This window comes from Trichosurus vulpecula, chromosome 6, assembly GCF_011100635.1.
Source record: "Trichosurus vulpecula isolate mTriVul1 chromosome 6, mTriVul1.pri, whole genome shotgun sequence".
In the NCBI taxonomy this organism is placed as follows: Eukaryota; Metazoa; Chordata; class Mammalia; order Diprotodontia; family Phalangeridae; genus Trichosurus; species Trichosurus vulpecula.
In genome coordinates, this window is record NC_050578.1 from 267,323,847 (window position 1) to 267,395,935 (window position 72,089).

The following is a 72,089-nucleotide window of genomic DNA, read 5'->3' on the forward strand; positions in this document are numbered from 1 at the left end:
GAATGGCAACAGGCATGAGAAGATTACATCTCAGAGATTGAAAAGAAAAATGGCGAACTAGTCTCAAGGGCCTCTCTCCCAAGAGGAATCTGGGATCACTGAGATAATAGGTCCCAGATTAGTTTTCATGAAAATCATTTAAGCCCTCCTCCCCCTCCCTCATGCCTGTATTTGCACCATTCTCAATAGATATGTATATCTGTGGTCATAATTTATGCCTCTGAATAATTTATACATCTGACTTCATTCTTCTTATGCTTTCATTCTTGTTACAGGTAAATTACCTAATTTCCTAGTAGTTCCTATGCAGAATGGCTGAGAGGTTAATGAGTGCATTTTTCTGGGACTAACACATGCCCCAGAGCTTCAGATCCTCCTCTTTATAATGTTCACCTTCATCTACATCATCACACTGGTGGGGAACCTGGGGATGGTAGCCCTCATCTTTTGGGACTCCCATCTCCACACCCCCATGTACTTTTTCCTCAGTAAATTCTCTCTGGTGGATTTTGGCTACTCCTCAGCTGTGACTCCCAAGGTGATGGCTGGGCTCCTCACAGAGGACAAGGTCATCTCCTACAGTGGATGTGCTACACAGTTGTTCTTCTTTGCAACATTTACCACTGTTGAAAGGTTATTCCTGGCTTCCATGGCCTATTATCATCATGTGGCTATTTGCAAGCCTCTATATTATACCACGACAATGACATCAGGTGCGTGCACACGTCTAGCTGTTGGTTCCTACATCTGTGATTTTCTGACCTCCTCTGTGAGTCTAGGAGATACCTTTAGCCTCTCCTTCTTTGGTTCCAATATAGTTCATCACTTTTTTTATATTCACCCTTTCCTGGCTCTCCCCTGTTCTGATATCCTTACTAATGAGTGGTTGCTCTTTATATTAAGGAGATTCAATATGTCATTTGCCCTCATGGGCATCTTCACCTCTGACTTGTTTGTCCTCATTGCCATTCTGAGAATCCATTCTGCTGAGGGCTGGAAGAAAACCTTCTCCACCTGTGCTTCCCACCTCACAGTAGTGTCCATATTCTATGGGACAATCATCTTCATGTAACTGCAACCCAGCTCGAGTCACTCCATGGACATAGACAAAATGGTATCTATGTTGTATACTATGATTATTCCAATGCTGAACACTCTGGTCTACAGCTTGAGAAGTCAAGAAGGATTTCAGGAAGAGCTTCAGCTCCTGCTTCCTGGGCATCTCATCACTACTTCTCCCTACTGGGTGACATGTATGTCACTCCAACTGGTCTTAACCTAAATTGTTGTCTTTAAGATCAATGAATACCTACTACAATATCAACCCCTTCCCTCCCTAAGAGGATTACAGCCAGCCTTTCAGACTTTAACTGGATCCCAATTTAGAAGCTCTCTTTTCAAGGCTACCAAATATTGTCCTCCATTCACTGTGGTTGCTGTGGTTAATAAGCCTCTCTGCAACACTTCAATAAAATGAGATGGAACATTTTCATTTCTTAGTTTGTCTCAGAACATAGCAATTAGTCTAATAAGATCATGACTCCTTTGAACTTCCCTCTCTTTTGCTTACTCCTGTGAGTTCCTTGGTTCAGCATTCACTTCACTTGTGATCAGAAACTCATTCTATAAGCCATATAATATCTGATTAACTTATGAATATATCCCTGGATATCTACTTCCTCAAATGGAAGAAGAAACAAGTGAAATTGTGTTTTAGTAGCTGCTATTAATCTCCCATATCATGGCCCCCATTCCAGATAAAATGGTCTGATGGCTGGACTTGTCCTGACCCCACCAATGATTCTGAGTATTCACACAGAATGTTCTTCATCCCTGATTTAAACTTCATCTTCATTACCTGAAATTGAAGTCTTCTCTTTCTTCAGGATACAGAACCATATCTCATACAAAGTCTCATGCCTAATTCACTGAGTTGACCTTCCTCCTCATGTCACCCTTAAATTGTTTGCTTTGATATTTTCCTGATTTTTGTCATGTTGTATTTTGCATTATGATTATGTGGGTATATTTTTTCTTGTCATCTTAAGAAACTAATATCTGGAAAAGATCTCTTCCACTTTTATTCTTTATATTTACAGAGGGCTAGCACATTAATGTGGGAAAAACAGATGATTAATCAATGCTAAATTTGAGTTTATTGAGTACATGAGAAAACTGAAATTAAGACACACTGGTCCCACAGCTAGTAGGTTTTAGAGCTCGGGTTTGAGTGTGGATCTCAGGTATACAAGTCCATAGATTTTTCCATTTGGTCCTCAAGAAGAAGCAATACAATACATCAGACCTTCAGTTACAAAAATGCTTTGTTTTCCTTTGCCCTCCCCTCTATTGCATGCAGGGTAAATGACTGAACAAGTACAGAGTCAGGTATTAAAACAAACAAACAATGATAAATCCTTCTCTGACATTCACTGGACAGGAATAGGCCTTTCCAGAAGCTGGGAGGAAGCTAGTAATATTTCTGAGATTTTCCTAGAGCAGTAAAAATTTATTGTACTTGAAAATCAGCTGGCACTATATCAGAGTATAAGTGTCTCATGCTTTCTTTGAAAAGATTTAGGAGTTTGACTAGATTGCAACTGGGGAATGACTTTTGGTCTTGTACATTCCTTTGCTGTATTTTGGATATCAGACTCTTTCCGTAGATATTTGATACAACTATTTTCAGCAGTCAACTGCTTTCCTTCTTACTTTAGCTATATTAATTTTGTTCATGCAAAAGTTTTTTTTTAACTTTGTGTACTCCATATTATATATTTTTTCTTTTTAAATAGCATTTATCCTATCTTTGATCAATAATTCCTTCCCTATTCATACCCATGAAAGATATATGATATATGCCTTTAGATCCCTTCTTCTAGGGTTTCTACTTTGCGTGAATTAAGAATAACTAAATTTCAATGAACTAAGTAAGACAAAGTTACCTATAAGAACATGGTCTCTGAACAATCAAGACTTGGTCCCCATGGTCACAAGAGCATTAATGATTTGTTTTGTTTGTGAGCTGGATGAAGAACTGCCAGGTTTCCCCAAGATGGCATGGTTCTCCTAATAGCTGCTTTATGCCTACGTCTATATAAAGCCTTCCTTGTTTCTCACCTTTAGCCACTCTCATCTAAAGGATGCACCATTAGAGTTACTGACCATAGGATCAACTTGGAAACAGAAGTCCTTTCAATCATTCTACCATTAATAGTCTTGAGAATCTGAGAAGAGAAATTCACTAATTCTACTGCCACACAAAGCAGCAGTAAATGTGGATGCTTTCTCTTGAAATAGGAACCAATGAACACACTATTAGGGACAAGGCAGAAGTTTCCTCAATAGAGTGACTTCATTCCTAGTATTAGGACTTCAAACCCAAGACCCACATGTGAAGGTGCTTGTCTGTCTCTACCATCACCAGATAGGTAGGTTTTAAGAAGCCCAACCCATAATTCCAGGTTTTATCTGAAGGATGATATGGCAGAGTTAATTGGAGCTAGGAACAACTGAGTTCAAGTGCTTTCTCTCTGACACTGTGTGTGGGGCCTTGGTCAAGTTATTTTAGCCTCATTTTCCTCACCTGTAATATTATTATCACAATACCTATAATGACTGCTTTACAGAAATGTGTTATTTTCAAACTTTAAAATGTTTTTAAAATTCCAGTTATTATTTGCCACTAACTGAAAGGTCATTTTGAGAGGGTGCAGAGTATATCGAGCAACTAGATGGCACAGTGGACAGTATGCCAGGCCTCAATTCAGGAGGATTCATCTTCTTGAGTTCAAATCTAGCCTCAGACATTTATTAGCTATGTGACCATGGGCAAGTCATTTAATACCATTTGCCTTAGTTTCCTCATCTGCAAAATGAGCTGGAGAAGGAAATAGCAAACCATTCCAGTATCTTGGCAAAGAAAAACTCAAATGGGGTCATGACCAGTTAGACATGATTGAAAATGACTGAATGAGAAACAGCATAGCATGTCAGAGTCACTTAATGTTAATGAAACCTTAAGAACTTATTGACAAATATTATTTAAGGGTATACCTTTTGCAAAGCACTGTGTTAAACTCTGAGTGTAAAACAAAGTTTATATAAGACATGGCTCCTACTCTCAATCATCTCAGCTCACCTTTAATAGTGGTTTGCATCCAGTGACTCATTTTAATCTCACAACTCTATGAAAAAGGTGCAATAATTACTTATATCCCCATTTTACAGGTGAGCAAAGAGAGAATAGGAGAAGTTAAGGGACTTTTGGAGGCTTTACAGCTTGTAAAATATCTGAGATAGAATTTAGACCCAAATCTTCTGGCTTTTTTGACATATAATTATTCAGAGTCTTATTAGTGAAGTCACCCAGGAAATAGAGCTTTGGATTTAGGGTCAAGAAGATTTGAGTTTAAATTGACCTTAAAAGACTTGACAGCTGTGTACCATGGAGCAAGATCTCCTTCTGACTTGGTTTGTCATCTGTAAAGTAGGGATAATAAGAGCACCTACCTGCCAGAATTGTTGTGAGTAAAAATGAGATAAAATGTGTAAAGTATTTTGCAAACCTTTAAGTGCTATATAAATCTGAGCTACTAATATTATCAAAAAGAAAAAAAGTCATTTTTTTGTCTTCCATTTACCCATAAGGACACTACGGAAACTCAAAACCACCTACTCTTAAGTACATCAGAGAGACTATTTTTAAGGATATGTCTACATTTAATTGGCTAAGTTATCATAACTGTCAGGTGAGTGTGAAAGTAGCATATTCAGGATTGATATAACCATGTCTGAGCACCAAGCTAGAAAGAGTCTCGTTGAAGAATTTGCTATGATGTAAAGTGAAATTTCCAGATCACACCCAGAGTGAATTGTTAAAATGGACTTTCCTCCTCTCTTCTTCAAAAGGGGATGAAATAACATGATGATTCACTTTGCACAGGCTTGTGATGCTTCTGAAACTCCTCACTCATTTTCTCTTCTTGTTCAGATTATCCTTAGTCAGCTCTGGTGACATCACTACTCCTGTTCCAGCCTCCACTGCTTTATCCAAATACCTTACATCACACATTTCATTTCATGTTCCAGAATTTTTTCTCTTATAGATCTTTTTACTATATAATGCTTCTCCAACTTGTTTCTGCTAATATTGTTCATTTTGAATAATGTATGTTCTTCAAAGTCTATATTGCAGTCATGTATTTATCACCTCACTAAGTCTCAGTGATATCACTGAGGACAAGTATATCCCCTTATCTTAGGATATCTAAGTCATCTTGCTTGTTAGTAATTTTACTAGAAGGCACCAAAATCTCTACAGAGCTGTTCATCTATTGGTCTTTATTATTTTAACTTAATCAACCTTACTTCTTTTTTTCGATTGTTCACATACTCATTGGTGGATGTTGTAGAAGCAATTATCAGTCAGATATGATTCACACTCATGGTCCCTCCTTACTTGAGTTTGTGTCTTCAATAATGGCTTGATTATTTCACAGTGCAAGCTGTCTTGGATAACATGAAGCAGCTTACTTAAGTCCTTCACTAATGCCCTCCAGTAAAGTCTCAGTGTGAAAGAGTGATGAATCTAGGTTTCAAAAGACTATTCAAGTAGTATATCCTAGCTTCATCTGGTCCTTCTAATCATGGAAGACTTTAAGTAAAGCCTGGTGTTTGACTAGATCTTGTCCAAAGGCAAAAAAAAGATAGTACAAAGTTGTCCTTCAATGGAAAATTTCTTTGACAAACCAAGAAATAGGCAAGAGGACACAATGTCCTTCAAAGCATCTTAGAGCACTGAAAAGAGAAGATAGTAAGAAAAAAAATTTAGCTCAGAAACAGAATATTTATCCTTAAGTGATAGCTGAGTATTCTTTTTGAAAAGCTTGACTTCCACAAATATTTAAAGGGTAAGTGGAAGGATAATAATTTAACTCCTATGACAAAGATATCCTATCAACACTTGGATCTGTCCTAAAAATACCCACTTGATCTCTGGCCATCATTACTGCTCTTGCTTTTTGTCTTCAAGTTCTTCCTTTCTCCGTATTTCTCTCTGCTGTCTCCATTTTCCTTCTCTTCTTTCTTCTTCATCAGAATAGACCAAATTCATAAGAAAAGTGTCCCTTCTCTATTCACCTACTCATTATTTCCCATGCTGATTTTCACCACAACAAAGGCACGTTGCTTGACAAGGAGGTTTACTATTACAACTTTGAAATTATTAAGCTTGTGGTAGATTGAAAAAAAATTTAGAAACATTAGTCAAGAGTTTATGTGTAGTTGCATTAGTAACTACTATGATGACCACCTAGATTTCCCTGCTCCCTCACACTCCTATCCCCACTTATCACATAAATATGTTTCTGATCATCATTTATGGTTCAGAAATAACTATGCTAAGTTACTTCTGTTGTTATCTCTCTTGTCACAGGTAATTCACTGTACCCTGAAATGTCACTTATGGAAAATCACTCAGAGGTCAATGAATTCATTCTTGTGGGGTTAACAGATGTCCCAGAACTTCAGATGCCCCTCTTCATAATTTTCACCTTTATTTATTTGATCACTCTGTTGGGAAACCTTGGCATGGTAGTGCTGATCTCCTTGGACTCCCATCTCCACAACCCAATGTACTTTTTTCTCAGTAACCTGTCTTTGGTGGATTTTGGTTATTCTTCAGCTATTACTCCCAAGGTAATAGCAGGATTCCTTACAGGGCACAAAGTCATCTCTTACAATGGATGTGCCGCACAAATGTTCTTCTTCATGGCGTTTGCCAGTGTGGACTGTTTCCTTCTAGCTGTGATGGCATATGATCGCCATGCAGCAGTGTGTAAGCCCCTACATTATGGCACCACCATGACATTGAGTGTGTGTATTTGCCTGGCTATCGGGGTTTATATTTGTGGCTTCCTTCAGTCATCTATTAACATTGGATGTATCTTTCACCTCTCCTTTTGCAATTCCAATGTGGTCCATCACTTTTTCTGTGATATTCCCCCACTCTTGGCTCTCTCATGCTCTGATATCTATATCAATGAGGTGGTGATCTTTATTTTAGCAGGATTTAATGTTTCTTTTACTCTCTTGGTAATTGTGACCTCCTATGTATTCATCTTCATTGCCATCTTAAGGATTCACTCTTCTGAGGGTCGGCATAAAGCCTTCTCTACCTGTGCTTCCCACCTCACAGCTGTGTCTATTTTCTATGGGACAATCATCTTCATGTACTTCCAGCCCAACTCAAGTCACTCTATGGACACAGACAAATTGGTATCAGTATTCTACACAATGGTTATTCCAATGCTAAATCCTTTAGTCTACAGCTTGAGGAACAAGGAAGTCAAGAATGCTTTCAGGAAAGCTGCTGGGAGAAAATTTCTACTGGGTGTATGAAAAATTTTGAAGTTAATTTTAGAATTTGAAATGAAAATTCATTATTGCTAATTGGCAAAAAACCTCAGTATTAATCTCCTATATTTGGGCTTCAGCTCTGAATTCAGATTAATTTCTGAACTAAAGAGATCATGAATTTATCTTTTCCAGATGCAGGATTGTGCAGAAGTGGAGCATTCTAATTCTACTCTTGGAATCAGAAGAGATCAGATGGTCATGTTTATTATGATATTTTTCCTGTTTTGTGTTCCTGCACAAGTCATTTAACCTCTTTCATCCTCCATTTCTTCTTTGAACTCATGATAGGAATGCTTTAAGAAATTGAAGTTATACTTAATAAATGGGTCTTTTCTTCCCATTAATATGCTTTGACACTTGATTCCACTGATGATGTTAGTGCTTAAGAAATTAATGACTCCTTCCTATATAAGCCATTCAAAAATGTTGTAGCTTTTGTGGTGCTAACTTCTGGAATTTCTAGAAACTAGATGAAGACTCAGGTCAGAAGTAGGTGATGTCAAAGGTATTAGAACCATTCTTACACAGCTATTGAATATTTATGCAGCCTTATATCTACTATTGTCAAATTTTATACTTCTTATCTGTCTTTCTTTTTTCTCTGGTTTTGGGGATTTGAAAGCTGACATATATAGGTGGATATATAGTATTTTTGTGAATATACAAATGTCCAATTAAGGATTCAATATTTTATGTTTTATTCATTAGTACCTTGAGATCAAATTATACCATTTTACAATTGTGCACAGGATAATTTCAATAATATCTAATTTCTCACAATGGCCATTTAAGTGCACTATTGCTTTCTTTTCATGCTCCCAGGAAATATACCACATGAAATACAAGGCTGTAGATTTTTATGTAATCACATCACTAACTAAACTTCTGAGTGCTGTTACATCTTAAATATTAATTTTTGACTATTTAAAGCAATACACCACATGAAACTTAAAAAAAACACCACGTATTAAGCACAGAGAACAGCTAGGTAGTACAGTGGATAGAGCACCAGGCCTGAAGTCAGAAAGACTCATCGTCCTGAGTTCAAATCTGGCCTCAGACATTTACTAGCTATGTCACCCTGGGCAAGTCACTTCACTCTGTACCTCAGTTCTTCATTTGCAAAATAAGCTGGGGAAGGAAATAGCAAAAAACTCCAGTAACTTTGCAAAAAAAAAAAGAAATGGTGTCACAAAGAGTTAGAAATGATTGAAATAACTAAACAACAATCTGAGATGTATTAAAAATTTCAGACGTATGCACCTAGGTGTGTATATACACATACATATATAGATGTATATATGTATACACACATATATGTTCATATACATACATACATATGTGTATATATATATATGTATGTATGTATTAGTACATTCACTGTATGCTTCCTGAGGTTAGGGTTTATGTGTTTGGTTATCTTTGATTCTCTATGGCTTAGTAATTGTTGGGGGTAGCAGTATTGAAAATGGCTTAGTGACTGCCTTCATCATAGATTCATAGTTTTAAAACAGAAAGAAGCACAGAGGCTATCCAGGTTACCTCCCTTGTTTTATAGCTGAGGAAACCGAGGTGTAGAGATGTTACCCCAAGATCACATAAGTAGTATGTTTCAGAGATGGATTTCAACATAGGTTCTCTGAATTCTAAAGCAAGTCAACAGATCAAGTCAACAAGCACTTCTTGAGCACCTACAAGAAGCACACCATGGTGCAAATGTCTAGGGACTTCTCTGCTACATGACCTAACAGATATCTTCTAAATCCACTTAAACAGATGAGTGATTTGCTCAAGCTCACATATTTTGTTAACAACAAAATTAAAACTAAAAATCTAGATGTTCAGATTTCCAGTCCAGGCATCTTATTGCTACAGTACAAGCATTCTATGAATCTTGTTTTAGTAAATGAGTGTAATTTCAGGATTTTTCACTGTCAGGGTTTTTGGATCACAGCCTGAGTAAGTCTCTAAGCAGAGGAGGATTTGAGAGTGAAAGACAACGGCAAAAAGAAACATCAATTTAAAGATAAACTCACCCATGAAGCTTTCTGAAGAAGAATGATGGGTGGTTGTGAATAAAGCAGAGAGAAAAAAGGGAGAGTAAAATAACTTAGGATAAGCTTGACAAGAAAGCCAACTAAGCAAAGTAGACTGAAATGGCTTTTAAGGATAAAAATAGGAAAGCAACAAAAAGCAAGATCTGCAAACTTTTCACCATCAAAGGGAGTAAATCCATCAAACTTGGATTCTAATATCATACACAAAACACAAACAGAAAATTAATGCAAATATATGCAAAGTAGATTTCAGTAGCTCTCCTCTAGAAATGGAACTCTCTTCCTTTTCACATCCAAATTCAAGCTTCCCTGGTTTCCTTCAAACATCACCTACTGTCTCATCTTCCCTAAGAAGCTTTTTTTTTTCCTAATTCTCCTTACTCTGAGTGCTTTCCCTCTGATGATTATCTCTGATTAATTCAGCACTTATCTTGTTTATAAACTGTTGTTTGCATGCCATTTCCCTGTTTAGATTGTAAGCTCCTTGAAGAAAGACTTTTTTTGTTTTTTTTTGTAACCACAGCACATAGCACAGTGTCTGGCATAGTGTGGAGGCTTAATCCTAGTTAAATCCTAGTTGACTTATTAGTTTGAGAAGGAAGGCACTGGCAATCAGGGGAGATTGGAAAGCACTTCATGATCTGCGATGGCCTTAGCTTGTATTTGTATTGAGTTTCAATAAGATTTAAAAGTCTCCTTACATCTCTTTTTTTCCTCATCTGCTCCTCACAGAAGCAGATAGTACATATGTTTTCATCCTCTTTTATGAGGACTAAGACTCATAGAGATAAAACAACTGGCCTAACATCACGAGGCTTGCAGGTAGCTAAAAGCAGCAGTAAATTGCTATACCTACATTGTTCAAATTCTGCCTTTGAGTAATGCCATACGAAATGAGTACACCGCGGAGAACATTGATGCAAATTATCAAAATATCTCAAAAGTGTCTTGTGGCTAGAATGTTGACTCCATGAAGGGTGAAAGGGAAGAGTGGTCTAGACCTTTACTGAGAGTTAGAGTTTTTGTCCATCTTCTTAGCAAAGGAAAGGTCGTAAATTTTTGGACTGTTTGGGGTTAAAAGAAGAGATACAAAAATAACGCTACAGGTATGAGAAGTGGAAATTAAGGAAAAAGGGATATAGTCATCACTACTTATATGCAAAAGAATAGAATAGATGGATTGGGCATTCAGGATGAGTGGGCAGTGATAGAGGAAAGGAGAGAAGGAAGCACCGCATATCATTTAAAAAAGAATTAGTGTATTCAATAGTTTAATGACACTCCCTTAGTTTTCCAGATCTTTACTACAAAAAGAAAAAAGTAGTTTTAAAAATTTTTAATTTGCCAAAGTCCAGGTGCTTGTGGTCAACAGCTTTGTCAAGTCATCAACAAGTATGTCTGAAATATTAATACAAATATAAACTATTTGTTGGTTGATTTTTGTCCTTCATTCTCAGAGAGGACCAAAATGACATCATTATTCTTGAGTTTGTTTGTTTGTTTTAAATTATATTACTCATAAGAGTATTTATATAGCACTTTAAAATTTGCAAAACTATTTACAAATATCATTTCATTTGATCCTTGTAAGAACCCTGTAGGGTACTGTGTCCATTTTACAGATGAGCAAACAGAAACTATAACATCATTTGCCTAAGGTCATTTGTCCAACTAATTAGTGTCTGAAGCTAGATCTGAACTTTAGTCTTCTTCCAGACCTACCCTATTTGGAACTCAGAAATTATGAGGTGACTTTGTTCCTTGCATGGATGACGTGATTGGATTATTTGGCACCCTATTTACTCTGGGGTGGTAAATCTTCCTTAAAACAGGCTTTTTACCATCTGTTGGACATGTTTAGGTTCTCTAAACCCAAGAGCTTAAAGACCCACAGAGAGGTATTGAAAGTGTTATCAGCTACTCAGGTTATTGCACAATGGATCATAAACCTGCATGGGAAAGCCTTAGGCATTCCAGTCAGTCAACAAGTATTTCTTAAGTGCCTATTATGTGCTGCATACTGTGCTAAATGCTGAGGATGCAAAAAAAGGCTAAAGATGATCCCTGTTTTTGTTTTCAAGGATATTCTAGTCTAATAGGATAATAGAACACAAACACCTACATATAATGTATAGACAGGAGAAAATAGAAATAACCAGTAGAGACAGCAGGAGCATTAAGATGTATTGGCAAAGGCTTCTCCTAGAAGGTAAGACATTAGGTAGAACCTGAAGGAAACCAGGGTAGTAAGAAGGAGGGGATGAGGAGGGATAGAATTCCAGGTAGAGTTGGAGAAGAGAACCTGCTTTGGACCCTTTTAGTGTGATTCCTGAGAAGTCTTTTGCTTGTGAACTTTCATAAGACACAGTCGCCATATGGTTGGGATGGCAAAATTCCCATTATTCCCTGAGCAATACATTTTGGCTGTGTATATTTAAGTCTTCGACATGTTTGCTTAGTGCCTTAGACAAATCCAAGAGCACATCATCAACCATTCCAGGTCAGAGGACTGGCTGGCCATTATATTATACTTTAGTTTGGAGTAAATCTAGTTTCCACATTGTTGTAGATGATACTCATGAGAGCTATGGGGAAAGGATCTGGCTTTTTACAGTTTAATTTCAGTATCAATTTTGGAAATTTATTTTAAAAATTCACTTTTGTAATTCTAGTGCATCTGAAGACTCAGGATAATATGGGCTATAAAAATGTTGTCTTTTACATTTTGCTGTATAAAGTGAATATCTCTGACAGCGTTGATGGATAGTGTGATACTGAATCTAGGAAGGAATGTGCTTTGCTACAAAAAGTAACAGAATCTGCTTTGATGAAAGGATGGGCTTTAACTCCTCCTGCATCCAAACAAACAACAAGCAACTCCTTTTCAAAAGAACAACATTTAGGCATTTGAATGAAATCAATCTGTATATTTTCGAAGATTTTTCCAGGTTTCTTACAGGCTTTCTCCCACATTTTGAGTTTTGTAAATCAGGTAGCTCATATAGTGCTGCTAGGCCACAAAGGAAAAATTTGGAGCAAGCTAATCTTTTCTATTTTAACCATTTCTCCTTGATCTTCATGCGTTATGCCTTAGTGTGAATAAAGAAAGTATGGAAGTAGATGTATGGGGTAGGGAAAAAATCCTACCCTGCCCTTCTCCAAATATTTTTCTCAATATTTTGAGTCTGATTTTGGAAAATAACAACATCCTTAAGAATCCAATAGAGGAGACTGAGCCTTAAGGATGAGAATGAAGATATCTTCTTGTAGCATTGGAAGGACACATCTCATCACCTAACTGATAACATCATGTGAGGTAAGTTTCAAAGGGGTTGGTCAATACCATCACTAGAGTAAGCACAACAAAGTTATTCCATCATGGAAAATTTAGGGATTCATGGTATTATCGACCCCTAAGGCATTTGGTTGTTTTATTCAATGGTCAAATGACTATATTCTAAATGATGAAGAGAGATATTGTTGCAACTGCCTTAAACTCCTGAAGTGTAGAAAGAACTTTCTTGGGAACGTAAAGTCAAAATTCTCCCCAAACTATGTGATTCTGGACAAAGTTGAGAGAATCTTCTTGAAGCATTTATTAATCCAACCTGGCTTTAATTATTCAAAGGGCAGAATAGTTAGGCTTATGGTCTTTCAGGTGGAAAAGCTAAGCAAGGGGAGGATTTGAACTTTGTAGCAAATATCTCTAATGAAGGTCTGTTATCCAACATATTTGGAAGGCAACATAAATGTGTAAGACCAAAATTCATCCCCCAATAAATAAGTAGTCAAAGGATATGAGAAAAAATCAAAAATAGAGTTTAAGCTATTTAAAAACCATATTGAAAGGTTCTTAACAGTTAACAATAAGAAAATACAAGTCGAAAGAACCCTGAGTTTTACTTTAACACAGAGCAAATCAACAAGCATGACAAAAGATGAGAATAGTCAATATTGAAAGTTTTATGGAAAGACAGATATACTAATGCACTCTTGGTGAAGCTATGAATTAATGAAAACATCTAGGAAGACAAATTACAATCTTGAAAAGAAAGTGACTAAATTTCCATATTCTTTGTTCAAAAATTCCACTGTTAACACAAATACCAAAGAAGTCAGTGATAAGAAGAAGTTTCCTATATATACCAAAATATTTAAGGTAGAACTTTTTGTACTAGCAAAGGGTTGGAAATAATAGATGCCCATGGGGCAGTAGGAAAAGAATTGATTAAGAAGTAGCTAAAAATGTTTTGGTACCTGAATGTAATTGGATGATACTATATTGTTAGAAAGATGCATGTAGTGAATTCAGAAAAGGATGATAATACTTATATGAATTAATGCATAATGAAATGAGCAGAACCAGTAAAACAATATATACAATGATTATAATTATATAAGTAGAAAACACAACAGCAACAAAATTGAAATTGAATAAGAGATCCCAAAGAAAATATAGAAGAATACACTTTCCTTCTTCTCTTTTCAGAGTTGGGGAACCAGGAATGTGGAAGATGGCATAGTTTTGTTTGTTTGTTTGTTTAACCTAAGTTTCAATAGTCTCTCCCACTGTGACTATGAATACTATCACTGTATCTTTAAGGAGAAAGAGGATATTGGAGGACTGACAGTTATCTGTAATGATAGAAGGAGTCTGCCCAAGGTGATTTAATAGGATTAAGTTTAAACTACCATTTTCCTAAGGAAAATATTGAGAGCTCTATCTGTGAGAGGACTCAAAGAGCTGAAATCTTCTGAGAGGCTGAGACCAAGAGAGAGGGAAGGAAGGGGAGGGAAGGACTTTATCTGTAATTATTGAGAGATTTGGGGATTCAGAGAGTAAACCATCAGCTATGAAGAGTCTGACAGTACTACTAGAGGTATCTGTCATCCTGTTATCACAACATAACCCCAAAGTTTGAAGAAACATTATGCAAGAACTAAGTTTGACCCTAATTTTGTGGAGAGACATTTTGAAATAAATCCTAAGTGACATCATCCTGAGAGAACCGAATTTTCAATATTGAGAATTTTTCAGGGAGAGTGTCAGTGAGAATATTACATTCCACATCTTTTTTTCCTTGCTTTTGGAAAGTACAGCATAGACGCTGGCTCCAAAATTTATTCATTGACAATAAATATTTAGTTATATCATTGTGTTGTTACTGCCATTATGATAAAATATATAAGCAATAACATGGATGTTATTTGTGTCGATGAGCCCAGATGTCAAGAAATAGAGGAGCAAACACATAAGGGAAAAGAAGTTTCTCCAGTTTATTTACAGAAAAAATGAGGTCACATAATTAATTTATTCATTAATACTAGATTATTGCTATTAACATATTCGAAACAAAATTACAAATTTCTCAATTTGATTTGGACTCTGGTACAGAAATAATAGGATGTTTATCTAATGTAACAGCAAGGAGATTTTGAAATCCTGCCGACTATGCCAAATGTAGCAGCAAGCACCGTAGCATACCCAGGATGGCCTGCTAGCACAGGTTCTTTGATCTGCTTTTAAAGAAAAGATAGCTTTTTAAAGGGATCAATAATCTTACTTTAATTACATTCACTAGTTCAGGGGAAAGGTCAGCATCCTGAACATGGAGAAAATAGAAGCACACAAATTACAAGCAGAGAAATTAGCACAAAGACCAACACACAGGGCTCCAACTATGTGAACAAAGCAATATTGCTATACACTTTACATACATCATTGGATTGAGAAAGTGTTTCTATCTGAGTAATTGGGGGACTCTGAACATACAGCTACTCAGAGTCTCAACCAATAAATCTAAAGGTTCTTGTCATAAATGAATCCCCAAAGTAAAATACCAACCTCAGAATATATATAATATATATACACATATATATTCCATATACTTATATGTGTGTGTGTGTATATATAGATATAGATATATATAGATATATAGAGAGATATAGATAGATTGACTGATAGATAGATAGATGGATAGATGGATATACATACATACATTTTTGGCTGATAGGCTCAGAGCCAGAAGGTATCACAACCCTCCTGACTCAGTACCTAAGCTACTGTTTAGTACCAAAGGTGTGAAAGCCTTTCTACAAGAAAGCTTCACCCTAAGCAAGTCCTCCTCAGGCAAGTCCCTCCCCCAATGGTCTCTAGTGGGCAATGAACTTAATTAGTACAATATATTAGCACATCATCAATTTCCATTAGGCTACAAGGGGACTAGATTTGTCAAGGTCATCACTAATCCTGCCACATATAGGGTATCCATCCCAAACCTGCAACCTGCAGCATGATTTGGTTTTGCTTCTTTCTCTCTCTCTCTCTATCCCCTCTCTTTTCCCTACCCCTCTTTTACCTTCTCTTTTAATTCTTTATTATAAATATATCTCTCAGGGAGCAAGAGAGGAATGGGACTTGTGATGTAAGTGATGAGAAAGCATAATATGGTGTGTCCCAAAAGTCTTAGTGCAGTTTCAAACTATTAACCACGAAACTGCAAAGACTTTTGGAACATTTTGTACATTAACAAATTTAAGTTTGACAGCAAGATAGAAAATAAACCACATGTCTAGAGCAATTACAAAATCCATGTGGAAATAATAGAAAGAAAATAATAGAAAGGAACTACGAAGAGCATCAAACATCTAAAAGTTACTTTACCAACACACATTCATCACTTCTATAATGTAATTACATAAAATTGCTATGGAAATTAAAAAAAAACACTAAATACCCAGAGAGGTACTCAATGGTAAAGGCTAGGTTGGGTTAAGGTAATAAACATGGCAATGGTTTAAATTAATTTGCAGATTTAACACTATACCAATCAGACTACTAAGGGGAGAATGACTAAATAAAAATGTAATTGAATGAAAGGAATAAAAATACATTTAAACAAAGAAATATGGCATTGATGAAATCATATAGAGGACAGAGAGGCAATAACAATGACCAGCTTGATCCTCTTGTTCCCTGAGTCTCATATTTCTACCACCCACACGAGATCGGTCTCTGGCCATAGTTTATATCCATTAGTTGTTCAACATGAAGTGGCAACTCTACTGGTTTCTCTCTTGTAGCAGGTAAATGATTGCATTCCTGCATGACCTCCATGGAGATCAAAACAGAGGTGAACAAATTCATTTTTGGAGGATTAATAAATGCCCTAAAGCCTCAGATCTTTCTCTTTCTATTGTTTACCCTTGTCTACCTCATCATCATGGTAGGGAACCTGGGAATAGTAGTCTTGATCTTCGGAGACTCTCATTTCCACCCCTCAATGTACTTTTTCCCTCAGTAGCCTCTCTCTGGCAGATTTTGGTTACTCATCATATATTAGCACTAAAGGGATGACTGAGTCTCCTACAGGGGACAAAGCCATCTCCAACAAAGCATGTGCTAAACAAATGTCTTTCTTCATAACCTTTGACGCTGTCATAAATTTCCTTTTGGCTTCCATGGCCTATGATCATCACATGGCTACGTGTAAGCCCTTACCTTGACACCAAGTGTGTACACCATGCCTATTGGATCATTTTTTATGGTCCTCTGAATTTTTTTTTATTTTTTTAATTTAATTTATGTAATATTTTGTTTTCAGCATTGATTTTCACAAGAGTTTGAATTATGAATTTTCTCCACCTTTCTACCCTCCTGCCCTCTCCAAGATGGCATATGTTCTGATTGCCCCATTCCCGAGTCAGCCCTCCCTTCTGTCACCCCACTCACCTCCCATCCCCCTTTCCCTTCTTCACTCATAGGACAAGATAAATTTCTATGCCCCATTGCCTGTGTATCTTATTTCCTAGTTCCATGCAAAAACTTTTTTTTTGTTTTTGAACGTCTGATTTAAAACTTTGAGTTCCAAATTCTCTCCCCTCTTCCCTCCCTGCCCACCCTCCATACGAAGGCAAGCAATTCAACATTGGCCACATGCATATCATTATGCAAAACCCTTCCACAATACTCATGTTGTGAAAGACTATGTTTTGCTCCTTCCTAACCTATCCCCCTTTGTTGAAATTTCTCCCTTGACCTCGTCCCTTTTCAAAAGTGTTTGTTTCTGATTACCTCCTCCCCTTATCTACTTTCCCTTCTATCATCCCCCCTTTTTTATCTTCTACATCCTTCTTTCCTGTGGGGTAAGATACCCAATTGAGTATGTATGGTATTCCCTCCTCAGGTCAAATCCGATGAGAGCAAGATTTACTCATTCCTCCTCACCTGCCCCCTCTTCTCTTCCTACAGAACTGCTTTTTCTTGCCACTTTTATGTGAGATAATTTACCCCATTCTATCTCTCCCTGTCTCCCTCTCTCAATATATTCCTCTCTCATCCCTTAATTTGATTTTATTTTTTTAGATACCATCCCTTCATATTCAACTTGCCCTGTGCCCTCTGTCTATATGTGTGTGTGTGTGTGTATATATATATATATATATATATATATATATACACACACACATATATATACTATATATGTATATATATATATACCTACATATATACACACATACACACACATATGTATAATATATATACATATATATACACACACACATACATATATGTATTTCCTTTTGGCTACTCTAATACTGAGGTCTCGTGAATCATACACATCATCTTTCCATGTAGGAATGTAAACAAAAGAGTTAAACTTTAGGAAGTCCCTTATGATTTCTCTTTCTTGTTTATCTTTTCATGCTTCTCTTGATTCTTTTGTTTGAAAGTCAAGTTTTCTATTCAGCTCTGGTCTTTTCACTGAGAAAGCTTGAAAGTCCTCTATTTTATCGAAAATCCATATTTTGTCTTGGAGCATGATACTCAGTTTTGCTGGGTAGGTGATTCTTGGTTTTAATACTAGCTCCATTGACCTCTGGAATATCGTGTTCCAAGCCCTTTGATCCCTTAAGGTAGAAGCTGCTAGATCCTGTGTTATCCTGATTGTTTTTCCACAATAGTCAAATTGTTTCTTTCTGGCTGCTTGCAGTATTTTCTCCTTGATCTGGGAGCTCTGGAATTTGGCAACAATATTCCTAGGAGTTTTCTTTTTGTGCTCTTTTTGGGGAGGCAATCTGTGGATTCTTTCAATTTCTATTTTATCCTCTGGCTCTAGATATCAGGGCAGTTCTCCTTGATAATTTCTTGAAAGATGATGTCTAGGCTCTTTTTTTGATCATGACTTTCAGGTAGTCCAATAATTTTTAAATTATCTCTCCTGGATCTATTTTCCATGTCAGTGGTTTTTCCAATGAGATATTTCACACTGTCTTCCTTTTTTCATTCTTTTGGTTCTGTTTTAGAATATCTTGATTCCTCATCAAGTCGATAGCTTCCACTTGCTCCAATCTAATTTTTAAGGTAGTATTTTCTTCATTGGTCTTTTGGACCTCCTTTTCCATTTGGCTAAATCTGCCTTTCAAGGCATTCTTCTCATTGGCTTTTTGGAGCTCTTTTGCCATTTGAGTTAGTCTATTTTTAAGGTTTTGTTTTCTTCAATATTTTTTCAGTATTTTTTTTGGGTCTCCTTTAGTAAGCCATTAAATTGTTTTTCATTGTTTTCTCACATCCTTCTCATTTGTCTTCCCAATTTTTCCTCTACTTCTCTAACTTGCTTTTCCAAATCCTTTTTCAGCTCTTCCATGGCCTGAGACCAGTTCATGTTTTTCTTGGAAGGTTTTGATGTAGGCTTTTTGACTTTGTTGACTTCTTCTGGCTGTATGTTTTGGTCTTCTTTGTCACCAGAGAAAGATTCCAAAGTCTGAGACTGAATCTGAGTCCATTTTTGCTGCCTGGTCATGTTCCCAGCCAACTTACTTGACCCTTGAGTTTTCCAGCAGGGTATGACTGCTTGTAGAGTAAAGAGTATTTGTTCCAAGCTTGAGGGGATGCGCTGTTGTTTTCAGAGCTATTTCTATACAGCCAGCTCTGCCACACCACCACTCCTCCTTCCCCAAGAACCACCAACCTGGACCTGACTTGGATCTTAAGCAGGCTCTGCACTCCTACTCTGATCTGCCACTTAATTCCTCCCACCAGGTGGTCCTGGGGCTGGAAGAAACTTCAGCTGTAGTTCTGTAGCTGCACTATCCCTGCTGCCCCAGGTCAGTGGCCTAACTGAGAACTCTTTTCACCCTGTCCCCTGCAACTTTTCCCACTCACTTTCTCTGTTGTCTTTGATTTTTGTGGGTTGAGAAGTCTGGTAACTGTCAAAGCTCACTGATTCAGGGCACTACGGCCTGTTCCACTCCAGCTCCATGTCTGGTTCATCCTGCCATCACTCACTCTTGGCTCTGCTCCCCTCTGCTCCATGCATGACAGACCTCACCCAGTGACCATCCAGGCAGTCCTGGGCTGGATCCCTGCTTCCTTCTGCTATTTTGTGGGTTCTGCAGTTCTATAATTTGTTCAGAGCCATTTTTATAGTTTTTTGGAGGGACCTGGCAGAGAGCTCAAGCAAGTCCCTGCTTTCCAGCCACCATATTGGCTCCCCCCTGCCCCTGAATTCTTCTGTCTATGTTAACTGTGTCTTCTGACTTTCTTTATCTAGTTCCAATGTGGTCCATCACCTTTTCTCTGATATTCACTCCTTCATGTGTAGGTGTTGGTATATATACATAACTATATATAATGTGTATATATATGCATATACATGTATATATATATATATCTATACATATATACTCACACATATAGGGGAATTGTCACTTGTGTACTATTGGACATCTTTACTTCCTACTTGTTTATCTTTATCACTGTCCCAAGGACCTGTTCAGTTGAAGGATGACAGCCTTTTCCACTTATGCTTTCCACCTTTCTACGGTGTCAATATTCTAGGGGACAAAATTTTTCATGTATTTCCAACCCAGTTATAATCACACCTTGGAGGACAAAATTTCTTCTGTTTTCTACACTATGGTTATTCTCATGTTGAACCCCCAAATCCAAAGGAAAATCTTCATTAACCTTCTCCTTTGATTAGAAATAAATCACAAACTGAACCTTCTTTCTTTGGGTTCTAGGCCTATATGCAAGCCAACAGATCCAATTTCCAGAGCTCAGACCAGGAGCAGAGGGAACAGATTTCACACTGTATCACAGCACTTTGCAAGTATTAAAAATGTACTAAACTGCAAAAGCATCAGAAGGACATAAAAGGACAGAAGCTCAAGCCACAAATCTCACCACCCTCCCCCCAAAAAATTACAGAGGCCAAAACTAACAAAATCCAAAGTTAAAGAGGGTGGAAGAATGAGCAAACAAATAAAAAGAATGAACTAAAGAGCTACTATGATTAAAACAATGGCTTGAATATTATCTACAAAAGAAAAAAAAATATCTACAAATCATCAAGCAATGCACCAGAGAAAGATGCAGAATGAACACAAGACAAATTCCTGGAAAAATTAAAGAAGGTGCTAAAATTATTTTAAAAACCATTTCAGACCAATAGAAGAAAGAATGAGGAAAGAGATAAGAGCTGGGGAAAGAAAGATATGAAAAGTTTTAGAACTCTAAAGAATGAGGCAATACAACCATTGCTTCAAAAGAGTGGTGGTGAAGTATACTATTTACCTCTTAAAAGATGTAAATGAAACACATTTGCAAACATGGCCAAGGTGTCAATTTATTTTGCTTGATGATACTTAATCTGTTACAAAGCAGTGTCTATTTGGCTGAAGAGTGGGGTGAATTATTGGGAAGTAACAGATGCAGGGAAGAATTAATAAATCTAAAAGTACACAAGAGAAAGCAAAGAGGTGGAAGAAATTCAACCATTTTGTCCGTACCTTGCTATATTTACTATCACTTTTAAAAAGCAAACTATACAACAGAAGCTCACAGCTTCATATACAACACTCCTTTTAATTTTTTTTTGCTTATTTGAACATTTCTGTATTTTGACAATTAAGCTCATAATTAAACATTTACATTTTAAGATAAATTTGATAAGCATGATATCTATTTCTATAAGTTGTCATCAATTCTATTAAATATGGTAAATATTTACTAAGCATCTAGTATGAATAAGATACTATACTACTCACTTGAGATATAAAGAAATGAAAACATGACCTGTGTTAAAATATTAAAAAATACGAGGACCAAAAATACATTCCTGCCACTGAACTAGATGTAAGTTTACAATGAGCCCTTACAGGGTTTAGCAGTTCAACCAGTTTTGGGACTACCTAAGTTTACTTTTATCTGTGCTACAGCACTCGATCTTTTCCAAAGGATGGACACCAGGCAACTCACTATAAGCCTAGCTAAAATCAAGGCAAACCCCATTGAATATATTCTTACACCTATGAATTGAGTATATATTTTGGTGTACAAAACCTTCAGAAGAAATACACTCATCAGAGTGGTTTGAGAATGAAGTTGAAGTTTGGGATTTAGCCAGCAAAATCATGCTATGAATAAATGAAAACAGTATTAACAATATTTGTAATAATTAATATAGAAATAACATTTTATATTTTATGAAGCTTTTTCCTCAGAAAAATTCTATGAATTAGATGAAGAAATACCTATTTTATAGAAAAGGAAACTGTAATTCAGGGAACTTAAGTAATTTTCCTAAGGTTACGTAGGTAATGAGTCAGAGATGTGACTCTGACCTTCTCACCACCATGTCTAGTTATCTTTTTCTTATCCCACACTTTCTCTTTCACATCCAGTGTCATATCTGATCTTCAAACATCCCTTTGAATTCAGTATGACAGACATTATTATGCCCATTTTACATGTGAGTTAATTGAGGCTTGGAGCAAGTAATGACTTGCCCAAGGTCACATTACCAGGTGGCAGTAGAGCCAGAATTAGAATGTAGGTCTTCTTATTCCCAACTCCACGGCTGTTTCCATTTCATTTCACTAGCAATGAGCCAAGAAGGACCAAGACATACTCAAGAAAATTATCCTCCTAGGCAATCAGGATTTGGTCTCTGGAGTCATAACAAATTTTAATGGCTTATTTTGTTTGCAGATGATAGTAGACTTCACGTGTCTCCAAGGGGACGTGGTCTCCTAAGAGTCATTCTGTTCTGAGATCTCTATTAAGTCTCTCCCTGACATCCATCTCTAACCATTTGAATTCAAATGAGGCTCTCTGATGGTTCATTGAAATGAAACCAGCATGAATCAGGAGTCATATGAGTCTTTCACTCATTCATCTGACTTCTATCATTCATCTTGTGACTGAGTAGAATGTTCCTAGGTCTGCTGCCATCAATGTAAGAGCAGTAGCTAGAGATGGCCTTTCTCGATCTAAGCACCTTTGAACACTTAGCACCAAGTTCAAGAGAACAGTTTCTCTAATAGTGTCACTTGCTTCCTAGGCTTGGGACTTGAACCCCAAGCCTGTGAAAATCCTTGACTCCCCTTAGGAGCCTTATCAATGTTTCTTCATGACTCAGGTAGGTCCTGGGAAATCCAGTTCAAGAATGCAGTGCTTATCTTAAGAGTGGGAGTCAGCATGCTGTACTGGTTAGATTGGTGATGGACTAGGAATCATGACCTAGGTTCAAATCCCTAACTCTGTGTGACTTTGAGCAAATCATCTAACCCTTCTCAGTTTCAGTTTCTTCTATGGAGATAATAATAGGACCTATCACACAGGGCTATCATGGGGATAAAATAAGAAAATATCTTTAAAGTGCTTTGTCAACCATAAAGTGGTAAGTTCATGTTAGCTATTATTACCAATACCCACACCATATGATTTTGAAGACCTTCTCCATGTTGGTTGCTTTTCTCTCAATACAGCTCAATGATCCTCAACCTGGAATCTTCAGAGAGACCCATGCATGGGTTTTGGAGGAATCTATGAACTTGGAATAATGAAAAATATGTCTTTTTTAAGTGATTTTTAAATTTCCATTGTAACTTTTTCTATTCAGGATAGATTCATTCAGATTCATTTAGAATCCTTTTTCTGAGAAGAGTTCAGCAGACTGCTTTAAATATTCTATGACAGGCAAAAAGCTTTACAACACCTTGCTAAAACTCATTCATCTGCTTCCTAAAGTATAAAACTCAGATCTAAACAAATGTTCTAGGTGGTAAGTAAAGGGAAACTGACTTCTCCTAATTCCTAGATTCTTTGCCTCACTGAAAGCAGTCTATGATTGCATTGCCTTTACTGATTTGGATGACATTCCCTTGACACATATTGTGATTGCATTCCACTAAAACCATTTGACCTTTTCCAGACAAACTTCTGTCTAACCATGTCTCCCTAATTTGGAACATCAAAATTTCCATTTTAATTCGAGTGTAAGACTTTCCAATGTTCTAGACTGTCAGATTTTCTAACATAAGGATTGCAATTCATTTAGTTAATTATGATCAAAAACTTTTTGCAATTTGCAATTTTATTAAACATAAATGCCACTATCCAAGTCATTAATGAAATTCTCAAAAGCACAGGACTAGATATGGATCCTTGGCTGACCAATGACTACTTTGGGGATCCTACCATTCAAACACTTCTGACTCTTCCAAATTCCATGATTACCTCATCCACATCACTGCATCTTTCCCACAAGAACAGCAAGAGAGATTTTTTTTTTTCAAATTTAGTTAAATGCTATATGCAGCTTTCCTCCAACCTTTCTGTTCACTAGCCCTGCCAAAAAAATTCATTTAGTCTGGTACAACATATTCTGGACAAAATCATTTTACACCCTTGTCATAACCACTTCTTTTTCAAATGTTCCTAATTATCTTTTTAATATGTTCTAAAACATACCTCTAATAAAAGCTGTGTTTTTATTCTATAGACTGAATTTACTTCTCCCTTTTGAAAATGGAGATATTTACCTTCTACAATCCTTCAATACTTTTCTTTCCTGTTTTCCATGATCTTTCAAAGATCACTAATAGACATATGCTTAATAATCCAAGCCTTGAATTGATCAAACTTATGACTTCAATTAAGAAGGACAATGAATTTTGCAAGCAGTCATTTGAGAGACTTGCAGTTATGAAAGAATGCCAGTCATAACCTGGAATTAATTGACAGTCATGAGAAATCAAAGACAAGAGAGGAATAGGATATTCCAAAAAAAAGAGTTCAAACTACAACCCCAAAATAACATCGCTAGCAAAGCTGAGTCTAATGATCACTTATAAAAATTGGATCTTCAGCAGAGAAATAAACAAATAAAAAATAGGAAGAAGAATATTTGAATAACAAAAGCTCCAAAACAAGAGAAATGTAAGAAAGAATTAGGTACCAATTTTAAGAAAAGACTAAGTGGGAAGAGGGATCCAGGATTTGATTTAAACACATAACCCATAAACAAGAACATTCTCTCTACCAATGGGGTTGGCCCCTTCTCTATGGCATAGAGTTTTAGAGAGTTGCCTAGAGCACTGAGAGCTTAAATTCCTTGCCCAAGATCACATAGACAGCATAGTCAGAGACAGGACTTGGGCCTAGGCCTTCCTGGCTCCAAAACCAACTCTATCCACTAAGAGGATATTTTCACATTTATACTGAACTGAAAATCAAAAGAAAATGAATTATACTGGGAGGGAAAGATGAAAATCATGGAGATACCATCAAGGGGAAAAGGACATAAAGATATAAAGAAAATTTATGGAATCAGAAGGGAAGAAGAAAAAGATAAATTAACAGTGTCAATTAAATGCTCCTTCTGTAAGTTAATCAGTATCTTTTGCTGGAATGATAACACAGTGATCACTTGCATATATGGTGAGAGGCAAAAGAGGCAAAATGGAGTTTCTGATGCTGATAATCATCATCAATACTGGTATTTCATTAATACCTTAAAGTTTACAAATTAGTTTACACATATTATCTCATTTGATCCTCACAACAACTCTGTAAAGTAGGTGCCATTTTATAAGTGAAGAAACCAAGACTGAGATAGGTCTATGGACATAGTTTTGACATTGTTTATCATTGTGCAGAAATAATTCATTGTGGTTTTTTTCCTCTCTAATTGTAGATCAATGATCCTTCTCCCAAAAGACATTTATGGAGAACACCACAGAAGTAAATTGGTTTATTCTTGTAGGATTAACAGATATCCCACAGCTTCAGGTTCTGCTCTTCATAATATTCACCCTTATCTACCTCATCACCTTAGCAGGAAACCTAGGCTTGGTAGCCCTGATTTGGAGGGAATCCACTCTCCACACTCCCATGTACTTCTTCCTCAGTAGCCTCTCTCTGGTGGATTTAGGGTCTTCTTCAGCTATTATTCCCAAAGTGATTGCTGGGGTCCTCACAGGGGACAAGACCATCTCCTACAATGAGTGTGCTACACAAATGTTCTTCTTTGTAATCTTTGTCACTACTGAAAATTATCTGTTGGCCTCCATGGCCTATGATCGCCATGTGGCTGTGTGTAAGCCCCTACACTACTCTACCATCATGTCATCAAGGATGTGTATTGGTCTAACCATTAGTTCTTATGTCTGTGGTTCATTGAACTCTTCCATCCACATTGGCTATACTTTCAGCCTCTCTTTCTGTGGTTCCAATATCGTGAATCACTTTTTCTGTGATATTCCTCCAATCTTGACTCTCTCCTGCTCAAATATACGCTACACTGAGTTATTGGTTTGTATTGTAGTGGCATTTAATATGGCTTTTGCTCTTCTGGTCATTGGGACCTCCTACCTCTCAATTTTCATTGCCATCCTGAGAATCCGCTCTAATGAGGGCCGCCAGAAAGCCTTCTTCACCTGTGCTTCTCATATATTTGCAGTGTCCTTATTCTATGGAGCAACCATCTTCATGTACCTACTGCCCTCATCAGCTCATTCAATGGATACAGATAAAATGGCCTCTGTATTCTACACCATGATCATACCTATGTTGAACCCATTGGTCTACAGTTTGAGAAACAAAGATGTCAAGAATGCTTTCACAAAAGCTACTAGAGGAAAGAATTGCCAGCCTTATTCTAAGTAAGGAGAGGGATCACTAGGTGATGCAATGGATAGAGCACTGAGCCTGAGATTGAGAAGATCCGAGTTCAAATCTGGTCTCAGGAAGTTACTATGTGACCCTGAGAAAGTTATTTAACTCTATTTTGCCTCGGTTCCTCATCTATAAAATGAGAAAACACTGGAGAAACGAATGGCAAACCAGTCTAGTATCTTTGCCAAGCAAACCCCATGGACAAGTCCATGAACTCATGGAGAGTCAGACTCAATTGAATGACTGAACAACAATAACAGTTAAGGAGAAGAGATGACCCAGATATACCTTCTTTGAACTCTAGTCCCTCATTCTAGATATTTTATTAAGCTGAAGTTTCTCTTCTTAAGAGGTAAAGTTATTTTTGAGTTTGTAGGGCAGAATTTTTTCTTCTCTAATTATTTGTGCTATCATTTTTTTTAAACTGGGACAGTTGAGGTGGAGCCAAGACAGTAGAGTAAAGGCAGGGACTCACCTGATCTCTGCCAACTCTCTCCAAATACCTTTAAATAATGACTCTAAAGAAATTCCAGAGCAGCAGAACCCACAAAAGATGGAGGGAAATAATTTTGTACCCCAATACAACTTAGAAGTTCAGCAGAAAAATGTCTGTTGCACCAGGGTAAGAAAGGTGTGCAGTCGAGCTCAGGCCATGCCAGCACAGACCAGAACCCAGCAAACCAGGAGCAAGCCTCAGGGTGACTCAATCAGTGGCAACATTGGCACTTTCCAAACCTCTCATTCCACAGACAAGAAGGTGATTGGACGTTGGGTCTGAAGAAGATTTGCAGGTGTCCCTTTGGTGGTACCAGGGACAGGATTCTGTTGTATTGCCTATACTTATGATTTGGGTTGCAGTCCTGGGTCTCAGTCTCAGTGAGAGGAGGAGTACCAGCATAGCAGAGCTTGTGGCCATGAGGGAGGAGGGACATTGGTCACACTTCCATGGTTGAAAAGAGTGCCAGTGGTCACTCACAAATTAGTGCACAGTACAGGACAGTAAACACACCTCTCCCTAAATCATAGCACCTTGGTAGAGTCAAAACTTGACAGGTGTCCAGAATTGCCTCTGAAAATACCTGGACAAAAATCCTGAAGCTTGAGATCGTGCCCCTTCCACTCAGGAAGTATAGCCCCAGTTTAGATTAAAAATTAACAGTCAAGAAATATGCTAGCAAATGAGCAAACAATAGAAAACATTCTGATCATAAAAAAGTTACTATGGTGACAAGGAAGATCAAAACACACACTCAGAAGATAACAAAGTCAAAATTCCTGCTTCCAAAACCATAAAGAAAAATATTAATTGGCCTCAGGTCATTGGAAGAGCTCAGAAAGGACTTTAAAAATCAAGTAAGAGAGGTAGAGAAAAAATTGGAAAGAGATATGAGAATTATGCAAGAAAATGATGAAAAACAGAGTCAACAACTTGGTAAAGGAGGACCAAAAATACTGAAGAAAATAACACCTTAAAAAAAGAATAGGCCAAATGGGAAAAGAGGAACAAAAATCCAATGAAGAGAAGAATGCCTTGAAAAGCAGAATTGTCCAAAGGAAAAACATATATGAAAATTCACTGAAGAGAACTCCTTAAAAAGTAGAATTGAACAAATGCAAAAGAAGGTCCAAAAACTCACTGAAGAAAACAATTCCTTAAAAGTTGAAATTGGGCAAGTGGAAGCTAATGACTTTATAAGACATCAAGAAACAATTACAGAAAATTAAAAGAATGAAAAATAGAAGAAAATGTGAAATATCTCATTTAAAAAACAACTGACCTGGAAAATAGATCCAGTTGAGATAATTTAAGCATTATTAGAATACCTGAAAGCCATTATAATACAAAAGAGCTAAGGCATCATCTTTCAGAAAATTATCAAGGAAAACTGCCCTGATATTCTAGAATTAAAGGGTAAAATATAAACGGAAAGAATACACCAATGATCTCCTGAAAGAGATCCCAAAATGAAAATTCAAAGGAATATTATAGCCAAATTCGTGAGCTCCTAGATCAAGGAGAGCATACTGTAAGCAGCCAAAAAGAAACAATTCGACTATTGTGGAGGCACAGTCAGGATAACGCAAGATTTAGAAGAAGGGACAGGAGGAGACTATACACTACTTAATACCAACAGGTACTAGGCCTGGCATGAGCAGCATCAATAACACCATCAGGAGACATTTGCCCAAGTGCATGAACTGTTCCACACACATTATATCCTAGCCACATGCAATCCCTATGGAATAGTTCCCCATGCACGTACCATGGCTGTTGGTGTTTCGTTTTTGTGACAGTAGTCTTCATGATGACTTCCTACATGTGCCCAATAGTACTTTCTATTTGTAGAAAATTTTGTTCCATGGTAAAAGGAGGAAATGTTTCATTGGTACTTTAGGTGCTTTGCCATGGTATAGTAAAGGGAGAACAACCCTTGGGGTCAGGAACAGATATGTTCAACTCTCACTTTTGACACATAACAACTATATGACTGAAGGCAAATCATTTATCCTTTTAGAGCTTTAGGCAACTCTAGATATAAATTAGAGAGAAGACACTAAACTACATCAGTAGAGAGACATTACCCATTGGAGAGGTCATGTAAAAAATAAACCACAGGTTCAATGTGTACCCAGGTCCTCCTTTTTTGCGATTTGATCAAATACCTTTGTTTAACCTGATTCTGTCCTTAGCCTCTCTTAAAAAATGATCGATGGAGGCATATAAACTACAGTCTCAAATGCATGTGAACTCACATATTGCCTTCAGTCTTTGACAGCTTTGTCTGGGATACTGACTATGTGAGTTCAAAGAGTGGAATTGTGACTTGGAGTGCTTCTGTTACAAGATTATAGAAGAGATTCCCAGAGAGAAATGAGCAGATGGCCATATATATTCTTTATTGATTTAAGGATTTGTGATTCTGTATTCAGGATTGTTTTGCTTCATGAGAGACATTTGGATTCACCAAAAGAAGTAGGCTACTTATATCTGTGATATAAGTCCCATTATCAGGTCTCACTTGTGGTGTAGTAGTGATCTTGGATTCCCAAAGACTATTGCAGTACCAGTGTTGTCCATCAATTCTTCTGTGACATTCCTCCTCTCGTGCTCTGATGTATTTGTCAACGAAGTGATAATCGTTATCTTAGGAGGGTTCTTTGTCACTTTTGGATTCTTATTTATCTTAATCTCCTACCTGTTCATCTTTATTGCCACCCGGAGGATCCAATCTACTGAGGGCCACCATAAAGCATTCTCTACTTGTGATTCTCACCTCTCTGTGGTGTTCATGTTTTATGGGACAATAATCTTTATGTACTTACAACCCAGCTCTACTCATTCTATGGACACAGACAAAGTGAGTTCTGTATTCTACACCATGGCCATTCCCATGGTGAACCCTCTAGTCTATACTCTGAGGAATAAAGAGGTCAATATTGCTTTCAGGAAAGCTCTGTGGGGTCAAAGACTTCATTAGATTTAGGATTTTGCTCAAGAGAAAACAAAATTTTAACCTTCTTTCTCTGGATTCTAGTTCCCAAGTCATGATCTTTTCTTAAGTATTCTTAAGCTTAGATCTATCTTTTATAAATACATAGCAGGAAAAAAAGATTACCCTATAATGGAGGAGAAAGTGGATTTGGATGTGGACTCTAACTCTTAGTAGCCATGGGGCCTTGAGAAAGTCACTGCCATTGATTTGTAGGGACCTGTGACAGAGATTATTCATTACTACATTGCAGTACAGAGGTGACAGCACCTGAGTACAAATCCCATTTCGGATGTTCACTATCTATGTTACTTTAGACAGGTCAGAAAACAATTATGAGCTTTAATTTTCTTCTCTGCAGAGTGAAAGGATTGGACCAGATGACCTTTTTGGTCTTTTCCAGCTCAAAGTTAGTGATTTGAGGATAATGGTGAAGGAGCAAATAGGTTTACAGGATTACCATTTAGGACCAATCAATCTACAAAGAAACATTAATTTAGAGTCTGCAATGTACTAGGCAATGGGGTTACAATGACATGAAATGAAAGTCTCTTACTCATTGAATTACAAAGGCCCATATTGTCTCCCAATGATTGGCTGGTTGAATCTCAAAAAGCCAAAATCTCTTCACAGGTTCTACCACTTCCTTTGGCCAATAAAAGTGAACTAATTGTTCCCTCTTCCTCTCTCCCTCCCTCTTCCTCTTCCCTTCTCTCCCCTCCCTCTCCTTCTCTCTTTTCTCCTCCTCCCTTTCTCCCTCCCCTGTCTCTCCCTGGGTAACTTTGGAGGGAGCAGTTTCAGTGAAATGATGTCAGAAGTCAGATTGGAAGAAGTTAAGAAGAGAGTGAGAGGAGAGAAAGTGGAGGCACCTACTGCAGATGGTCTTTTAAAGGAGTTGAACTAAAAAGAGAAGAAGAGACATAGGAGAATAGTGGGAATGAAATGAGCAAGTCAGGGCTTTTTAGGATTGGGGAGATAGAAACATGTTTGTAGGCAGTAGGAATGATCCAGATGACAGGAAGATTTTGCAAATGAGTGGAAAAAGGGGGGATGAAAGAGGGCGAAATCTATTGAGGGAGATGGGATGAAATAGGATCACTTGAATAAGTAAAGAGTAAGGCCACTCCATCATCGTGGGATGGTAGCAAAGCTCAGGATAGTCACAGAAGACATCTCAGTGATAGAAGCTGAGGTGCAGGGGAGAAACAGGAGGCCACAGTGAATGGTTTCAATTATTTTCTGTAAAAAATGAGGCAGGGTCTTTAGCTGAGAGAGTGAGGAGAGGGTAGACAAGGAAGTTTTGAAAGAAGATGGAAAGGTTTGGAAGACCATCGTGGAGAATAGAAGAGTGGATTGATAAGAGAGACAGAGTAGGATTGCTTAGCAGCTGTGAGGTTGAGTAACTTAAATGTGTAGTTGACTCAGTCAGAAAGGTTGCATAGTTTTCTCCATCTTAGTTTAGCAACATGTGTACAGGAGAAAAGGCAGAGAATGCTGGGAGTGTTCCACTACTAAGGCTTGACTGGGTGTAATCAGCAATATGATAATGGGGAATAGGGAGGAAGGCAGTATACAGTTGAATTGATTCACCAAAGGGTCAGGTTGAGAAGAAAGGGAGTAAGTGGCTAGTGCAGGGGAAATGTCCCAGGAGAGATCAAGGGATTAGACATCACTTGTAATATCATAACATGAAATTAGTAATGAGTAAGACATAATAATAATAACAAATAAGATACATATGTATATACATACAAATATGTGTATATATGTGTGTGCATGAAATTTCCAGCTAACCCCTGCCTTACTCTAGCCTCGATTTTTCAGGATACACTAAGTATATAATTTTTCATGACTAGCCCTTCAGTTTTTATGTGAAATAAACTCAAAATAATGAAGAGAGATTAGATGTTTAGAAAAAGAAAAAAAAAGTATGAAACAGTGCAAAGTAATGCTTCTTATTGGACAGGCAGTAGGAGAGGGGAATTTGGGAGATATTATGTGTTTTAGAACTTCCCTTAGACCTAGAAGATGTAATCATGAAAAGCATTTTAGTGCAGATGCTTTGTTCCAAGTGATCTATCAAAACTTGATAGTCTAATACTAACAGGTAATGTTCGTTATTCCCATTTTGCCTATGAGACAGACAGAGGTTAAGTGACTTTCCTGGGATTACACAAGGAATAATTGTCTGAGGTGGGATTTTTAACTGAGGTCTTTCTGATTCCAAATCCAGAACTGTGTCCATTGGGCCACATTGCTACCTTTCTTGCAAACCCTCTCCTCTCTGCTGTCTTTCAGCTTTCCTTTCTCTGATCTCTCATTGTCCCTCTGCCTCCCTTATCTCTCCAGCTCAGCTTTCAGGATACCATCTCTACAGCTGCCACTGCTGCTTAGTACATGTATCCACACAATATTCTTCCCTCTGCACTAGTGGACATTGTACATATTCTTCAAAATTTCAGGGCATGATTCAAGTCCAGCTCCTGGCACAAAAATCCTAACAGTCCAATGGTCTCAGGCAGAGAAGGGACTCTTCTCTGTCTCAACTACAAAATCTAGACCATAAGACACAAAATCTTTGTGTTGAAGTCAGAGTTTCCACACTATAGGCAGCAATGCCTGGGCATTTCAAGGCTTAATTTTTGTTTTCTAGAGTCCTCCTGCTGCATTTCTAGGGTATTTAATTCTTTGCTCTTCGAGGAGCTCAAAGATACCTGAGTCACAGTCCTGTATTCTTTCAGTGTATTTAAAGTGGTTTTATGTAGAATGACATCTGATCACGATTCCTCTGGTCTGAGCTCACCAAGCTGCTGACCACACTTTGTGTCTGGTTAATACAACTGGAGAAGAAAATGGCAAGCTACACCAGTATCTTTGCCAAGAAAACCCCAAATGGGATCACAAAGAACCAGACACAAGAGAAATGACTAAATAACAACAATACAACTGTAGGCTTGCCCCTATTTGGAGCTCCAGCAGACAGCTGCTGGCCCCATCTTCCTGTTAGTTAGCTTTCAGACTCTCAAAGTTCAGAGAGACAGAACAGCATGCTCATCATTGGTCTGAGCTCCGTGGCCTGGTTACTCAGCTATAGGCCCCTGACCAGGCTTGGGACTGAATCTGACACTCTGCCCTAGGAACAGAGCCATACGCTGCAGAACCCAGGACACAGGCTTGGGCCTGTGCCCATTCCTTTCCTTGATATAGTCAGCCTCTCCTAGTTTTGGTAACCTCTTTGATCCATATTGTATCTACCACCTTGTTCTTGGGTTCCACAGAACTAGCATTTGGCACCTGTTCCTCCTTCCTGTGTAGCATCAGATTCATCCATCCTGGGTTTAGGATAATTTCTTCACCTATTATCCAACACAATACCCAGTTCAGCCCTCCCCCATTAAAGCTGTGTGGAACCTGCCTGGTTACAACTTTGCCTTTTTTCCTAGAGACATCAACCTGTTTACTTATGCATACTTAGGCTGCACAAATGACTCACTTTGATTTTTCTTTGGAATTCCTAATCAAGTCTTAGTCTGGTGCTCTTTCTAGGTCCTTGTTGAAGTAGTTATGGGAAAGAGTTAGGAATGAGAGAAATGAATATTTCTCTCTTATATTTAATAACTAATCATTATATTAGGACCAAGATTTTCCCCTTTTTTACTTTTTCTTGAAGAAACCAACTAGTGTGGGAAATCTTAAAGATTTACCTGAGGTGGCATGAAGATGCTGGAGAAAAGGCAGCGAATCACCTGAGTTTTCCCCCAAATCCCTCTGTACACCTTTAAATAATGGCATACCTGGAGAAGCAGAACCAAAGAAAGGACAGGGTGAAATAATTTTCCAGCCAAAGACAACTTAGAAGGTTGTCAAGAAAGGTCTATTGTACCTGAGTGAGAGTGGAGCATAGTCCAGCAGATGACACACCAGCACAGACCCAGGCCCAATAGACAAGGTGCAGGCTTTAGGAGGCACTGATTCAGCAGTGGCAGCAGCTGCTTCAGGAGCTCTCAGCTCAGAGATATTGAGGGGTTGAAACAACTGGTCAGAAGGAAATTACAAGCTTCTCTTTGCTAGCACTGAGGCAGGACTCTGTTACTTTCTCCATTCTCAGATCTGGGTCACAGTCTTACATGGCAGTCTCAGGGTGACGAGGAGCATGAGCATCCTAGAGCTTGCTGCTTCAGTGAAGACCCTTATCACAGTCACAGGGCATAACAGAGTGATTGTGGTTACTCACAGACCAGAGGACAGTTCGGGAGATTAGTAAATACCCCTCTCCTTAGATCATACCACCTTGGAAAAACTTACAGGGTCCTTAAAAGTATCTTTGACAACAGCTACACATAACCCCCGAAGCTTGGGCCAGTGAACCCTCCACACTGGAAGCAGAGTCCTACTTTAAGAAAAAAGAGTTAAAAATCAAAAAATAGGCTGGGAAAAATTCTGAACACAGAAAGTTACTATGGTGACAAGGAAGAGCAAAACACACACCCAGAAGATGATAAAGCCAGAGATTCTACATACAAAGCCTCCAAGAAAAAGATGCACTGGACTCAGGCTATGGAAGAGCTCCAAAAGAATTTTGAAAATCAAGTAAGAGAGGTAGAGGAAAAATTGGAAAGAGAAATGAGAGTGATGCAAGAAAATTATGCAAAATGAGTCAATAGCTTGGAAAAGGAGACACAAAAAATACTGACGGAAATAACGCCTTAAGAAACAGACTAGGTCAAATGGTAAAAGAGGTGCAAAAACCCAATGAGGAGAAGAATGCCATAAAAGAAAGAATTGGACAAATGAAAAAAAGAGGCATAAAAATTCACTGAAGAAAAAAAAACCTCTTTAAAAAGTAGAATTGCTAAATGCAAAAGGAAGTACAAAAGCTCACTGAAGAAAACAATTCCTTAAAAGTTAGAATTGGAGAGTAATCTAATGTTTGATAAATCTGAAGACTCCAGCTTCTAGGGTAAGAACTGGGATAAGAACTCACAAAAATTGCTGGGAAAACTGGAAAACAGTATTATACAAATTAGCCATAGACCAACATCTTACACCCTACTAAATTGGGTATAGAAATCTATCTTACCCTACAGGAAAGTAGGAGGGGAAAGGGAGAAGAGAAAAGGTGGTGACAGAAGGGAAGGCATATTAGGGGAGGATGTAACCAGAAGCAAAACCCTTTTGAGGAGGGACAGGGTGAAAGGAGAGAGAGAATAGAATAAATGCAGGGATAGGATGGAAGGAAATAGAATTAGAATGTTAACAGTGAAAAACATGTTGAAGTAAGTTTCTCTGATAAAGGCCTCATTTCTCAAACATATAGAGAACTGAGTCAAATTTATAAAAATATTAGCCATTCCCCAACTGTTAAATGATCGAAAGATACAAAGAGTTCTCAGGGGAAGTAGTCAAAGCTATCTCTAGCTTTAGGAAAAAAATGCTCTAACTCACTACTGATTGGAGAAATTCAAATTAAAACAATTCTGAGGAACTACCTCATATTTATTAAATTGGCTAACAGGGCAGTAAAAGAAAATGACAAGTGGTGGAGGAGATGCGGGAAAAATGAGACATTAATTCATTGTTGGTGGAGTTGCATACTGGTTCAACCATTCTGTAGAATAATTTGGAACTATGCCCAAAGAGTTATAAAAGTATGCATACCTTTTGACTTAGCAATATCACTACTGGGTCTGTATAACAAGAGATCAAAAAAAATTCAAAGACGAAAAGACCTATATGTACAAAAATATTTAAAGCAGCTCTTTTCTGGTGGCAAAGAAATGGAAATGGAGTAGATGCTCATCAATTGGAGAATGACTGAACAAATCGTGGTGTGTGATTGTGATGGAAAACTATTGTGCTATGAGAAATGACAAGCAGGATGCTCTCAGAAAAAAACTAGGAAGATTTACATGAGCTGATGCAAAGTGAAAGGTACTGTGTACAGAGTAACAGCAATATTGTAAGACCATCAGCTGTGAATGACAGCTATTCCCAGCAATACAATGATCAAAGACAGCTCTGAAGGACTTTCTCAAAGAAATAACTGGTGGTGTCAGGCTACAGATTGAAGCATACTATTTTTCATACTTTATTTTTGTTGAGGTTTTTTTGTATGTTTTCTTTCACAACACGACTAAAATAGAAATGTTTGCGTGACTACCCATGTATAAAATATCAAAATATTTGCCTTCTCAAAGTGGGAAGGAGGAGGAAAGGAGAGAATTTGGAACTCAAAATTTTAAAAACAAAATTAAAAAATTGTTTTTGCATTTAACTGGGGGAAAATAAAATACTAAATTTAAAAAAAGTTACTTCAGTCAGTGAAAAGGAAAGTGACTTTAGTCAGTCCACATAAATTCGCTAAGAAAACTTAAAAAGAAAGATTTACGCAGGCCAAGATCTAATCAGACAGTAAAAGAAATTCTAAGTTTGGGCTAATGGGTGTATTCCTATTCATTGTGTTGACTCAGAAAGGTCTGGGGAAAAGTTGATTTTCCCTATTACCAAGACAAGTGATGTGGAAATTGATGTCTTTTGGTCAAGATTTGAGTGACCTAAGTCACATACTCCAAGACCTTCATTTTAACATAGCCCATACCTCTCGTGTTAACCAATCTGAGTTGATGGCCATCCCTTAGGAACTCCTACTCTTTGAAGAGCATAGAAACAGTGACCCCATCACCATTAGGGTCTTTGGTCTAAGAGAGAGGGCCAAATGACCTTCCTTTTAGTAATAACTTGCTGGTCTTATTAATAAAATGATTAAATTACCCAGAAACTATGTCTCTCAAACCTTTGTTAATTATCACAGGAAGTAATGCTTCTTGAAACACCTCAATCTTTACTGGTCTTTGTGTTTCTTTAAAAATTTCATCTTATTTTTTTTATGCCACAACTGTATTTCTTTATTTATGGGAAGTCATTTAAACCTTCTGTTTGCCTCACAAAGTTTCAGTGTCAAGTGCGGCAGAGATCTGAAGGAGTAAGAAGCATCCTTTTTTATTATTGAAATAAGTAATATGATACTGAAACAAAGTTCCCTCTGCTTTAAGAATTGTTTATACCATTATTAATGACAGAAAAAAATTCATCTTATTAGCTTTAACTCAACATTTTAGCCTGCTGAAATATTTTCAGATCATGAAGTGATCATGCAATGTGTTAGCTATCCATCCTAACTTTGTGTTATATGCAGATTTGATAAGGATGCCACTATTTCTTCGACTAAGTCATTGATAACAAAACTCAAATTAACAAGAGTCAATTAAGCACCTACAATGAGGAAATCACTATAATATGTTCTGGGGATAGAAAATCAAAAATAAGACTTTCATTATCCAAGAGGATGACACATTCTTCAGGGTGAAACTACATATATGCATATAAGTAAATACAAAATGTACGAGAAATACAAATGAAGTGATTTTACAAAGAGGATAAGGAAAAACCATTTTCCAAGCTGCCATTGAGCCATTAATGACTGTTTCTTGAATCTAAATATTTGTACAGTTCTGTATATATTTAACTATACTCTTTATCATTTAGACATCTCTTTATTTTATCTACAAGAATAGCAAGAGGGAGATGGTCAAAGGCTCTGCTAAATCCTCAATAAATACTCACTACAACATTCCCCTAAGCTACTACTGAATTAGAATGTAAGAGCATAAGTTTCCTTGAGCGCCAGACCTACTAAGCAGAGTGAGTCAGGTCAAGGTAGAGATTTGGGACATAGTCAGCTAAATTGGTATCAAAGTATGGACCAAAACCTGGTAGTGGCAGTATCCATGAGAATAATAATAACATTGTGTAATTTACAAAAACCATTATCCTCCTAAAACAAGACACTATCCTCACAATAATCCTGAGAGTTAGAGCATGCAGAAATGCTTGTTTCCATTTTATAGATGAGGAAAACAAAACTCAGACATGGTCAGTAACTTGCCTAGTAACTTCCCTAAGGTTCCACAATGAGCTAAGACTCCAACCCACATCCTTTAACTCCAAATCCAGTGCTCTATTGCATACTCCACCTTGGCATTTCATAAGCAGTATCACATTTGACCTTCACCACAGCCCTTTCAATGTAATCAGATCAGAGACAATTATTCCCATTTCAAAGATGAATAAAATGAGACTTGAAGACGTTCAGTGATGTCTTCAAGGTCATATAGGCAGGATATTGTAGAAGCAAAACTATAATCCCAGTTTTGTTATCCCCATGTCCATGGTTTATTTTTTTAACCTCATTTTGCTGACAACAAGCTAAGAATGACAAAATACCCATGAGAAAATGGTCTCTGACAATCAAGGTATGCACTCCATGATCAGAGCAGAATTTAATGAGGGTTTTTTTTTTCCACAAATTGGTGGTAGAGCTGCCAGGTGTCTCTAAGGGGACACTATCTCCTAAGAGCTGAGGGGCTCCCACATCTACATAAAGTCATATCCTGATCCTTGACTTCATCTATTAACATTGACATGTTTCATCATTAAGGTACTTTGAATCTACCTCTTCATGGTTCAGAATCACCTGAGTCACTAAATCATTCATTTAGTTTTTATTATTCCTCAGGAGACTGAGCTGGAGGGAAAAATCACAACTCTATTATCATCCATACAAGCCAGGTGTATCCCCTTCAGATCTAGGGATATTTGAACATAAGATCAAGGACTAGCATTTTTCCAATAGGTTTGCCTGCTTCCTGGGCTTGGGACTAAAAGTCCAAGATCCACATGTGGAATTTTTTGGCCATCTTTCATTTCCAGAGTCATATCCACCTTTCTGTACATGCCAGGTAAGTTCTGGAATATTCAATTCATAGTTTGGGAGGAAACTTAGAATAGAGAACAGCATTCTAGACTTGGAGTGAAGATGACCTTGGTTCAAATCTTGTCTCTGATACATACTTCTCTTTGTGATCATTTCAAGACACAAATCTCTGAGCCTCAATTTCTGCAGTCACTAAAGAAGTGTAGCAATATCCATGGTATCCATTTCAGAGGGTTATTATGACACTTATGTGAGCTAATGTATGGCAAATTGCTTTGTAAACCTTAAAGTGCTAGACAAATGAGTCAATATTCTCTATATAAATGCAAATTAATATCGTCTACTTTGCTTGAAGCTTTTCAAGTTGATTTCCTTGCAGTAATTCAATGGATAAAGTCTCGAGAAGGTATTTTGAAGGGGATCAAGTCAGAACTCTAATGCTAATAAAATGTTAACAAACCAGCAAGCACTAATTAAGTACATAATCTATGTAAATAATGCTGTAAAATTCTGGGGAAAATTTCAAGATTAGACTAGATGTGGTTCCTGGGAAGAGCTCCTATTTATATACACATTTGCAGTTTACAAAGTGCGATGCTTCCAATATCTCACTTGTATCTAAAGATACTCACAGGAGGAAGGTTTCACAGGCATGTTATTATTCCCATTTAACAGACAAGGACAATGAGGCTCAGAGGAGGTATTAGAATTGCCCAGGAAGTGGCTGTAGCAGAATTCCAACCCAAATCTTCATTGCTCTATGTACTACAAAATACCGCCTCTATCTCCCTGTTCTCTATTTGCTTTATTTTTATTCCATTAAGAGCACATTTTCTTCCATTATCATGTATGATAGCTAGGTAACTAAGAGGCATAATGATAGAGAAATGTCCCTGGATTCAGGTAAAACTACGTTTAAAATCTGCTTCAGACCCTCATTGACTGTGGATACCACGTTTACTGGCTGTTGTTCAGTTATGTTCGACTCTTTGTGACCCCATTTGTTTCTTGGCAAAGATACTGGAGTGGTTTGCCATTTCCTTCTCCAACTCATTTTACAGATGAGGAAACTAAGGCAGGGTTAATTAACTTTCCCAGGGTTAGTAAGTGTCTGAGGCCAGATTGGAACCCAGGAAGGTGAGTTTTCCTGACTCCAGTGCCAGAACTCTAGTCACTGAACCAACTATTTGCCTACGAATGCTAGATCTTCTTTTTTGCTAGTGGTTCATGGTCACACAGAGCACGTAACACTAATAAAGCTATGAAATCATAGGCACTGCAACACTACCCACCTGATTAAGATCAGCTCATCTTGGTTCCAGTCTCTTCCTTAGAGTAGCATGCTATCAGTGGCAACAATACTGGGTGTAGAGGCTTTGGGCCAATTGGACAGCCTTTGAGTGGTTCTCTGAACTACTTAAGTTAGGCTTAGTAGGAATAAAGATTTTTCTAAGGGATTTATTGCTTTAGTAAACATTTAACTCATATTAGTTATTTGTGGGGCATCAGAAATTGTATCAGTGTCTATTTTATCAATGTTTCTACGCATTATTTATTGATTTAAAATCTTTAGTAATATAATAGTATTTGATCGATGAATGTAAATAACCTTTGGAGTCTGGGATTCCAAAGCAACAAAATATGATGCAGAGAATCTACATCAGGTCTAAAAAATTCCAGAAGGTCAAGGCATCCATCTAAAGAGCCTAATTTATACAAAAGAAGAAACACAAAGTTCCCCAGATCCTCTTACCAGAGAGCTCCTTGATATCTCCCCACCATGACTCACTCTGATCTCACCCTGATGCCCTCATTTGCCCCCTTCACCATGCTCTCCATGACAAATAAAGGCTTCCTGTAACTCCCATTTCTAAAGTATTTTAAGTTTTGAACAAATATTCATCACAAAATCTGTTGACTTCTATTGCGCAAGTGTTTTCATCCCCATTTTACAGATAATATCAGAGGAGGAATGAACTGACCTGCAAAATGGTAGTGAGAGTTTGGGTTATAATCCAGGTCTTATGACTCCTTGTACAGTAAGCTTTTAAACAATAACTTGCCAATAGCTGGGGATTTCTGAAGAGAAAAATAATCATTTTGGTTTCTCTGTGTGCTCAGAAAAGCCTGAGGGGGAAAATTAAGACCCCTTGTTTATAAGTACATCAGTAAAAATATGGCCACAGACTAGGCCTATGTACAAGGGATTCAATTCTGATGATTGTTCAAAGGTTGTCTTGATGAAACTGTTACCATAAGTCTTGTCCTAAAGCTGGCTATACACTATGTTTAGAATTTTTAGTGTTTGTTGTGAATGTGAAAAGAAAATTCCAGAGTGAATATGTTGCTATTCTTAATTCTTCCTTTAGTAGGTTCTGAAATAAAGTCTTAAGATATACTTTGTCTTAAGATAAGGGGCCAATCTTACCATATTATTTTTAAAGTTATATTTTTGATAGACAAGTAAGTAGTTATTAATTAAGGTGCTCAAAAGATCATATATTAAGAAGAGACAACAGAAATAATTTAGTACCAGAGTTCTTAGTTTTTCATGTTATGGACCCTGGTGGCAGTCAAGTGAAGTCTATGTACCCTTTCTCAAAATAATGTTGTTAAATTCACAAAATAAAATGCATAGGTTTACAGAGATAAACAATTATACTAAAACAGAGAAATCCAAATATGTATTTTTAAGTTCACAGACCCAGGTTAAAATTTTCTGATCTAGTTAGATATTTTTATTTTACAGATGAATTAACTCAGACTCAGAAATGGTAAGTTTGTTGCCCAATATGGTACTGGAAGTAAAAATAATTATAATTATTAAATTAATGACAATCATAGGTCATGTATGACATTAATGACAATCATGTCATCATAATGACAATCCTTAGCACTTTAATGTTTGCACAGAGAATCATACATACACATATATGTACACATGTATATGTATATATGTACATATATGTATATACTTTATCACATTCAATGTTCAAAAATTCCCAATGAAACAAGTATTCCAAGTTTTTTTCCTTGGATATTACACAGGAGTAAATTGGTGTCCAGAAAAGAGAACTTATTTATTGACTTACAGATATGCCAACCATTGTTAAAATTATCCGAAGAAATTCTTGCAAATTAAAATTTAACCATTAATGACTAAGCTTGGAGTCTGGCAGTTTAATTACAGATAAATCCTCCAGACTGTATTATCAACTAGCAAAACTTTCTATGTATTTTCCAAAAGAATCTAATGAGAGACTTTTTCAAATTAATTCTAGGTAGATTATTAACAGGATTCACCTGATCTACCACCTTGCAAGAAGTAAATAGCACTGCCTACATTCCACTACTGCAATGATAGAAGAAAACTAATCTCTAAATCATTTCAAAATGTTGTTGTTTGGTGGCTTTGAGTTCTCTTCAGTGTGGATATTTTTTCCTAATGTGGCTCATGCATTCTTCACCTTTTTTTGCCTTCACACATGTCTATGTTTTGTGCCAGAGGTCTTAGTCTTAGTTCATTAATTGTGAAATGTCACAGAATTTTAGAGTTGGAAGGTTGCCCATTGGCCATCTCATACTACTCATACATAAGAATGAATTTCCTCCATAATAAACTTGACAAGTAATCATTGAGTCTTTGCCCAAAGAGCAAAAATGAGGGAAAATACCCAATCTCCTGAGCCACCCATAGGACTTTGAAATAACTTTCCTTTTTAGGATAGTCTTGTTCCCATCAAGCCCAAATTTCCCCTTTGGAACCACCTCCCCCCACTCCATGTTCCTCCAGCCACCCCTACAGTCAAGCACAACAAGTAGAATCACCCTTCCATGATAGCCTTGAACACAGACACCTTATGTCCCCTGAGGCTTTGCTTCCCCTTTGCCAACAGCACTGAGTTCCTTCTACTGATCCTGCTATGACCCTGTTCGGAAAGTTTTCTCCATCCCAACTGCCCATCTCAGAAAGCTCTCCAGCTTTTAAATATTCTTCCTTGAATGTGGTACCAATACTGAAGAGCCTGAGTTGTACAGAAACTCTTGGCCTTGGACTCAAAGACCTAGGTTCAAATCCCATTTCAAACCCTCACCACCTTGGCAACCCAGGGCAATAATAAAAATAACTAACATTTTAATAATACTTTAAGGTTTAAAAACCTCTCTTTCTCTCTCTCTCTCTCTCTCTCTCTCTCTCTCTCTGTATATATATATATATACATGCATATATACACACACATGTGTATGTATATATATATATATGCACACACATATACGTATATATGTGCACACACATGTATATGTACGTATATATGTACACACATTTGATATAGGTATATTGCATATTGTTGCTGTTCAGTTGTTTTTCAGTCATGTCTGATGCTCTGTCCATTTGGGGTTTTCCTGGCAAAGATACTGCAGTTGTTTGCCATCACCTTCTCCACCTCATTTCATAGATAAGGAAACTAAGGCAACAGGATTAAGTGACTTGCCCAGGGTCAAACAGCTACTAAGTATCTGAGGTTAGATTTGAACTCATATCTTCCTGACTCCTGGCCTAGCACTCTATACATTGTGCCACCTAGCTGCCTATATTCACACATACATACATACATAGTCACACATACATACCCATATAAATATATATCTGTATAATAAGATAATTATAAATAATATAGAATATAAATATGTAATATAATATGAAATCTCATTTGATTCTCCTTTGTGACATAGTAGTTACTATTATTACGACCATTCTACGGATGATGAAGCTAAGGGGAATTGACTTGTCAGGGTCATGTAGCTCATACATGTCTGAGGAAGGACTCGAGCTCCTGTCTACCTGAGTGCAAGCCTAGAACTCTATCTCTTGTACCCCCAGGCAGTTTCACTTTTCCTTTCTCTGCCTCAGTTTCCTAATCAGTTTAAAATAAGAGCATGAGACTTGATGACGCAGAAGAACCCTTCCAGCTCTAAACCTATGATCCCAAATGCCATATAATACTCCAGATACGGAGTACAGGGAGACCATCATTAACTTCTTGCTACACAAAAAGCCACAGAATGTAGGCTAATGTCACATTTGTATATGTGACTACTATAGCATATCCTTCCTTCATGTTGACCTTGTAGTACATACAACATTCCCTGCCCCCAATCTTTTGCAGACAAACTACTGTCAAATAAAGTTTTCTCGGTTTTGTACTTATAAAATTGACTTTTTGAATCCAGGTGCAAAATTGCATTGCATTTATTTCTTTCAACTAAAAGCATTTTGTTGTTGTTCAGTCATGTCCAACTCTGCATGACCCCATTTGGGTTCCTCTTGGCTAAGATACTTGGAAGCGTATGCCATTTCCTTATTAAGCTGATTTTGCAGATGAGAAAACTAAGGTAAGCAGGATGAAATGACTTGCCCAGGGTCACACAGGTAGTTAAGTGTCTGAGGAGGGATTGAGTTTAGAAAGATGAATCTTCTGACCCCAGACCTGGCACTGTATTCACTGTGCCACATGACTCCTCTCTAAGGATTTTACACCATGGCTTTATCTCTTTTGTCTCTTAGTTTTCATCTACAAACTTGATAGTCCTGCCAGTTATGACTTTGGCCAAGTCATGGATTTTTTTTAAATGGCACCAAACCAAGTTTAAGTACCTGGGGTCTACCATTGAAGAACCTCTTGTAAGATGATATTAAACCATGGATAAAAAATTAGACTTGGAAACATGTAGACCTGAGTTTGAATCCTGCCCCAGACACTTGTTACTACATGACCCTAGGCAAGTCAATTAACCTCTATTTCAGTCTTCCCATCTGTAAAATGTTGGTCATTGCAAGAATCAAATGAGATAATAAGCAAAGCATTTCACAAACCTTAAGATATTATAGAAATGCCAGCTTTTATCACAATTACCTGGGCGTAATTCATTGGAGAGCATCTTACAAGTCAATATTTAATCATTCATTTTGGAGCTTGGGGTCTTGTAATTCAGTTACTGCTGAATCTTCCTAATTGTTCTATTATCTAGCAAAACTCTTTCTCTTTCTCAAAAGAATCTCAAGAGAGACTTTATCAAATTCTCAAATAAATTTTAAGTAGACTTTATCAGCAGCATTCACCTGATCAACCATTTTAATAATCCTTTCAATGAACGAAAAATAGGATCCCCTGCACTTAGCTCTAAAACCCCAGGGGGAATTCATCACTAAACAATCGCAGTTCATATTATTTCCTTTTCTTACCTATTCCTTCCCATTGATAAGAAGATACACAACAGAATTTATCTCTGTTGGTTTCCTTGAAGGATAAAACTATCATTAAGTCAATAAATCATTGGAGACAGAGAAGGAAAGGGAGATGGAGAGACAGATCCAGTAGATTTCCCAATAATTGATGTCACTACTTCCATAACTCTATATTATATTATTATTATATACCACATCATGAAACTATAATCATGTCTCCATGTTGAACCTGTGATCTCTTTCCCAAATGTCTCATATATTTCCTCTTCTAGCTCAAGTGGTCAAAAGCCTATTTTATGACAATATTCCTTTTACTTCTGCCACCAAATCTCTAAATGCTTCATTTAATGATCTCTGCCATGTTTACCTCCTAGATTGTAGACAGCTTTATACACAGGTTCCTAGGTTTCTCTGAAACTATTTCTTTCATCATTTCTTATAACACAACAGTATTTCATTTTATTCATATGCCATAATTTGTTAAACTAGACACCAACAGATGAAGACCTCCTCAGTTTCCAGTCTTTTGCCACTACAAAAAGTCCAGCTATAAATAATTTTGTGCATTTGATGACCTCTTCCTCTTTATTTGTTCTCATTACTGTACAGGCTAAGTAGAGGTATCACTCACTTGTGCATGCCAAAATGGCTGGACTAACTCATTGCTCCACCAAAAGACCTTTATGTGCCTGTTTTCCTGTAGCTCCTCCAACATTCATCATTCTCCTTTTTAGTTAACTTTGGCAATCTGATGGGTGTGGTTTTACCTATCCCAGTTAGTTTATTGTATAACCTCCCAGAAGCATGGTCCAGGTATGTCTCAAACTTCCAAGTCCCAACGACAGTTGTAAAGTGAAATTTATCTATTCATGTCACCACTGAGGGGCTCCAACATGCCACTAAAATTATCCAGCTATTAGGTATCATTCCTCCCTTTCAGTTTCCAATTAAATATGCCTTTGTTGCTGACATTTGCAGTCAATGTGATTCTTTTTTCATTTAGGAAATTTGTGAGTTAAACTCAATGTCCTCTGAGGCCCCTGCCTGCTATGAAATCATATGATCGTGTCTTCATTAATGGCTATCTCATGGTGCTAATTAACGTGGATTTCATAAGACTGTCTGCTAATGTCTTTCACTCAGGTCTTCCTCTAGTCTAGTGCCTCATTTTATTACAGACGTGAACCTAGGTTCTTTAGGAAAATAGCGAGGAAGCAGAATCTGTCAGGTCTTTCCAAGCCGTAAAGGCTGAGAATCGGGGTTTGTGATAGGTTACAAGTCTAGTTCCTAAAGACCATCCTGACTTAGGGGAGACAGGCTCACTTCCAGAAGCCTGACATCTAAAGGATGTCTATATCTGAATCTGTGTCAATATCTATATCTCTATGTCTATACACAACTTATGTCTATATTATCTAAATCTGTGTGTGTATGCATATTTGGTGAGTTGGCATCCTGTGAAATGAATGAAAGGACAAACAGCCCTCAGTCCTGTATGAGGGTCCCTTCTGATTCCATGGTTTTGGTAATAATGTATTGAAAACATGTAGGGATATAATGTAAAGAGAATTCAACTTAGAAACAATAAATTTATTTTCAAATAATTCTAGGATCATTTTGATGCATTTGAATTCCATTACTATGCAATTGGACTTTGTTGGTAGGTATTCCTACCCAGTGGCTGGTGACTTCATTGCCCAGCATAGGTCCCATTTGTTCTTGCAGGCCTCAAATGTATTTATCTGTGGCCTAGTCAAAGTTCCACTGGCATCTGCCCCCTCCTACTTTTTCTCTCTTATTCTGTTTTTCTCTTGTGTTTATCACAGTGAAGTATATTCTTTAACAAGAGCCTAGCTCTCCTACTCTCTCCAACGCATTCCTCTTTAACTCACCAGAAGAACACAAGGGCTTCCCTCTTCCTGAATGGCAACAGGCATAAGAAGATTACATCTCAGAGACTGAGAGGAAAAATGGTGAAGTAGTCTCAAGGGCCTCTCTCCTAAGAGGAATCTGAGATCAATGAGATGATAGGTCCTGGATCAGTTTTCACGAAAATTGTTTATGCCATCCTCCTCCTCCCTCACACCTATATTTCCTCCATTCACAATACATATGTATATCGGTGGTCATATTTTATGACTTTGAGTAGTTTAGAGTTCTGAGTTCATTCTTCTGATACTTTCTTTCTTGTTATAGGTAAATGATCTGACTTCCCAGTAGTACCTATGGAGAATGGCTCAGAGGTTAATGAGTTCATTTTTCTGGGACTAACAGACACCCCAGAGCTTCAAATGCCCCTCTTTATAACATTCACCCTCATCTACATCATCACACTGGTGGGGAACCTGGGGATGGTAGCCCTCATCTTTTGGGACTCCCATCTCCACACCCCCATGTACTTTTTCCTCAGTAATCTCTCTCTGGTGGATTTTGGCTACTCCTCAGCTGTGACTCCCAAGGTGATGGCTGGGCTCCTCACAGGGCACAAGGTCATCTCCTACAATGGATGTGCTACACAGTTGTTCTTCTTTGCAACATTTACCACTGTTGAAAGTTTTTTCCTGGCTTCCATGGCCTACGATCGTCATGTGGCTATTTGCAAGCCTCTATATTATACCATGACAATGACATCAGGTGTGTGCACACGTCTAGCTGTTGGTTCCTACATCTGTGGCTTTCTGACCTCCTCTGTGAGTGTAGGAGATACCTTTAGCCTCTCCTTCTGTGGTTCCAATATAGTTCATCACTTTTTTTGTGATATCACCCCTCTCCTGGCTCTTTCCTGCTCTGATATCCACATTAATGAGTGGGTGCTCTTTATATTAGGGGGATTCAATATCTCTTTTGCCCTCATGGTCATCTTCACCTCTTACCTGTTTGTCCTCATTGCCATTCTGAGAATCCATTCTGCTGAGGGCCGGAAGAAAGCCTTCTCCACCTGTGCTTCCCACCTCACAGCAGTGTCCATATTCTATGGGACGATCATCTTCATGTACCTTCAACCCAGCTCGAGTCACTCCATGGACATAGACAAAATGGCATCTATGTTCTATACTATGATTATTCCAATGCTGAACCCTCTGGTCTACAGCTTGAGGAACAAGGAAGTCAAGTTGGCTTTCAGGAAGAGCATCAGCTACTCCTTCCTGGGCATCTCATCTCTACTTCTCCCTACTGGGTGACATGTATCTCACTCCAGCTGGTCTTAGCCTAAATAGTTATCTTCAGGATCACCTAATACCGAGGATAATATCAAGTGAAAGTAGTACATACCTAGTAAAGCCCTCCCCTGCCTATGAGGATTACAGCCAGCCTTTCAGACTTTTACTGGATTCCATTTTAGCAGACATATTCTTTTCCAGAATATCAAATATTGTCCTCCATTAACTGTGATTGCCGTGGTTAATAAGCCTCTCTGAAACACTTCAATGAAATGAGAAGGAACATTTTCATTTCTTGGTTTGTCACAGAACATAGCAACTATTCTCATAAGATCATGTCTTCTTTTAAGTTCCTTCTACTTTACTTACTCCTGTGAGTTCCTTGGTTCAACATTCATTTGACTTGTGATCAGAAAGGCATTCTATAAGCCTTATTGTTATTATTATTATTAATTGGTTTATGACTATCTCTATTTCCTCAAATGGAATAAATAATGAAAAAAGAAAAAAGTGAGTGAAATTGTGGTTTGATAGCTGCTAGTAATCTCCCATATCATGCTCCCCTGTTCTAGGCAATTCATGAGGGCTAGGCTGATTGCAGGATATTGGAAAGCTTAGTGACTTTTTGTCTCATTTCTTTCAACCTAGTCTTTCTCTAAGCTTTCCACATAATTGTATCTATTTTGAAATACCCCTACTTGAAGCTGTTCAAGATAAAATGGTCTAATGGCTGGACTTGTTCTGTGCCCCACCGCCCACTGATTCTGAAGATTCACAGAGAATGTTCTTCATCCCTGATTTAAACTTCATCTTCCTCATGACCTGAAGTTGAAGTCTTCTCTTTCTTCAGGACACACACTCCACCACACATGTTACACAAAGTCTCTTTTCTGATTCACTCAGTTGGTCTCCCTCCTCATATTCCCCTTAAATTGCTTGCTTGGATCTCTTCCTGACTTTGTCAAGCCGTGTTTTGCATTATGCTTATGTGTATATATTTTTTTTCTTATCACCCCAAGAAACTGTAATGTCTGGAGTTCTATCCACTTTTATTCTTTGTATTTAGCACATTGAGTTGGGCAAAACAGATATTTAATAAATACTAAATTGGACTTTGTTGAGCCAATGAAAAATGAGAAAACTGAAATGTAGACATGGTGGTCCCATAGATAGTAGGTTTTGGAGCTGGGGTTTGAGTGCAGATCTCAGGTATGCAAGTGCATAGATCTTTCCATTTGGTCCTCAAGAAGGAGCAATACAATACATCAGAGCAGGAGTGCTGTTCAGTTACAAAAATGCTTTGTTTTCCTTTTCCCTCCTTTCTACTGCATGCGGGGTAAATGACATTGAACCATGACCAAGTACAGAGTCAGATATTAAAACAAAAGAACAACAATATAAACCTTCTCTGACATTCAGTGGAAAGGAATAGGCCTTTCCAGAAGCTGGGAGTAGGCTGCTGATATTTCCGAGCTTTTCTCAGTGCTGTGAAAATTTATTGTACTTGAAAATCAGCTGGCATTATGTCAGAATGTGAATGACTCATGCTTTCTGTGAAAAGATTCAGGAGTCTGACTAGATTGCAAGCTTAATAGGGATAAATATTGGGTTATCTTAGCCATTGCTCAAACATAATCCTAGCTCATTTTAATAGAGATATAGTATGCACCAGGAAGTTGTCAATGATCCTGCTCTGCCTCAGATCACATTTGGAGTATGGTCTTGAAATTCTGAATGCAACTGATACCTGGAGCATTCCCAGAGAAGTGAAACCAGGAAGTACTCCCATAAGAATCAATTGAAGTAACTTGGAATATTTGTAGTAAAGAGAAAAACTCTTCTGAAGAGTTCTCCACTTTGCATCTGCTGCTGTGCCTGGCTTCAACTTCATGGAACAAGATGCCTCTCCCAGATTAAGCTCAACACCTCTAATCTTAGACCATTTATCTATTGGGGAATGGCTTTTGGTCTTATACATTTCTTTGTTATATTTTGGATATCAGAATGTTTGCAGAGATATCTGATACAACAATTTTTCACCAGCCAACCGCTTTCCTTCTTCTTTACCTGTAAAAATTTTGTTCATGCAAAAGTTTTTTTTAATATTGTGAAATGCAAATTATATATATATATATTCATTTTAAATAGCATTTATCCTCTCTTTGACCAATAATTCTTTCCCTATTCATACCCATGGAAGATATATGATCTGTAGTTATGCCTTCAGATCCCTTCTTCTAGGGCTTCTATGTTGCATGAATTAAGAATAACTAAACTGCAATGAACTAAGAACAACAAAGTTGCCTATGAGAACATGGTCTCTTTGGACAATCAAGACTTGGTCTCCATGGTCACAGGAGAGTTAATGATTTGTTTTGTTCATGAGCTGGGTGAAGAATTGCCAGGTTTCCCCAAGATGGCATGGTTCTCCTAATAGCTGCTTTATGCCTAGGTCTATATAAAGCCCTCCTTGATTCTAATCTTTAGCCACTCTCATCTAAATGCTGCACCATTAGAGTGAATGATGATAGGATGAACCAGGAGGCAGGGGTGCTCTCAATCACTCAATCATTATTAGTCTTGAGAATCAGGAGAAGAGAAATTCACTAATTTCACTGCCATACAAAACAGCAGTGACCAAGGATGATTAATCTTCAAATATGGACCACTGAACACAGTATTGGGGCAAGGGAGCAGTTTCTTTAACAGAATAACTTTGTTCCTAGTATTAAGACTTCATACCCAAGACCCACATGTGAACGTGCTTGTCTGTCTCTGTCATCTCCAGATAGGTAGGTTCTGAGAAGCCCAATGCATAATTCCAGAGTTTATCTGAAGGATAATATGGCAGTGTTAATTGGAGCTAGGAACAACTGGGTTCAAGTGCTTTCCTTTGACACTTACTGTGTGTGTGGCCTTGGTCAACTCATTTTAGCCTCATTTTCCTCAGCTATATTATGATCACAATACCTATAATAACTGCTTTAAAGAAATGTGAAATTGTTGCTCCTGTTTCTGCCTCCACTGATCTTTATGCAAATAGCTTCCATCACACATTTCCTTTCTTGTTCCAGAATTTCTTCTGCTATACATCTGCTTACAATATAATACTTCTCCAATTTGTTTCTACCAATCCTGTTTATTTTGAATAATGTATGTTCTTCAAAGCCTGTATTGTAATCATGTATTTATCACCCCATTAAGTCTCAGTGATATCACTGAGAAGTATATCCCCTTATATTAGGATCCCTAAGTTATCTTGCTTGTTAGCAATATTACCGGAGGGTACCATAATCTCTATAGAGCTGTTCATCTATTGGTCTCCATTACTTTAACTTAATAAACCTCACTTCTTTTTTATCTTTCACATACTCATTAGGGAGAGGCAACTATCAGTCAGATATGATTCACACTCATGGTCTCTCCTTACTTGAGATTGTGTCTTCAATAATGGTTTGATTATTTCATAGTGCAAGCTGTCTTGGCTAACGTGCAGCAGCTTACCTAAGTCCTTCATTAATGCCCTCCACTAAAATCTTGGTGTAAAAGAGTGATGAATCTAGGTTTCAAAAGACTATTAAAATAGGACACAGCTTTATCTGGTCCTTCTAATCAAGGAAGATCTCTAGTCTCATATTTGACTAAATCTTGTGGAAAGGCAAACAAAAGATAGTACAAGGTTGTCCTTCAATGGAAAATGTGTTTGGCAAGCCAAGAAATAGACAAGAGGAAAAAATGCCCTTCAAGGCATGTTAAAGCACTGGAAAGGAAGGAAGACAGTGATAAAATTTAGTTCAGGAACAAAACATTTATCCTTAAGTGATAGCTGGGTATTTTATTTTGAAAACCTTGACTTCCAGAAATGTTTAAGGAGTGAGTGGAAGAGTAATAATTTAACTCCCACGGTAGAGACATCCCATCAGCATTTGGACCTGTCCTAAAAATACCCACTTGACCCCTGGCCAATATTACTGCGCTTCCCTTTTGTCTTTAAGTCCTTCGTCTCTCCTTATTTCTCCCTGCTGTCTCCATTTTCCTTCTTTTCTTTCTTCTTCATGAGAATAGATCAAACTCATAAGAAAAGTGTCCCTCCTCTATTCACCTATTCATCACTTCCCATGCTGATTTGCACCAGAACAGAGGCAACTTCCCTGAAAAGGAGGTTTACCATCGCACCTTTGAAATTATTAAGCTTATGGTAGATTGAAGAAAAAAGTAGGAAACATTAGTCAAGAGTTTATGTGTAGTTGCATTAGTAACTACTATGATTACCACCTTGATTTCCTTCCTCCATCATGCTCCTATCCCCACTTATCACATAAATATGTCTCTGATCCTCATTCATGGTTCAGAATTAACTATGTTGAGTTACTTCTGTTCTTATCTCTCTTGTCATAGGTGATCGACCCTACCCAGATATGTCATTTATGGAAAATCATTCAGTGGTGAATGAGTTCATTCTGGTGGGGTTAACAGATGCCCCAGAACTTCAGATCCCCCTCTTCATGATTTTCACCTTTATTTATTCAATAACTCTGTTCGGGAACCTTGGCATGGTAGTGCTGATCTCCTTGGACTCCCATCTCCACAACCCAATGTACTTTTTTCTCAGTAACCTGTCTTTGGTGGATTTTGGTTATTCTTCAGCTGTTACTCCCAAGGTAATCGCTGGGTTCCTCACAGGGGACAAAATCATCTCTTATAATGGATGTGCAGCACAAATGTTCTTCTTTGTGGCCTTTGCAAGTGTGGACTGTTTCCTTCTAGCTGTGATGGCATATGATCGCCATGCAGCAGTATGTAAACCCCTGCACTATGGCACCACCATGACTTTGAGTGTGTGTATTCACTTGGCTATTGGGGTTTATATTTGTAGCTTCCTTCAGTCATCTGTTAATATTGGATGTACATTTCACCTATCCTTTTGTAGTTCCAATGTGGTCCATCATTTTTTCTGTGACATCCCCCCACTCTTGGCTCTCTCCTGCTCTGATATCCATATCAGTGAGATGGTGGTCTTTATTTTAGCAGGATTTAATGTCTCTTTTGCCCTCTTGGTAATTATGATCTCCTATGTATTCATCTTCATTGCCATCCTAAGGATTCACTCTTCTGAGGGTCGGCATAAAGCCTTCTCTACCTGTGCTTCCCACCTCACAACTGTGTCCATTTTCTATGGGACAATCATCTTCATGTACTTCCAGCCCAACTCAAGTCATTCCATGGACACAGACAAAATGGCATCAGTATTCTACACCATGGTCATTCCCATGCTAAATCCTATAGTCTATAGCCTGAGGAACAAGGAAGTTAAGAATGCTTTGAGGAAGGCTGCTGGGAGAAAATATCCACTAGGTGTATGAGAAATTTTGAAGTTAATTTTAGAATTTAAATTATACTTCATCGATGCTAATTGAGGAGAAACTGCAGTAAGAGTCTCCTATCACTTGGCTACAGCTCTGAATTCAGACTAATTTCTAAAGTAAAGAGATCATGATATTATCTTTTCCAGAGGAAGCATTGTATTCTGATTCTGCTCTTGGAATCAGAAGAGTTCAGATGGTCAGGTTTATTGCGACATTTTCCTGTTTTGTGTCCCTGAACAACTCATTTAATCTCTTATTCACTAATTTCTTCATTTGTTCTCTTATGATAGGAATACTTTAGGAATTTGAAGTTATGCTTAATAAATGGCTATTTTTCCCCATTAGTATGCTGTGAGTGACACTATTCCACTGATCATGCTAGTGTTATGACACTAATGATCTCTTCCTATTTGAACCATTTTATTTTTTTAGCTTTTATGATGCTAACTTCTAGCCTTTCTAGGAACTAGATGAAAACTCGTGTCACAAATATATGATACCAAAGGTATTAGAACCATTTTATTGCACTTATTGAGGATTTTTGGACCCTTGTATCTACCCTGGGAAAGTCATTTCACTCTGCTTGCCTCAGTTCTTCATTTGTAAAATGAGCTGAGGAAAGAAATAACAAACTACTCCAGTATCTTTGCTAAAAAAAATCCCAAATGGTATCACAGTTGGAAATAACTGAAAAATAATCCAAGATATATTAAAAATTTAAGACCTATCCACATATTTGTGTATATATACATATATATGTATGTGTGTATGTCTGTATGCACACATATACATGTCCATGTAAAAGTATAGATAGATAGATAGATAGATAGATAGATAGATAGATAGATAGATAGACAGATACTAGTAAGTTTACTGTATGCTTCCTGAGGCTATTATTATTATTACTATCTTTGATTCTCCTTGGCATGGTAATTGTTTGGTGGGGGTATTGAAAATGGCTGAGTGACTGCTTTTATCCAGGGGTAGGGAACCTGCCACCTTGAGGCCACATGTGGATTTCTATATCCTTGGTTGTGGCCTTTAAAGAACAAATCCTTCTATTAAGGGGACTTGTTCTCTGAAGTTTAGATTCAAAGAGCCACACTTGAGGACCTGGAGGGCCACATGTGGCCTCAAGGCTGCAGGTTCCCCATCCCTGTAGACCTATAGGTTAAAAACCAAATGGGAACACAGAGGCCATCCAGTTTACCTCCCTCATTTTACAGCTGAGGAAACTGAGGTTTAGAGAGGTTACCCCAATATCACATAAGTAGTATGTTTCAGAGATAGGATTTCAACATAAGTCCTCTTACTTCTAAAACAAGTCAACAGATCAAGTGACCAAGCGCTTCTTGAGCACCTACAAGATGCCCATCATTGTGCTAAGTTCTGGGGATAGCTCTGCTATATGACCTAGCAGATATCTTCCTACTCCAATTAGACAGATGGTTGATTTGCTCAGGGTCACATAGCTTGTTAACAGAAAAAGAAAAGCTAGAATCTAGATATTCTGATTGCCAATTTACCTATCTTATTGCTGCAGTACAAGCATTCTATGAATCTTGTTTTAGTAAATGAGTGTAATTTCATCATTGTTCACTGCCAAGGCTTTCTGGATCATAGCCTGAGTAAGTCTCTAAGCAGAGGAGGATTTGAGAGTGAAAGATGAGAGCCAAAAGAAGTATCAATTTAAAGATAAATTCATCCATGACACTTTCTGAAGAAGAATGATGGGTGACTGTGAATAAAGCAGAGAGAAGGGGGGAGTAAAAGGAGCTTAAGAAAAGCTTGACAAGAAAGCCAACTAAGTGAAGTAAACTGGGATAGCTTTTAAGCATCAATGGGCAAGATCTGCAAACTTTTCACCATCAAAGAGAGTAAATCCATCAAACTTGGGGTCTAATGTCATAGACCTTGATATATTTATACAGAAGGTAGAAAGATATGAAAGAAAACAAAGACAGGAAAAGCAGCAAAATTTGACCAACTGAACACAGAAAAGATCTACAATAGAAATGCTACAATTATAAGGGTATTGAGGGACTGAATTACAATGTATCTGAATGAGTATGAAAAAGATATAAAAAATCACTACTTATTAATTGGTGGAAAAAATTATAAAGATTTTCCTCAAAATAGCCCCTGCCTCCAAGGCAATGAGAAAATATGAAATGGTACAGGGCCTAAGACACATTCCTGAGCTGCTCCATTAAAGTTGAGTCGACATTGAGTCACTCATCACTCCTCCTTGTATTTGACAATTCAACTGGTTAGGAATCCCATCTACTACTACTTTCTGGGCTGCTACTTTGCATCTTGTACACAAAAATTGCATGATAGACCTTTTCCAAGACTTTGGTTAAACCAATAAAAATTAGATCTACTGTATTCCTTTGATCTACCAGTCCATTTTATATTAATTTGCATATTTCCTTCAAAAAGACACCTAACAGCATGAGTTAGAGTAATGTTGGGACACTGTCAACCAAATTAGGGGGTAAGGACTAATTTTTAAAAAGAATACAATATTAGTATTCATTAATATGATAGTGTTTTTTTTTATTTTACAAGGCTCTACTTTTTTTTTTTTTACCACAGTCTTATAAGTAAGGTAGTGCTTAGAATTAAAATCCTCATTCTACAAATGAGGCTCAGAAGATTTATTTAACTTACATAATGTTACACAGCCAATAAGAGCAGAGTTGGCCTCCAGCTGAGATCTTCTCTTTCCCAGTACAATGCTATACTCATTCCATCACATTGTTTCTTCCAAATGCAATGCCACATTAGATCTAAAAACACGACAGCCCTTTTGGTTAAGCAAGGCAAAGATTATTATCTTTCTTTTACAGATGAATCAACTGAAGTATGCAACAGTTAATCACCTTCATTGAGATCTCACAGCCAGAAGATGGTAGAAAGAGGTCTAGAAGTAGTATTATCCCTCAGCTCAAGATTTCTTCTGCTCCACCTCATTGACAAAGAGCAAAATTAACCAAGGCATCCAGGAGAGAATGGTCTCCTTTGGGCAATCAGAATTTGGTCCCTATGATCAGCGCAAAGTTAATGATTTGTTTTATTCAGGAGTTGGTTGAAGAGCTCTCAAGTGTCTCCAAGGGAGCATAGTCTCCTAAAAGTTTTTGGGGTCCCTGATCTGTATAAAAACCACTCACTGATCTCCATCTTCAGCCACTGACATCCAGATGTGGTTCTATGAGCACTCAGTGTTGTGAGACCAAGCTAGAACAAGGAGTCCCTTGGGAAACCCATTTATCCATCCTGAAAGTCAGTAAGATGGAAGGGCACTGAGTCTACTGCTGTATCTGCAACAGCAGTGGCTCACAGAGACCTTTCTACTCCTAGGGACCTTTGAACAATTAATGACAGGAGACATGGAAAATGTTCTCTAACTAGATCATTTATTTCCTAGGAATAAAACTTCCAACTCAAGATCACTATTTAAAGTTTCTTTGTTCATTTTCCCTTTTAGAGACTCCTCAACCTTTTTCTAGGACTCTATGCCTTTAATAATATGTTTAATACATTTATAAAAAGGTTGCTGGATGGATTAAATTGAATTATGTATGTGACATGATTAACAATCTTTCACACATCTCCAAGGTGTCAATTTATTTTTCTTGACTATACTTATCTGTTACAAAGGAGTGCCTATTGGGCTGAAGAGTGGGGTGAATTATCGGGAAGTGACAAATGCAAAAAATTAATATATCTAAAAGTACACAAGAGAAAGCAAAGTGGTGGAAGACATTCAATGATTTTGTTCCTATCTTGTTAAATTTAATACCACTTTTTATAAAGGTAACTATACAACAGACACAGTTTCTTATACAACACTCCTTTTAATTATTTTTTTGCTTATTGAACTTTTCAGTTTGTTGATAACTAAGTTCATAATAAATGTTTAAATTTTAAGATAAATTTTATAAGCATGATATCTATTTCTATAAGTTGTCATCAATTCTATTAAAAATGTAAATATTTACTAAGCACCTAGTATGAATAAGATACTATACTACTCACTTGAGATATAAAGAAATGAAAACAATACCTATGTTAAAATATTAAAAAATACGAGGACCAAAAATACATTCCTGGCTACTGAATTACATATAAGTTTACAACGAGGCCTTAATTACCACTTCTACGGTTTGGCAATTCAACCAGTTTTGGGATCACCTAACTTTGCTTTTGTCTATGCCATAATTCTCCATCTTTTTCACAGGATGAGCACCAGGCAATTCACCATAAGCCTAGCTAAAATCAAGGCAAAGCACATCAAATCCACTCTTATAACCTACCAATCTAGTATGTATTTAGGTGTATATACCCTTCAGAAGAAATGCCTTCCTCAGAGTGGTTTGAGAAGGAAGCTGAATTTTGGGATTTAGCCAGCAAAATTAGGCTGTAAATATATGAAATAACAATAACAATATTTGTGATAGTTAATTTAAAATAACATTTCCTATTTTATGAGACTTTTTCCTCACAAAAGTCCTATGATTTAGGTCATGAAACCCCCACTTTATAGAAAAAGAAACTGTAATTCAGGGAAGTTAAGTAATTTGTCTAAGGTTACATAGGCAATGAGTCAAATCTGTGACTTTGCCCTCACCACAATGTCTAGTGGTCTTTTTATTATCCCATACTTTCTCTTTCACATTCAGTGTCATATCTGATCTTCAAAACAGTGACTTGTGCAAGGTCACATTACCAGGTCGCAGTAGAACCAGAATTAGAATGTAGGTCTTCATATTCCCAAGTCCAGGACTGTTTCCATTTCACTTCACTAGCAATGAGCCAAGAAGGACCAAGACATACTCAGGAAAATTATCTCCCTAGGCAATCAGGATTTGGTCTCTGGAGTCATAACAAATTTTAATGGCTTATTTTGTTTACAGATGATAGTAGACTTCAGGTGTTTCCAAGGGGACATGGTCTCCTAAGAGTCATTCTGTTCTCATATCTCTTTTAAGTCTCTCCCTGACATCCATCTCTAATCACTTAAATGCAAATGAGGCTCTCTGATACTTCATTGAAGTGAAGCCAACATGGATCAAGAGTCATCTGAGTCTTTCACTCATTCATCTGACTTCTATCATTCATCTTGTGACTGAGCAGAATGTCCCTAAGTCTACTGCCATCAATGTAGGAGCTGTAACTAGAGATGACTTTATTGATCTAAGCACCTTTGAACACTTAGCACCAAGTTCAAGGGAACAGTTTCTCTAATAGTATCACTTGCTTCCTAGGCTTTGGACTTGAACCCCAAGCCTGCAAAAATGATTGACTCCCCTTAGGAGCCTCATCAAGATTTCTTGATGACTCAGGTAGGTCCTGGGAAATCCAGTTCAATAATGCAGTGCTTATCTTAAGAGTGGGAGTCAGGATGCTGTACTGGATAGACTGGTGATGGAATAGGAATCATTATGACTTAGGTTCAAATTCCTCACTCTGTGTGACCTTGGGCAAATCATTTAACCCTCCTCAGTTTCAGTTTCTTCTATGAGATAATAATAGGACCTATCACATGGGGCTATCATGGGGATAAAATAAGAAAATATCTTTAAAGTGCTTTGTAAACTATAAAGTAGTAAGTTAGCTATTATTACCAATACCCACACCATATGATTTTGAAGACCTTCTCTATGTTGGTTGCCTTTTTCTCAATACAGAAACTTTACCTGGAAACTTCAGACAGACCCATGGATAGATTTCAGAGGAATCTATGAACTTGAAATAATGAAAAAATATGTCTTTATTTTAATGATTTTTAAATTTCCATTGTAACTTTTTCTATTATATTTTATACATTTAGAATCCTTTTTCTGAGAAGAGTTCAGCAGACTGCTTTAAATATTCTATGACACATGCCAAAAAGCTTTACAACACCTTGCTAAAACTTATTCACCTGCTTCCTAAAATAAAACTCAGATCTAAACAAATGTTCTAGATGGTAAGTAAAGGGAAACCGACTTCTCCTAATTCCTAGATTCATTGCCTCACTGAAAGTAGTCTGTGATTGCATTGCCTTTACTGATTTGGATGACATTCCCTTGACACATATTGTGATTGCATTCCACTAAAACCATTAGACATTTTCCAGACAAATTTCTATCTAACCATGTCTCCCTAGTTTGGAACTTCAAAGTTTATTTTTTTAATTCAAGTATAAGACTTTCCAATGTTGTAGCCTGTCAGATTTTTAACATAAGGATTGCAATTCATTTAGTTAATTTTGATCAAAAGATTTTTTCTATTTGCAATTCTATTAAGCATAAATGCCTCTATCCAAGTCATTAATGAAATTTTTAAAAGCACAGGACTAGATATGGATCCTTGGCTAACTATTGACTACTTTGGGAATCCTACCATTCAAACACTTCTGACTCTTCCAGATTGCACAATTACTTCATCCACATCACTGCATCTTTCCCACAAGAACAGCAAAAGAAATTTTTTTCAAATCTAGGTAAGTGCTATATGCAGCATTCCCTCAACTTTTCTGTTCACTAGCCCTGTAAAAAAAATTCATTTTGTCTGGTACAACCTATTCTAGATAAAGCCATTTTACACCCTTGTCATAGCCATTTCTTTTTCTAAATATTCTTTAATGATCTCTTTAATATGTTCTAAAACATACCTCTAATAAAAGTTGTGTTTTTATTCTATAGACTGGATTTACTTCTCCCTTTTGAAAATGGAGATATTTACCTTCTACAATCCTTCAATACATCTTTTTTCTTGTTTTCCATGATCTTTCAAAGATCACTAATATATATATGCTTAAAAATCCAAGTCTTGAGTTGATTAAACTTTACCATTTGAATTAAAAAACTTAATGAATTTTGCAAGCAGTCATTTGAGAGACTTGTAGTTATAAAAGAATGCCAGTCATAACCTGGAATTAATTGACAATCATGAGAAATCAAAGAAAAGAGAGGAATATGATATTCCAAAAAAGAGTTCAAACTTCAACCCCAAAATAACATCTCTAGCAAGCTGAGTCTAATGATCACTTATAAAAATTGGATCTTCAACAAAGAAATCAACAAATAAAAATAGGAAGAAGAATATTTGAATAACAAAAGCTCCAAAACAAGAGAAATGTAAAAAAGAAGTAGGTGCCAATTTTAAGAAAAGACTAAGTAGGAAGAGGGATCTGTGATTTGATTGAAATACATAACCCATAAACAAGAACATTCTCTCTACCAATAGAGTTGGCCCCTTTCTCTATGGCATATAGTTTTAGAGAGTTGCCTAGAGCACTGAGAGCTTAAATTACTAACCCAAGATCACATAGACAGTATGGTCAGAGACAGGACTTGGCCCTAGGCCTTCCTGGCTCCAAGACCAACTCTATGCACTAAGAGGATACTCTCACATTTATAGGCTACTGAAAATCAAAGGAAAATAAATTATACTGGGAGGGAAAGATGAAAATCATGGAGATACCATCAAGGGGAAAAGGACATAAAGATATAAAGCAAATTTATGGAATCAGAAGGGAAGAAAAAAGAGCTAAATTAACAGTGCCAATTAAATGCACCTTCTATAAGTTAATCCATATCTTTCGCTGGAATGATAACACAGTGAGCACTTACATATATGGTGAGAGAGGAGAAGAGAGGCAAAATGGATCATCATCATCATCATCATCACTACTGGTGTTTCGATAATACCTTAAAGTTTACAAATTATTTTACATATGTTATCTCATTTGGTCCTCACAACAGCCCTGTGAAGTAGATGCTATTATTGTCCCCATTTTATAAGTGAGGAAACCAAGACTGAGTGCCCCACTTAAGTTACTGTCACACACTTAGTGTCTAAGGCAGGGTTTCAATTAAGATCTTTTTGACTCTGGGTCCAGTGATCCAACTACTATATAACCTAGTTTCCTGACATAGATAGATAGATAGATAGATAGATAGATAGATAGATAGATATAGATATAGATACAGATACAGATACAGATACAGATACAGATACAGATATAGATATAGATATATCAACAATTGAGCTTTTCTTCTCTCTGGATTATTTTCTTTAGATTCTCAAAAAAGTGAGAGCTATAGGAGAATAGTTTAAAAGCAATGAAGCATAGGCACTAACATGGGATGGGGGAGGAAGGGTTAGAGGGAAAATTTTGAGCTTAAAGAGGAAGAGGAGAGCATCAAAGGCCATTTCTCATTGTGGAAGGAGGCATGTATCTGAGATAAGAGACAAGGCCTTATATTTATCTTTGTCTGAGGGATCATTGGTAAATTAATAGACTCCAATATATGAGAAGAAATAGTTATACTTCTACAAACCCCATGAAATAGGATGTGACTCTCCAAGGTAAACCAACACTCAGAGTGGTGATGGGAGGAGAGAAATGACTCAGAATCAGGGAAATTTATATTGCATGATACTTCTTCCACTTGAAATTGATTCCTTTGTGAAATGAAGCAGAATGTGTAGCAGAAAAAATTTAGGGGGGTGGAGCCAAGATGGCAGCTGGAAAGCAGGGACTTGTGTGAGCTCCCTCCCAGATTCCTCCAAAAACCTATAAAAAATGGCTCTGAACAAATTCTAGAAATGAAGAACCCACAAAATAGCAGAGGGAAGCAGGGATCCAGCCCAGAACAGCCCGGAGGGTCTCTAGATGAGGTCTATCATACACGGAGCAGAGGGGAGCAGAGCCCGGAGGGGAACAGAGCTCGGCATGGGCCGCAGGGACCAACCAGACCAGGAGCCAGCTGGAGCGATCCCTAGTGCCCTGAATCAGTGAGCTGTGGCAGTTGCCAGACTTCTCAACCCACAAACACAAAAGACAACAGAGAAGAACTGCAGAACCCACAAAATAGCTGAGGGAAGCAGGACTCCAGCCCTGGACAGCCTGGATAGCCGCTGGGTGAGGTCTATCATACATGGAGTGGAGGGGAGCAGAGCTCAGCATGGGCCACAGAGACCAACCAGAACAGGAGCTGGGCAGAACAAGCCCTAGAGCCCTGAATCAGTGAGCTGTGGCAGTTACCAGACTTCTCAACCCGCAAACACCAAAGACAACAGAGAAGGTTAGTGGGAAAAGCTGCGGGGCACAGAGTGAAAAGAGTTCCCTGTTTGGCCACCATCCCAGGACAGCGGGGGTAGTGCAGCTAAAGAACTACAGCTTCAGTTGCTTCCAGCTCCAGGCCCACTTGGTGGGAGGAATTAAGTAGTGGATCAGAGCAGGAGTGCAGAGCCTGCTTAAGATTTGCATCAGGTCCAGGTTGGTGGTTCTTGCGTAAGGAGGAGTGCTGGTGTGGCAGAGCTGGCTGCATAGAAAGAGCTCTGAAATCAACAGCGCATTCCCCCAAGCTTGGAACAAAGTACTCTTTACTCTAAAAGCAGTCATACCCTGCAGAAAGGGTCAAGTAAGTTGGCTGGGAACATGGCCAGGCAGTGAAAACACACTCAGATTCAGTCTCAGACTTTGGACTCTTTCTTTGGTGACAAAGAAGACCAAAACCTACAGCCAGAAGAAGTTAACAAAGTGCAAGAGCCTACATCAAAACCCTCCAAGAAAAACATGAACTGGTGTCGGGCCATGGAAGAGCTCAAAAAGGATTTGGAAAAGCATGTTAGAGAAGTAGAGGAAAAATTGGGAAGAGAAATGAGAATGATGTGAGAAAACCATGACAAACAAGTCAATGACTTGCAAAAGGAGACCCAAAAAATACTGAAAAAAAAATATTGAAGAAAACAACACCTTAAAAAATGGACTAACTCAAATGGCAAAAGAGCTCCCAAAAGCCAATGAAGAGAAGAATGTCTTGAAAGGCAGAATTACCCAAATGGAAAAGGAGGTCCAAAAGACCACTGAAGAAAATACAAACTTAAAAATTAGATTGGAGCAAGTGGAAGCTAGTGACTTAATGAGAAATCAAGATATTATAAAACAAAACCAAAGGAATGAAAAAGTGGAAGACAATGTGAAATATCTCACAGGAAAAATCACTGACCTGGAAAATAGATCCAGGAGAGATAATTTAAAAATTATTGGACTACCTGAAAGCCATGATCAAAAAAAGAGCCTAGATATCATCTTTCAAGAAATTATCAAGGAGAACTGCCCTGATATTCTAGAACCACAGGGCAAAATAGAAATTGAAAGAATCCACAGATTGCCTCCTCAAAAAGATGCCAAAAAGAAAACTCTTAGGAATATTGTCACCAAATTCCAGAGATCCCAGGTCAAGGAGAAAATACTGGAAACAGCCAGAAAGAAACAATTTGAGTGTTGTGGAAAAACAATCAGGATAACACAGGATCTGGCAGCTTCCACCTTAAGGGATCGAAGGGCTTGGAATACAATATTCCAGAGGGCTATGGAGTTAGTATTAAAACCAAGAATCACCCACACAGCAAAACTGAGTATCATTCTCCAAGGCAAAATATTGATTTCAAAAAAATAGAGGACTTTCAAGCTTTCTTAGTGAAAAGACCAGAGCTGAATAGAAAATTTGACTTTCAAACACAAGAATCAAGAGAAGCATGAAAAGGTAAACAAGAAAGCGAAATCATAGGGGACTTACTAAAGTTGAACTGTTTTGTTTACATTCCTACATGTAAAGACGACATGTATGATTCATGAGACCTCAGTATCATAGTAGCTGAAAGGAATATACATATATACGTATACGTGTATATATACACATATGTGTGTCTAGGTATGTATATGTGTAGGTGTGTGTATATATATGTATATACATATATACACATATAGGTATATATATATACATATATATGTATAGACAGAGGGCACAGGGTGAGTTGAATATGAAGGCATGGTATCTAAAAAAATAAAATCAAATTAAGGGATTGGAGTGGAATATACTGAGAGAGGGAGAAATGGACAGATAGATTGGGGTAAATTATCTCGCATAAAAGTGGCAAGAAAAAGAAGAAAAAGTGGTTCTGTAGGAAAGTAAGAGGGGGCAGGTGAGGAAGAATGAGTAAATCTTGCTCTCATCGGATTTGACCTGAGAAGGGAATAACATACACACCCAATTGGGTATCTTACCCACAGGAAAGAAGGAGGTAGAAGATAAAAAAGGGGGGATGATAGAAGGGAGGGCAGACAGGGAGAGGAGGTAATCAAAAGCAAACACTTTTGAAAAGGGACAGGGTCAAGGGAGAAAATTCAATAAAGAGGGATAGGTTAGGAAGGAGCAAAGCATAGTTAATCTTTCACAACATGAGTATTGTGGAAAAGTTTTACATAATGATATGCGTGTGGCCTATGTTGAATTGCTTGCCTTCTTAGGGAGGGTGGGTGGGGAAGGAAGAGGGGAGAGAATTTGGACCTCAAAGTTTTAAAAACAGACATTCAAAAACAAAAAAATATTTACATGCAACTAGGAAATAAGATACACAGTACACAGGCAATGGGGCGTAGAAATTTGTCTTTCCCTACAAGAGAAGAAGGGAAAGGGGATGGGAGCAGGAGTGGGGTGACAGAAGGGAGGGCTGAGTGGGGAACGGGGCAACCAGAATATATGCCATCTTTGAGTGGGGGGGAGGGTAGAAATGGGGAGAAAATTTGTACTTCGAACTATTGTGAAAATCAATGCTGAAAACTAAATATATTAAACAAATTTAAAAAAAAGAAAAAAATTAGGAGGTGATAATACATACAAATAAAATAATGTAAAAATGGAGTAGAAGAGGGAGTTTTAATCTGATATTCTGAAATCTCTACCCTCATGAGGGACATTGAATAAAGAGGGACAAGTAAGGCTGTAAATAGCCCAGGAATTGGAGAGTGGGATTCAAGACAAAGGCTAAAGGGGTGTAAAAAGAAATAAGAAAGAAAGACAAAGTCAAGAAAAGTTTACAGGATGGGATCACAAAATAAGATTACTTAAACTAAGAGGTTAGTAATAGTGAGAATGGTTAATGATTGTAAGACAAATGCTTAGTTGTACAGGGGGAAAGAAGGGTCAAAAGCATAGGGGGAAATAAATCAAAAAAAGAAAATGTAAAAGCATATTAACAGCTTAAGTAAATTCAAAGAACTTAGGATAAAGTAGACAAAAGGGAAGAAGGGAGGAAGAAAGAGAAGGAAAGAAGAGAAGAAAGAGAAGGAAGGAAGGAAGGAAGGAAGGAAGGAAGGAAGGAAGGAAGGAAGGAAGGAAGGAAGGAAGGAAGGAAGGAAGGAAGGAAAAAAGGAAGGAAGGAAGGAAGGAAGGAAGGAAGGAAGGAAGGAAGGAAGGAAGGAAGGAAGGAAGGAAGGAAGGAAGGAAGGAAGGAAGGAAGGAAAGGGAAGGAGGGAGGGAGAGAGGAAGAGAGGGAGGGAGGAAGACGGAGGATCAAAATTTTCATAGCAGTATTATTTCTAGTAACCAAAAATTGAAACAATAAAAGTATGTGTCTATTGATTAGGAACACATCAAATTAATTTGTATACATGAATAAAATGGAATATAAATGTTCCATAAGAAATTATGAATGTGAAGAATTTGGAAAATCATAGTGAAAACACTAATGGATGCAGAGAGAAATAAGAATGAGGAAAACAATATTCACAATCAAAATGTAGAAAAATAAAAAACAAATGAATGATATGTAATCAAAATGCAAAGCTTAACTCTACAGAAGATCTGAAAAGAAAAAAATCACAATTTTCAATATAGAGATGAGGGACCTTGGGTATGACTATATACTGTTACATATCATGCATATATATGTAGGCTTTTCTTAATATTTTTTAATTTTAAAACTGTTGTTCCAAGAGAGGATTCATAGTGGTAGAATAAATTGGATATGAAGGGATATATTTGGAATTGAATGTGATTAAAGAGTTGTTTTTCAGTCATTTTTCAGTCATGTCTAATTCTTCATGACCCCATTTTGGTTGGGTTGTTTTTGTTTTTGTTTTGTTTTTGCAAAGATCATGAAACAGCTTGCCATTTCCTTCTCCAGCTCATTTTACAGGTGAGGCACATAACTATGCAGTGTTTGAGACCAGATTTGAATTCAGGAGGAGCAGTCTTCCTGACTCCAGGTCTAGCACTCTATGCACTGCACCACTTAGCCGAACTGTAATAGAATAAGTTATCCATAAAATTATTCTTAAAAGAATAATCTGGAATACGTTCAGTGAAAGGTTGGTTATATAGTAGCTGTCAGGATGACCATCTAGGTTTTCCTGGTCTCTCAGGCCATTATTTCCACCATTTGCAAAAGATAGGTCTATGGACATAATTTTGACATTGTTTATCATTGTGCAGAAATAATTTGTTGCTTTTTTCTCTCTATTTGTAGATCAATGATCCTGCTCCCAAATGGCATTTATGGAGAACACCACAGAAATAAATTGGTTCATTCTTGTAGGATTAACGGATATCCCAGAGCTTCAGATTCTGCTCTTCATAATATTCACCCTTACCTACCTCATCACCTTAGTAGGAAACCTAGGCTTGGTAGCCCTGATTTGGAGGGAATCCACTCTCCACACTCCCACGTACTTCTTCCTCAGTAGCCTCTCTCTGGTGGATTTAGGGTCTTCTTCAGCTATTATTCCCAAAGTGATTGCTGGGGTCCTCACAGGGGACAAGACCATCTCCTACAATGAGTGTGCTACACAAATGTTCTTCTTTGTAACCTTTGCCACTACTGAAAATTATCTGTTGGCCTCCATGGCCTATGATCGCCATGTGGCTGTGTGTAAGCCCCTACACTACTCTACCATCATGTCATCAAGGATGTGTATTGGTCTAACCATTAGTTCTTATGTCTGTGGTTCATTGAACTCTTCCATCCACATTGGCTATACTTTCAGCCTCTCTTTCTGTGGTTCCAATATCGTGAATCACTTTTTCTGTGATATTCCTCCAATCTTGACTCTCTCCTGCTCAAATATACACTACACTGAGTTGTTGGTTTGTATTGTAGGGGCATTTAATATGGCTTTTGCTCTTTTGGTCATTGGGACCTCCTATCTCTCAATTTTCATTGCCATCCTGAGAATGCACTCTAATGAGGGCCGCCAGAAAGCCTTTTTCACCTGTGCTTCTCACATCTTTGCAGTGTCCTTATTCTATGGAGCAACCATCTTCATGTACCTACTGCCCTCATCAGCTCATTCCATGGATACAGATAAAATGGCTTCTGTATTCTATACCATGATCATTCCTATGTTGAATCCATTGGTCTATAGTCTGAGAAACAAAGATGTCAAGAATGCTTTCAGAAAAGCTGCTAGACGAAAGAATCCTTAGTCTTATGTTTTCTTTAGTGAGTACCTTCCATTTGTCCAATTCTACTTTTTGAGGAGTTCTTCTCTTCAGTGAATTTTTGTATATCTCTTTCCATTTGGCCAATTCTGTTTTTAAGGTGTTATTTTTTACCCTCATTAAATTGTAAGTTCCTTGAGTACAAGGGACCATCCTTCTTTTTCTTATTTGTATCCCCAGGAAGAAAAGCCTGGCAAATAGTAGGCACTTCATAAATACTTATTGAATTCAATTGACTCTTAAGGTTTGCTGGAAAGTAACTACAAATTGAAGAGTTTAGCAATAGAGTCTTCAATCCAAAGGAGAAATTTTCTGAGAGGTGTGATTCTTAAAGAGGGAGTTGGAAATTGCAGTTAATTTTAAAGGACATATGAAGAGACATGCTGTCTGCATCCAGAGAAAGAACTGATAAATAGAAGTATGTATAGGACAATTTTGTGTGTGTGTGTGTGTGCGTGCGTGCGTGCGTGCGTGTGTGTGTGTGTGTGTGTGTGTGTCTGCATAATGGTAGCAATTTCTAGGATGGGGGAAGGGAAGAAAAAAAGAAAAAAAGAAATTTGCATGATTTTGTTACGTACTTGAAAGGAATAGCAAGTTGTGCATAGATTTGCCATTTCATTTCATTTCATGTTGTACTATGTAGTGGAAGTGCTTGTTTTATTCCATAAATTAAAAATATATTTTTAAAAGAGAGTTGGATCATTCCTGTGGTTACCGCTTCTGGAAAAGTGGTGGTTACCAAAACCAAGACATCAGTGAGTAAATGGTCACTGCTCTCCTCACCCCTATTAACCTTTATATAACTCTTTGAGCTATTCATATAATCCATACCTATCCTACATCTTAAAGGCATAATTCCCATCTGTCTAACACTTGGTGAGAAAAGGTATTGACCCAAATGTCAAGGATTTGCCTTGCTGATGACTTGAAATCAGTTCTCTCTTAAGGAATCCTAACCTAGATTGGTTGTGAGTCAGAACTTCACAACCTTGTTATTAATAATAGTATTCATAATAATAAATTCTATTAATTATATCAACATGTTGATTAGTGTATTGATGCAGTAATACTGTAATAATAATTAATAACTAGCATTCATATATCACTTGAAGGTTTGCAAAGTGCTTTTGCATAGTTTAACTCATTTGCACAAAAAGGAGGAGTCATAGACATGGGCAGGACAGCTAGGTGGCACAGTAGATAGAGCACTGAAGTTGGAATCAGGAAGATGCATCTTCATGAGTTCAAATCCAGTCTTGCACATTTAGTAGCTCTGTGACTGTGGGTAAGTCACTTAACTCCATTTGCCTGAGCATCCTCATCTGTAAAATGAGCTGGAGAAGGAAATTGCAAACCACTCCAGTATATCTGCCAAGAAAATCCAAAATGGGGTCAGAGAGTTGGACATGATTGAAACAACTGAACCAAAAAAAAATAAAAGTGGGTAGTGTTATACTGACATTTTGTGGGCTATTGTGGGTCCCTTAACAAATTTACTAATGAGGTCCAATCAGTCTGCATCTGCTGGGTTTTAATAAAGTAGGGGAAATATAAAGTTTATGATATCTGATACTATTGTCTCTTTGAGTCCTTGTAAGGGAGTAGCAGATGATGTTAGCATCTTTGCCCAAGCTACATATGAACTATATTTGGCAAGTTCTCTTTTCAGAACAATAATGAGCCAAGGAAAGAGAAATTGATCTCATGGGGTAAGTCCAAAGATCAAATCTCCAAGGTCCCATATAACTTTAACATTCTGTAATTATGATTCAACTCCTGACTCCACACTCTCTGTATCTCTCTTAGAATCCCACTGATTGGCAAATACAAAGTAGGTGTACATCAAATATTTTTGTTCATTAAAACAGATCTTAGGTTGAACCTAGAAAAACTGCCTGGAGACAGTCCAAGACTAATCTCCTGCCTCTGTCTGTGACTTTCATCAGATACCAAGGGAGAGAAAGAAATATATTCCCAGTCTCCCTGTTCCTTCTTCACTCTGTAATTAGGTGTCTGGAGCCTCAGAGTCCAAGGCCCAGCAGACGTCAGACATCAGTGATTCTCCTTTTTTCTTTGAGGAATTAGTCAAGTTTATAATCATGACTTGTAATGAAGAAGCTATTTCCCTCAAGGCAGACAGTTCAGGGAGTTTTCTTTTTTCTTTTTCTTTTTCTGAAAAGTGATTTCCCTTATGAGGTTATTAAAACAAAGTTCTGAATACCATTTCCTAAATAGTTACTATTATATTAAAAAATGTGATCTGTGACCCCATGTGTGGAGGATCTCACTCCTACAGGTACCAATGGCCACCCATCCATACCTTCTTATCCTGTGCTATTCATGCTTATGTATTTTTATATATCCTTCTCATTTGAGATACATAATACCTTGAGGATCTTCCCTAAATCTATGTATGCATTAATGCAGCACTTGGTTACCAACTCACAGACTCCAAAATCTTTTACCTGCCATGAAAAAATCATAACTGTTAGTAAGAAGGGAGAGAATCACAGGGTCCTATACTGGGTAAATTGTGCTGAAGTCACTACTTTCCTACACACAGAGCATCCCGGTCAGAGCTCAGCTTGCACTTCATTGGATGTAATTCAACAAACACTTATTTAGAACTGCTTTGTGCCAGGCACTGATAGAAATAGAATGATTTGATTAAGACTGATCTTCAAGGACTTTGCAGTCTAGTAGAGTGATAATAATTCTACATAGAATATTCTCCCTACATACATTATAGGATAATAGATTTGTAAAGTCCAACTCTGCCATTTTACAGATAAAGAAACTGACATTGAGCGATGTCAAGAGATGTTCCCAGGATTACGCTGTTCTGAGGCAGGATTTGAGCTCAGGTCTTCTTGACTCCAAACCAAGTGCTCTATCCATTGCAGCAACACATTAAGCTTCAATTGTGTCTTTGTATCTTCCATTCAGTGCTATTAATTCTGCTCTATCACACTGTTTTGTTAACCAAAAAAAAAAAAAGCAGATTCAATGACACTTACTTAGGCTGCTAATGGTTACAGGTTATACAGTATAGGGGGTGGGGGAGAGGAATAGGAAAGATTGAGAAATTGAGAAATAGATTGTCTCCACAGCTAGGAAACAAAACAAATCTAACATGTCCTTTACATGAGTACTTAAAGACAGTATCATGCCCTTCCCCAGACTTCTCATTCTCCAGGCTAAATATCCTGTTCCTTCAATTCATCTTCTTTTAGGGATTGTTATGAGAATTCTATAAATCCTTATGAGGATTTTTAAAATTTCCTTTATTGGTTTTTATTATTTGAAACTTGGGGCCATTCCATCTGTAATTTTTGTGTAACTGAAAAGCTGTTTTCTGTTAATATTAACTTCATCTGACTAATTCATGGAACAATAGTATTACAGAAGGATTTTTGACATTCCTCAGACTCTCATTTACCTAATGAGAGGAAAAAAGTAATACAGCATCATTTTGTCTTAAAATTATTTTATTTTTCTGCAGTTACATGTAAAAATATTTTTTTTAAATTTCAAGTTTCAAATTTTCTCCCTCCCTGAGACAATAAGCAATCTGATATAGGTAATACATGTGTAATAATGTAAAATATATTTCCATATTAGTTGTGCTGTGAAACAAAGAGAGAAAAGAAGGAAGGGAGAGAAAGAAAACAAAAGAGAAGAGAAAGAAAGAAACAAAAAGAAAAAGAGAGGAAGGAAGAAAAGAAGGAAGGAGGGAAGGAAGGAAGAGAATATTATTCTTTGATCTGCATTCAGATTACATCAATTCTTTCTCTGGAGGTAGATAGTATTTTTCATCATGAGTCCTTTGGGAGTGTCTTGGATCATGGTATAACTGAGCATTGCTGAGTCATTCACAGCTGTTCATCGTACAACATTGCTGTTATCACATACAATGCTCTCCTGGTTCTTCTTACTTTACTATGCATCAGTTCATGTAAGTCTTCCCAGGTTTTTTCTGAAAGCATCCTGCTTGTCATTTCTTATAGTTCAATACTATTTCATTACAATCATATGCCACAACTTTTTCAGCCATTGCCCAATTGATAGGCATCCCCTCGATTTCTAATTCTTTGCTATCACAAAAAGAGTTGTCATAAATATCCTTACTTTTTTTTTCTAAAAGGCAATTGGACACAAAACTACAAATCTATTACATACAACCTGCTATTCTTTTAAATATATAATAAAGTTATCATGTAAATTTCTTTTTTTCTTCCCTCCTCCCCCCACTCTATAGATGGCTATCATGAGATATGCATAACTCTGTGTGTATGTGTGTATACATACATATATTTATATGTATGTATCT

General features: G+C 37.4%; 5 protein-coding genes and 1 pseudogene across 5 annotated transcripts; all 6 read left to right on the forward strand.

The window, feature by feature from the left end:
• The first annotated feature begins 385 nt into the window (after positions 1–385).
• On the forward strand, positions 386–1,282 carry LOC118855150 (annotated as a pseudogene).
• A 5,174-nt stretch (positions 1,283–6,456) lies between these two features.
• On the forward strand, positions 6,457–7,401 carry LOC118853507 (olfactory receptor 5B2-like). Its single transcript, XM_036763629.1, has one exon. It carries the CDS (start codon positions 6,457–6,459, stop codon positions 7,399–7,401), a length of 945 nt encoding a protein of 314 aa, XP_036619524.1.
• An 18,087-nt stretch (positions 7,402–25,488) lies between these two features.
• LOC118855152 (olfactory receptor 5B12-like) lies at positions 25,489–26,430 on the forward strand. Its single transcript, XM_036765249.1, has one exon. It carries the CDS (start codon positions 25,489–25,491, stop codon positions 26,428–26,430), a length of 942 nt encoding a protein of 313 aa, XP_036621144.1.
• A 20,742-nt stretch (positions 26,431–47,172) lies between these two features.
• LOC118855153 (olfactory receptor 5B2-like) lies at positions 47,173–48,132 on the forward strand. The gene has a single exon (XM_036765250.1). The coding sequence runs from the start codon at positions 47,176–47,178 to the stop codon at positions 48,130–48,132; it is 957 nt and encodes a 318-aa protein (XP_036621145.1). The 5' UTR covers positions 47,173–47,175.
• Positions 48,133–52,529: 4,397 nt separating this feature from the next.
• On the forward strand, positions 52,530–53,474 carry LOC118853544 (olfactory receptor 5B12-like). The gene has a single exon (XM_036763675.1). The coding sequence runs from the start codon at positions 52,530–52,532 to the stop codon at positions 53,472–53,474; it is 945 nt and encodes a 314-aa protein (XP_036619570.1).
• Positions 53,475–66,808: 13,334 nt separating this feature from the next.
• On the forward strand, positions 66,809–67,744 carry LOC118855154 (olfactory receptor 5B2-like). The gene has a single exon (XM_036765251.1). It carries the CDS (start codon positions 66,809–66,811, stop codon positions 67,742–67,744), a length of 936 nt encoding a protein of 311 aa, XP_036621146.1.
• Positions 67,745–72,089: the final 4,345 nt, after the last annotated feature.

Bases quoted from the DNA above. Each gene is read 5' to 3' on its own strand.
- LOC118855153 (XM_036765250.1), top strand. From the start codon at position 47,176: ATGGAGAATGGCTCAGAGGTTAATGAGTTCATTTTTCTGGGACTAACA.
- LOC118855154 (XM_036765251.1), top strand. From the start codon at position 66,809: ATGGCATTTATGGAGAACACCACAGAAATAAATTGGTTCATTCTTGTA.
- LOC118853544 (XM_036763675.1), top strand. From the start codon at position 52,530: ATGTCATTTATGGAAAATCATTCAGTGGTGAATGAGTTCATTCTGGTG.
- LOC118855152 (XM_036765249.1), top strand. From the start codon at position 25,489: ATGGAGAACACCACAGAAGTAAATTGGTTTATTCTTGTAGGATTAACA.
- LOC118853507 (XM_036763629.1), top strand. From the start codon at position 6,457: ATGTCACTTATGGAAAATCACTCAGAGGTCAATGAATTCATTCTTGTG.